The 55,979-nt window shown below is 43.0% G+C and overlaps 4 protein-coding genes and 1 long non-coding RNA gene across 5 annotated transcripts; all 5 read right to left on the bottom strand.

The window, feature by feature from the left end:
* Positions 1-289: 289 nt before the first annotated feature.
* On the bottom strand, positions 290-1,255 carry LOC116893964 (olfactory receptor 2AT4-like). Its single transcript, XM_032895682.1, has one exon. It carries the CDS (start codon positions 1,253-1,255, stop codon positions 290-292), a length of 966 nt encoding a protein of 321 aa, XP_032751573.1.
* Positions 1,256-20,836: 19,581 nt separating this feature from the next.
* LOC116893963 (ribosomal biogenesis factor) lies at positions 20,837-21,248 on the bottom strand. Its single transcript, XM_032895680.1, has one exon. It carries the CDS (start codon positions 21,197-21,199, stop codon positions 20,906-20,908), a length of 294 nt encoding a protein of 97 aa, XP_032751571.1. The 5' UTR covers positions 21,200-21,248; the 3' UTR covers positions 20,837-20,905.
* A 15,881-nt stretch (positions 21,249-37,129) lies between these two features.
* LOC116893962 (olfactory receptor 2AT4-like) lies at positions 37,130-38,110 on the bottom strand. The gene has a single exon (XM_032895679.1). It carries the CDS (start codon positions 38,108-38,110, stop codon positions 37,130-37,132), a length of 981 nt encoding a protein of 326 aa, XP_032751570.1.
* Positions 38,111-47,558: 9,448 nt separating this feature from the next.
* Positions 47,559-48,890, bottom strand: LOC116893961 (olfactory receptor 2AT4). Its single transcript, XM_032895678.1, has one exon. It carries the CDS (start codon positions 48,863-48,865, stop codon positions 47,915-47,917), a length of 951 nt encoding a protein of 316 aa, XP_032751569.1. The 5' UTR covers positions 48,866-48,890; the 3' UTR covers positions 47,559-47,914.
* Positions 48,891-51,434: 2,544 nt separating this feature from the next.
* LOC116893960 lies at positions 51,435-54,137 on the bottom strand. The gene is made up of 3 exons (XR_004387018.1): positions 53,569-54,137; positions 52,489-52,569; positions 51,435-51,496 (listed from the first exon to the last, which is right to left on the bottom strand). It is a non-coding gene; the product is annotated as an uncharacterized LOC116893960 (long non-coding RNA).
* Positions 54,138-55,979: the final 1,842 nt, after the last annotated feature.

The following is a 55,979-nucleotide window of genomic DNA, read 5'->3' as shown; positions in this document are numbered from 1 at the left end:
AAAGTAATTACTTGGCAGACAAATACTGAGGTCTCTGAGAGCAACATGTTTGGAATTCGTGGGTCTGTGACCCCCCCCATCCTAGTTGTATTCACTGTCTCAGAAAACTTAAGAGTGACTATTTAAAAGAATTCTGTTTACTTTCTGTACTAAGAAAATTTACAGTGCGGGAAACATGTTGTGAGAATTAGTGTTCCGATATCTTGACTGAGTGAATCTGCCATGATTTCCTCTCTACTCTTGGTGATATTTATGAGGAAAAGTTCAGTTTGCGCGATTATGGGTAAATCTAGGGCTTTCCAATACTCTTTGGATCCTGGTGACAGACAATTTTAGTGATGGCCGCCTTGACATCTTTGTTCCTCAGGGTGTAGATGATAGGGTTGAGAACAGGTGTGAGAATGGCATAGACCACGTTCCCCATGATGTGGAAGTCTACGGGGAGGTCAGCCCTGTAGGCCACATAGGATATGGCAATGGACGAGTAGTAGGTGCCCACCACCAGGAGGTGGGAGCTGCAGGTGGAGAAGGCTTTGGAACGCCCTTCCTTGGAGTTGATCAGAAGCACTGAGATCAGGATTCGCACATAGGAGAGGAGCACCAGGAGGAGGGGGAGGAAGGACACCACCATGGCAATGCAGAAGCCCATGAGCGTCTGGGGACTGGTGTCTGAGCAGGAAGCCTGGACCACGGCCAGGTGGTCACAGAAGCAGTGATAGATGTAGGCGATGTTGTCAAATGCCATGTGGGAAGTCTGTACCACTGCTGGGATGGGCAGGAGGAGGGCGGTGATCCAGGCACCGGCTGCCAGTGCAGTGTTTGTCTGTGGGGTCATGTGGACGGGGTAGTGCAGAGGGCGGCAGATAGCCACATAGCGGTCATAGGCCATGACCACCAGGATGAAGGCTTCTGAGCAGGAGAAGCTGTGGAACAAATACATCTGCAGGAAGCAGGCAGGAAAGCTGAGGAAGCGGTCTCCCAGCAGGAGTAGGGACAGCATCTTCGGGACAGTGGTGGTGGTGAAGAGGATGTCTAGAGCTGAGAGGTTGATTAGGAAGAAGTACATGGGCTTGTGGAGGCTGGGCTCGGCCACCACAGCTACCAGGATCAGAGTGTTCCCCATGAGGATGAGAAGGTAGAGGAGGAGAAAGATGAAGAAGACAGGAAGGAAGAGGGATTTTTGCAGAGAGGGGATGCCTATAAGGTAGAAGCTGGTCTGAGAGTCCCCTGACCCATTACAGGCTACGTTCTCCATGCTGTGTTAAAGCCAGATGCTCAGGAGGTTTCCACGACAATCTGCAAGCAGAAGAGCCCAAGGTTCTGAGATAAGAATTACATAATCTGGTCAAGATAAACAATTCATTTACTGTCAATTCCAGAGGAAGGGCAGGGGCTCTGTCTTGTGCCAGATTCCTCAACCTATGTCAGAACTCCCTCTTTCCTTTAAAATCAGGGATGGGTAAAAGCACTTGCAACATATACCTTATAGAATAAACCATTTACCATGTCAGAGCCACTGAGGTACCCTGTAATATAACAACCGCGTGCCATTCACTGAGTACACGGAGATGTGTTGATCAGGAGAGAGGTTTTAGCCCTCACAGGACTGAAAGTCCCCTGATACAGAAAGGCATGAAGGGAACAGTGACATCAGTGTGCCACTGCCGTTGTGCTCAGGGCTATGGATGAACTGGGCTCCCCTTACCACGCCCATTGTGATTCTTTTGGGAACATCAGATCTCTCCAGTCAGTTAATTCATTTACTTTTTACTTGAGATTTGTCTCAAGGTTTTGGTTTTTGGTTTTGGTAGCTTTGCGGCCCTGCAGTTGTGGATGGTAGATGTCTCTTTTGAGGAAACATCCTGTCTTCTCAGTGTAACCATTAACCCACCACTGTCTTCCTTCTCTCTTGTTTGCTTGGTCCTGTCCTCTCCTTCTAAGCTGACACATCTGTCCCCCAACACAGTGTGAGGCTCTCTGTCATTGTAAGGAAAAGTGGTGACATTGAGAATGCTTTAGGTGCTCTGTCAAGTCAGGGTACCTGATGATGCTCCTCTGGTGATTCTGCAAGACAGAATCCATGGTAATCTCTCTCTGTAGGACCACTGATTGCTTCTCCCCAGCCCAGGCAGTACCCTAGTTAATCACTGTATGGGTTAGGTCATCACTCAGCAGGCCTCTCTGATCTCCGCTCAGAAGGTGCCACGATGTCTTGGGATAGATGGGGAAGGGATGATTTGTAGAGGAGTTAAGATATGCTTGCCGTATAGGTTTCTACAGAAACGAACTTTCAGATGAAACAAAATGGAACGTTTCAACCCATAGATGTAGGGACTTAGGCTAAAGACAAATACCGTTTTCCTCTCAGCCTTGGGCTTGTCCCCTGGACCATTGAGGCAGTGTGTCCTGACATTGATAACACTGTCTTGAGTCTCAGTGATCCCATGACTTTTATTTTCCCATTTTCTAACAAAACATTTCTCATGTACAAACAATTATATAATATTAAGTGTTCTTTCCCAGCTATCCCATCCCCTGTAGGTCAGAGACTTTGCCCAGGAAGATGGGGGCTTTCCCAGGCCCCACACCAGCTGCCTGAAATGCCAGGAAGATTGTGCTGAGTATCTGCTTTCTGGGGTTTTCTCCTTTCCATCGTCCCTGAGGAATCCAGACATCAAGCTTCCAAGCCAAAAATATTTGGGCAGAGGTTTTAACTTCCCCCTTTTTCAGTTGACAATATCAGAAAAGACTAAATATCAAATATTTTTCTGAGGCTCAATCTGGTAGGATTTAAATTGGTGTCTGGCAATACAAACACCTCCTTGACAATATGCCTTTGACTTAACAAGGTGTATGGCAATTGGTTCCAAATTGAGACTACATGAACCAGACCCCCACATGCCAATAGATCCCAGTCAAGCTTGCACTGCCTGTTTCTCAGGATCAGACTGAACTTGAGGGCGAGGGGTTATGTTGGAGGAATGAAGCTGGGAAGGACACATCCAGAGGTGTCCCAGCTGCCCCTGCTTCTCTCTCCTCTGCCTGCTGTTTGCTGACAGACACATGGATGCTGAAGTCCTGGTGGGGAGCTAGCTTGTGGGTTTTGCCTGCTGTGTGGTACTGGATTGTCTAATAGGCAGTCCAGACTTGGGCCACCATCAAAGCAGGGACACCAGAGCTGCTCAATTTCTTAAAGAGTTTGATATTTGGTGCCAACCAGTTCATCATAGGAAATGCCAACACACCTTAGGCTTACTGTATTCTCTAAGATGGGGTTTTTTTTAGCCTGAATTATAGTCTGTGTTTAAGTAATATTGTCCATGCTTAGAACCAAAAAGCCCAGCCCTAGGGAACCTTCTAGCACCAGCTCTACCACTGGGGAGAGAGAGAGAGGCAGATGCATGAGTTGCCTGAATGCCCAACCTGCCCTTGAGGTTCGTCATCTCCCATCACAGAACCCTCCCTGCTGGCTATGCTTGAAGAAACTGGGCTGGCAAGATGGCGGGGTGGATAAAAGCTCTTGCTGCAAGAGTCTGGTAACCTGAGTTTTATCCCTGGATCCACAGTGGAAACAGAACCAAATCCTAAAAGTGGTTCTCACATTCACACTTGTGCTGGGGCACAGGTGGGTGAACTCATACACACACACACACACACACACACACACACACACTCATACACTCACACATATGCACACATACCTACATACACACTCACACACAAATACTCATAAATACACACACACTCATGTGGACACACACATACACATACTCACAATCATACACACATACACACACTCACACATATACACACTCGCATGCATTCACACATACACACACACACATACACACGTATTCATGCACACATTCACACATATACACATACATTCACACATACACACATACACTCTCATACTTACACAAATACATACACACTAATAAGTCAAGTAAAAATAAAACTTATATACACAAAAGGAAATTAAGTCATTAAGGTTAAGAGAAGGACAGGCTCCCATCCAGGGCCACAGCATGAGGAGTGAGAACAGAGAGTGCTCCTGGAGTCAGCCTAGCTGAAAGGTCTAAGCCCTACCTGTCAACCAAGAGTTCGGATGCTGGGCCAGCCCTTATTCTTTCTTGCTGTGACCTCCATCACTGTTTATCTCATCGGTACAGCGAGGGTATTGATGGATAGATCTCTGAAGGATTTGCAGTTTAGTGACCTGCCTTCTGAGTGTCCCCTGTGTGTTTGGCAGAGTGGGGAATGAAAATACATCTGTCACATGGTCCATGCTTTAAGGGAGAAAGAATGTCTTCACCACAAAGCCACACTCTTTGCCTTCACAATGTCACACCTACTGTAGCAGACAAGTCTGTGGACATGAGAGGGGACAAGATACAAATGCCTGCTCACCACTAGCTCTGTGACCTTCAGTGAGTCACTTCTTCTGGCCTGTCTGTGCCCTTGTAAGCTTTCCTTTAGATAGTGCTTACATGTGCTCACAAAAGCTCTAAGAACTCAGTTTGTTGGTGTTTCCCATGGCTCTCCTTAGCCTTGTCCCTCTGTGGGAAAACCCAGGCCCGGATGGTTTGAATTCTGCTGTTGACAGACCTCCTTGCCTTCACCTACCAGTGTACCTAACTCAAGGTCTAAGACCTAGTGCACGTACAGTCATTCTGGAGCCTTAGGGCCTGCCTCTGTTTACATCCCAACAGATCTATAATCCACGGACCCTGTTCTTCTCTTTACTGTGGCTTTTTCTGCCTCTGTAAGGCCCCTCCATCTCCTGCAGCACTCACCTGTTGAGTCTGCTTCACATTGGTGTCTTCAATGGTTCTCCACACCAGGCTTTGGTGGAAGCGGCAGGCTGGGCTGAGCTGTGGCCCCTTAAACCCTCAACCCTCTCCTTTCAAGCAGGTCTCTTGGGTACTTCCCTTTAAGATGCATCTCCCATAGCTCCCCCACAGCATCCCTAGGGACCTCTTCCTGGTATCTCCTACGTCGTGTGTATGATGGAGGTAGGCTCTATCCCTAGACTTCATTGCTAATGAGAAGATCATCATTAACAGTACTCAAGGGCCCAGGATTTTACATCAATGGTATAACCTTTGTCTTTGTCTCACCCTTGAGCAGAGGAGACAGGAAGTAAGAGCAGGAAACAGTAAGAAGTCTAAAAGGACAGTGAAGTGTAAGGTGTGGTATAACTATTTTAACAGCTATGGATGGAGGCAGTTGGTTTCCTGACCCAGAGATCTATATTCTCCTAGGGCCTAGACCACTATAGCAGGATTGCATACTGCTTGGGGAAGACCTGGTTCTTTAAACATTAAACAACCTCCTTTCTTGGTTTGCTGGCTTCCTGCTAACTTTTACTATTGCTGCTGGAATATGGATATGCCTTTCTGAGACACCTCTGGTACCAGGATTAGTTCTCCTTGCTCTCACCACATGTCCACAAGTGTGTTTCCTCTTTAGGACCAAATACATTAGAAGTACCCTTCTTGGCCTGGTGAATCTGTGGTATAAGGATCTCTAAAATTTCAGGTGGCAACCTCAGCTTCCAGGCCACTGAATTATTGAGTCCTGGTAGATGTAGTCTATTCTTGTTTGTTTTTAGCTTTTTATTGATCCTTTGTGAATTTCATATCATGCATCCAAACCCCACTCATCTCCTTGTCCCTTTGTATCCCCCTTGACATTGCAACCCCCAAAACAAAACAAGCAAACAAACAAACAACAACAACAACAACAACAAAATCTCACCATGGAAGCAGTGGTGTGTCGCAGTGTGTCCATGCGTGTTACAGTGTGTCCCACAGTATACCCTTTTGTTCATGCATCTTCATTTGCAAATGTTCATTGCAATGAGCCATTGGTCTGGTTTGAGGCCCTGACATCTGCTATACTATCAATAATGGATCCTCACCAGGACTCCTCTCCAATATCCTGATGTTGCCCTGTGTTGCAGCTTTGTGTCTGCAGACTGGCCCCATCACAAGGTCCAGAAGTTCATAAATGGGGTGGATGTTGGAGTGGGCCAACAATATCTGAGCCTGAGTGGTAGCTGAGTTGGTCAGTCTGCCAGCTCTCCTGCACCCATGCCACCAGGGCCAGCTGTCCATCACCGCCCTTTAGCCCACACAATGCCATAGACATCAAGGGGTACAGCTTTCTCCCCCACGCCCATGCCACCAGAGCCAGCTCTATTGCATTGCTCAGGTGAAGTACAGGACCCACTCTCTTGAGTGTTGCAGTTGGTGAGGGACAGGGCCAGCTCTCCTGCACTCATGACCCTGGGGCCAGCTCTCCTACCTGGTAGTGAGGGGCTGTGATGGTGGGGAGAGGCATCTTTCTTGTGCCCATGGCACCTCATGGCAATGTATTCTTACTCTACAGAATGAAAACTACCAGCCAAGAGATCCCAACATTGAGGAGAAGAATCAAGTGTTTGGAACAGGTTCTCAGGTTTAGGAGATGCTCCTACTTCTATCCTTGTTTCCCATACCTGTGTGCTGGCTAAAATACACCCAGACCATGTAGACTGCCCTCCACAGTAGCTGTTGCTAAGTATGCACATTCTAACTTGTCAGGTAGCATCCTATGCCCTGCCAGCTGTTGTTACCCAGCTTGCACCTGAACAGGACCCCCAGTTATCCTTTCATTCACCCTGGCTATCTGCTTCTGAGTGATGGCAAACCTAAGATCTGTGATTACTATGGGCACAGGACTGTTGTATTTCTTTTACCCCCATTGAGTTCCTATGTCAAAGGCAAGGCCTTATAGGATATTATCATAATGAACAAGGTGCTATGGTTCGGATCTAAAATGCCTCTGGAGGAGTCATGTGTTAAAGGCTTGGTACCCAGCTTTGATAGATTTTGGGGGAAATGATTGGATTGTGAGGGTTCTCACTTCATTAGTGGATTAGTCCACTGACATGGTCATTATTTGGTGGTCTTGGGGTAGGTTTTGGAAACTAGGAGGCCAGACCTCATTACAGGAAGTAAGTCACTAATGGTATTCCCTCAAAGGGTCTATTTTTGACCATGCTCACTCTCCCTTTGTTTTGTAGATGCCATAAGGTGAACAGTTGATATCGCATGTCCCTTCTCTGGTGTTCTGCTTTAGCACTGGCTCATAGAGATGGAGACAAGCAGCCCTGGGTTGAAACTCTCATGCTGTGGGCCACAACCTTCCCTCCTTTCCACAGTTATTATTTTGCTGCAGTGACAGACTAACACTGACCAACTAAATTGGCTAACAGTGTTATTTTTTTCTTTACTGTGATAAAATAATATGACCAAAAATAACTTAATAAAGTATTTATTTTGGCTTATGGTTTCACAGAGCTACATGTCTATAACAGTTGGGAAAACATGGCAGTAGGAGCAAGAAGCCAAGATCATATTTCAACCATACACAGGAAAGAAACAAAGCAACCAGGAAGTGGGGTGAGGCTAAAAGCCCTCAGAGCCAGTTCCTGAGTAGCATTCCTCCAGCAAGATTCCATGTTCTAAAAGTTCCATAAACTCCCCAAACAGCACCACCAACAGGACATCAAATATTTAAATACACGAGCCTATGTGGGACATTTCTAACTCAAACTACAACACATACAATGCTTTTATTAAATACATAGAAGCTGTCACTGGCAAATGCATTGCGAGTAAGAGGGGCAAATCCATATTCAGAATAGACTTTTATTCTGCTGAAGAAAAAAAATTGTCCTAGGATGATAAAAGAGAATACAGCGTCATCCACAGCTGGTTTCCTTGACCAGTGGGCCCTTCACATCAGGAGCTTAGTGTTGGTCCTTGTTGCTGGTATTTGTGATCTTAGCAGAAGATGAGAATTATCAGCCTTGTTAAACTTATATTCAGTCTCCACTGATGGCATTGTAGTCCTCGCCCCCTCATGACTCTTTGGAACAAACATTGAGGTGTTCACAGACTCTCACTGGCCATGTGATTTTTTTTTACTCTTGCCTGTTTTGGAGAGCTTGGCCATCATATATGTACTTTGGTAAACAGTCACATGGAGTACAGATATCTTCACAATGTGTGTCCATTTTAGAGATCTATCACCTTAAAGACTTCCTCTTTGTCATGTCCTTAGACTGGCATTGACATATAGCTCTTTTGGTTTACTTTCTAGGTGAGATGAACTTGTGTGAAAAGCATACATTTGCTATAAGTTCTGCCCATTGGTAACACTCATTTAGCTTGTTGGTCTCCTTGAAGGTCCTTAGTGACAGGCCAGTCTTGGCTGGTTCTAGCATGTTTCGGAGAACTATTTTCTGTTTTAGGCTTGAACTTTTTATTCCTGAGGGAATTAATTATAAAGAATAGAGGACTCCCCACGAGACCATAGTTAAGAGCTCATGGAAACATGTGGATGCCATGGGACTCTGGATTTATTTGAACTGCCCGCTCATGGGAGTTGTTTGTGTCTTCCACTGACACGGTCATTTAAGCCCAACATGACATCTATCACTTCCACTTGATGATGGGATGTTTTTACACAGGTCTTAGTTTACCTTTATATGTTCAAATGATGATGGGAAACTTACATGTGTCCAGTCTTATATATTGTGTGTTCTTTAACAACCAGCTCATAAAGAACCAGGGAGCTATGTTTGTAATGTTCCTCAGTCAGGAATTCACTTTGACCTGGACCAGGAAATATCACTCAAAACAAGAAAATCTATCCAGATAGAAAATGAGCCAGCTCTAAAATCATAGGGCTGTGATTCTTCTATTCATAATGCATGTTACTTACCTCAAGAGAATTTAAAGTTTGAGTTATAAGATAGTTTGAGAGTAGTTTCTTTGATGTTGGGGTGACCTTTCTTTACTTTGTATGAAGGTATGTCTCTGTATTTTTAATTGTTAATTCTGTACCACCAAAGAACTACATGCTGGCAGGGTTTTGGTATTGTCATTTCTATGGCCGATCACTGGGTTTTCTATTTTGTAAATATTTTTCTTTTCTCACCTGTCTTAAGGCAATCTAAAGATGTATCAGAAGTTTCCTCATGCTTATTGGTTGTAATAAAGACCTGACAGTCATTAACTGGAGTAGGAAGTACTAGGGTAGAACTTCCAGGCAGAGGAGGACACAGAAAAAGAAAGCAGAAGCAGAAGAAGTGAAAGTGGACAGGGAGGGAACAGACACAGAAGGCAGTGGAGCAGATAAAGGTATAGAACTAAACATATAGCGGGTCATAGACTAGATAGTCAGGTTAAGTTTAAATGGTAGCTGGAAGACTGTCCCAGAAAAGGCCTAAGCTTTAAACTTGAAGCCTCCATGTCCAAGAAAACTCCTCAAAATTATGGCGCCCAACATGGGGCCCAGAATCCAAGCTTAGGCACTAGATTCAGGCTTAGACCAAAAGTTCTGGCACACTGCTCTGTGAGTGGCAGGTGGTGGAGACCTCAAAGAAGCTGAGGGGCAGCAGCAGTGTTGGTAATGGCAGCAGGTGATGCTTGTGGGTGAACAGGGCCCACAAGCAACTGGCACAACAGGCATGTGCTGGAGCCAAAGTGTATGGACATTACAGTCTCTCTCTTTCTCTCTCTCTCTCTCTCTCTCTCTCTCTCTCTCTCTCTCGCTCTCTCTCTCTCTCTGGCAGGCTGCTGCAAACCCACATAGCAAGTGGAAGTATGGCAGGCAGACAGTGAAGAAGTCAGGAGCCACTCACCCTAATGTGAGACCTGAGTCAGTACACAGGGCTGCCGCAGGAGCTATTGTATTCAAGAAGCTGAGGCCCAGAAATCCTGAGCAAAGCCAGAAGCTGAAGACCTTGAGCTGGTGATGTATGCATGGAACAGGCTACCCAGAGGACAGGTTTTAGGGAAACTTAGATTAAAAGTGATAAGAGAGAAAGAGAATATCTTGTAAGTGTGCTTATATGTTTAAAAAGGGGGAAAACTGAATGTAGACACTCAGAAAGAAATACTAAGTTTAAAAATAATAAAGTGAAGACTTCAAAGGAAGGAGAGAAAGAAAAATAGGTAGAAATGTTTTGCATATGTGCATAGAAAGAAAGTATAGGCAGTCATAAAAAGAAATGTTAGTTATATTCACAACAATAAAAGAACTTCTGGGGGAAATCACCATCCCTGACCTCAAGCCATACTACAGAGCAATAATGATAACAGCCTAATGATACCAGTACAGAGACAGACAGGTAGATAGATGGAATAGAGTTGAAGACCTAGAAATAAATCCACACACCTATTATGGTCACTTGATCTTTGACAAAGAAGCCAAAACCATCCAGTGGAAAAAACCAAACCACCATTTACAGCAAATGGTGCTGGTTTCAACTTCTAGATGGCATCTAGAAGAGTGCCAATTGATCCATTCTTATCTCCTGTACAAAGCTCAAGTCCAAGTGGATCAAGGACCTCCACATAAAACCAGATATGCTGAATCTAACGGAAGAGAAAGTGGGGGAAAGTCTTGAACACATCTACACGGGGGAAATGTCCTGAACAGAACACCAATGGCTCAGGGATATCATAAAATTGAAAAGCTTTTATAAGGCAAAGGATACTGTTAATAGGACAAAATGGAAACCTACACATTGGGAAAAGATCTTTACTGATCCTACATCTGATAGAGGGCTAATACCCAAAATATACAAAAAGCTCAAGAAGTTAGACTCCAGAGAACCGAAGAACCAAATGGGGTACAGAGCTGGAGAGATGGCTCAGTGGTTAAGAACACTGACTGCTCTTCCAAAGGTCCTGAGTTCAATTCCCATTAACCACATGGTGGCTCGCAAGCATCTGTAATGGGATCAGATGCCCTCTTCTGGTGTGTGTGAAGAGAGCAACATTGTACTTATATACATTAAATAAATAAATAAATAAATAAATAAATAAATAAATCTTTTAAAAAATGAGGTACAGAGCTAAACAAAGAATTCTCAACTGAGGAATATTGAATGGCCGCACCTAAAAAAAAAATGTTCAATATCCTTAGTCGTCATGGAAATGCAAATCAAAATGACCCTGAGATTCCACTTCATACCAATCAGAATGGCTAAGATCAAAAACTCGGGGAACAGGAGAAACTGGTGAGGATGTGGAGAAAGAGGAACACTTCTCCATTGTTGGTGGGATTGCAGACTGGTACAACCATTCTGGAAATCAGTCTGGAGGTTCCTCAGAAAATTGGACATTGAACTGCCTGAGGATCCAGCCATACCTCTCCTGGGCATATACCCAAAAGATGCTCCAACATATAACAAGGACACATGTTCCACTATGTTCATAGCAGCCTTATTTGTAATAGCCAGAAGCTGGAAAGAACCCACATGTCCTTCAACAGAGGAATGGATACAGAAAATGTGGTACATCTACACAATAGAGTATACTCATCTGTTAAAAACAATACTTCATGAAATTCAGAGGCAAATGACTGGAACTAGAAAGTATCATCCTGAGTGAGGTAGCCCAATCACAAAAGAACACACATGGTATGCACTCACTGATAAGTGGATATTAGCCCAAAAGCTCAGAATACCCACAGTACAACTCACAGACCACAGGAAGCTTAAGAAGGAAAACCAAAGTGTGGATGCTTCAGTCCTATTTAGAAGGGGAAACAAAATAATTATAGGAGGTAGAGGGAAGAAGGGATCTGGGAAGGAGAAAGGAGGGAGAGGGAAAAAAGGGGAAGCAGGATCAGGTATGGGAAGAGACAGGAAAGAAATACAGAGGGTCAGGAAAATGAGTAGAAATATGTAGCAGTGGGGAGTGGGCAACTGGGAGTAGCCACTAAAAAGTCACAGGATCCAGAGAAGAGAGAGGTTCCCCTGGACCCAAGGGGGATGAGATCAGCCGAAATACTCAACAAAAGGGAAATAGAACCTGTAGAGACCACCTCCAGTAGATAAGCACAGCCCCTAGTTGAGGGATTGGGCCACTCACCCATCTCAAAATTGTTAACCCAGAATTGTTCCAGTCTAAAGGAAATGCAGGGACAAAAAATTGAAGAGACCAAAGGAAAGGCCATCCAGAGACTGCTCCATCTAGGGATCCCTCTCACCTGCAGACACCAAACTCCAACACTATTGCTGATGCCAAGAAGTACTTGCTGACAGGTGCCTGGTATAGCTGTCCCCTGAGAAGCTCTGCCAACATCTGATTAACACAGATACAGATATAGCCAATCATTGGACTGAGCCTGGGGACCCCAATGGAAGAGTTAGGGGAAGGACTGAAGGAGCTGAAGGGGATCGCAACCCCATAAGAAGAACAATATCAACTAACTGAACCTCCCCCCACCCCTCCCCCTCGGACCCCCAGGGACTAAACTACAACCAAAGAGTACACATGGAGGAATCCATAGCCCCAGATACATATGTAGCAGAGGATGGCATTGTCTGACCTCAATGGGAGGGGAGGCCCTTGGTCCTGTGGAGGCTTGATGCTCCAGCATAGGGGGATGCTAGAGTGGTGAGGTAGGAGTGGGTGAGTGGGTGGATGACCACCCTCATAGAGCAAAGGGAAGGGGGGATGGCATGGAGGGGTTGCAGAGGGGAGACCAGGAAGGGGGACAACATTTGAAATGTAAATAAATAAACAATTAAAAAAGAAGAAGAACCCATCCAGCAAGCATCTGAATTCCTGAGATGCCTCTCCAAGGAAATGAGGCACTCCTCATACCTTAACTCCAGACAGCAGTCCATACCCAGCCTGGAGTTCCCTACCCCATCCCCCAAAACTATAGACCCTTGATTCACCCTGAACAAAGCTGAGCTGCCTCTTTGAAGCTGATCCCAAAAGTCTGTCATTTCCCTCGTGCTCACAGGCTGTCTGAACCCTGCTTCCCACCTCTTCACAGGCTGGAGGCCAACAGCCCCCAGGGAGAAGAGAGGTCCACATCTTTGCTCGATTTTTTTTTAATGGTTTCTGTTTTTGTCCTAATATCAGGAATAACTCAATATTAAAGTTCCCTTCATGGGAAATATAATTTTTGTCTTTCTCTAATATTGGGAATAACTTTTATCAATGTTCTGCTTCATTGGAGAAAAAATTTAGGATGAGCTCAACTTTTAGTACAAAACAAAACACAATCAAAGCGTAAAGTACTAAGCCAATGCTGTTTAAGTTTCTGGAGGTATTAGTTGTAAGAGTTGTCTTGCATACAGAAACTGCTGAACTTATTCCAGAAGTTCAGAATTTTTTATTTCTACAGCTATGGCATAATTTGAAACAGAGATCATCCATTATATATAACCCATTTTTGATCTCATACAGGTTTGTCAGAACCATTGGCACTAGGAAATGAGGAGGTAGATCAATTATTAATAGGAAAAGTGTTAGAAGCTTCGAATTTTCATAAAAGTCATCATGTAAATAGTAGAGGTTTAAAGAAAAGTTTTTCTCTAACCTGGTAACAAGCCAAGGAAATTATAAAAAATTGTCCTACTTGCTCTTTGTATAATCAAGCTCCATTGCCTACCCAGAATTAATGCAAAAGGTACCCCCCCCAAAACGAAATTTGGCAGATGGATGTGTTTCATTTTGCAGAGTTTGGAAGATTAAAGTATGTACATCATAAATTGACAACTACTCACAACGCCAATGGGCATCTGCCTTGAGTTCTCAAAGGACTGCTTCTGTAATTGCGTACTTATTAAAAATGATGGCTATCTTAGGGATACCTTTGCAGATTAAAATTGATAACGCTTTGGCATATATATCCAGTAAAGTGCAACAGTATAAAAAACATTATAACACAGAACATGTCGCAGGTATTCTTTACAACCATACAGGTCAAGAAACTATGGAAAGATCTAACCACGCTTTAAAAGAAATGTTCATAAAACAAAAGGGGGTATGGGATCTTCCAAAGCTAGATCACAGAATGATTTAACTTTAAATTTCTTCAATGTCAAAGAGACAGGTAGCACAGCTGCTGAGAAACACTGGGTTTTAGAAAGAACTGCTGAATTAAACTATCCTATATACTCTAGAGATGTGTCACTTTCACGATGGAAGTCTGGAAATGCTTGCCTTGGGGAAGAGGATATGCCTTTGTTTCTACAGGAAACAAAAACTGTGGATTCCTTCAAAATTAATAAAGATTAGATTTCACTAGGGAAGACCTCCTGAAAATTTTGGCTGGTGACAGGGAATAAGAAACCCATAAAAACAACAAAATATCTGACATGAACACCAATCCCCTTACATGGGAACAGCTCAGAGACTGGCTACCTGGTCCTCACAATTCATTATTACATGCTGTCCTTTCATACGGCATGAATGGAGACTTGTATTACACTTTGGTTATGCTGTCCAAACAGACTTATTAAAAAACCGACAGTTGCCTTTCACCATCTCAAACATAGAGCAGAGAATCATCATTAGCTGATTTGTGCACATTGCATGTGCCACACATGTGTTAATACCAAAATGTTCCTACAATGTTATCTTTAAACGTGTGTGTGTTTGCAGAATAAATGGTCCAGACACCGATGAAGACAAAGAAAGTGTCCCAGGTGATGCAGCTTCACAGACTGCCTCAATTCACAGACTGTTTCCTCAAACATTGCATGTAGTATAGCTTGGAATGTGGCATTTCAGGTGTTTGAATAATAAAAGGCTTTCCTGATGGAGAGAGACATCATCTCCTGTATCCCCAGTCTACTTTGAAGATGGTTGGCACCAAACAGCCTCCACCTGGACTTGGATTCAAATATGGCAATGCTGAACACTGAGCAAAAAACTGCCCTTTACCTTGGCTGCTGAGAGCATGCTCTCTAAATTGTGGACCAGCAGGACACTGAGAAGTCAGCTAACCCTTTGCTGAGACAGGTGGGGCAATCCTTTAAAATCTGGCTTCACAGAAGAGTCTGTCAGATTTTCTGTGCCTGGTGGCCAAAGATGGATGCCCCACCAACCCAGACAAAACACAAGTGACTGCCCAGCTAGTCAGAAGTCTCGGACATTTCTACAGGTATGGAAGCTTCTTGATCTGCACTTTGCTTTCTTCGGTAGATTTTATCCTTCTCAAGTCCCTGATTGGGTCGAAGACTAGACTGTTATAATCTTACAGGTTTCCTTGCTATCAGATTCAGAAAAGAAAGCTCATGAAAGAGATGTAAGTTTATGAAGATTAAAGACATAAAGGATTAAGTTGCTTAGGATCTAAGGAAATGTTTTAGTGTCTAAGAAAATGTTTTAAAGTTGGTAAATGCAAGTTATGAGATGGTAGAAAGTGATTTACATATTAGAACTGATTTAGGTACAGAACTTTGGACTCACCACGGTAGGATAGATAATGGGGTACATTCTCCAAAGTTGCCAAGAGAAATCAAATGGACATTGTGAATGTAATCCTTACCAGAGAGTTCTCATAATTGTTCTTATTGAATATAGTACACTAATGTTAGAGATAGAGCTATTTCTCTCTCTCTCTCTCTCTCTCTCTCTCTCTCTCTCTCTCTCTCTCTCTCTCTCTCTCTTGGATATTTTAAAATTTACATTTCAAATATTATTCCCTTTCCTGGTTTCCAGTCCATAAACACCCTATCCCCTGCCCCTCCCCCTTCTCTTATGAGGGTGTTCTCCCTCCCCAACTACCCATCCCTTCCCCCCTCCCCACCTTGACATTCCCCTACACTGGGGCATTCAGCCTTGGCAGGCTCAAGGGCTTCTCCTAGAATTGGTGCCCAAAAAGGCCATATGCAGCTGGAGCCATGGGTCTGTCCATGTGTGAGATGGTGGTTTAGTCCCTGGGAGCTCTGGTTGGCTGTCATTGTTGTTCTTATGGGGTTGCAAGACCCTTCAGCTCCTTCAATTCTTTCTCTAACTCCTCAATGGGGACCCTGTTCTCAGTTCAGTGGTTGGGTGGGAGCATTAACCTCTGTATTTGTCAGGCTCTTGCAGAGCCTCTCAGGACACCTCTATCACAATCCTTTTAGCATGCACTTCTTGGCATCAGCAATATTGTCTGGGTTTGTTGGGTGTATGCTTATGGGCTGGAACCCCAGGTGGGGCAGGCTCTGAATGGCCATTCCTTCTGTCTCTGCTCCAAACTTTGTCTCCATATCTCCTCCTATGAATATTTTTAAGGACTGAAGGATTTTTAAGAAGGACTGAAGCATCCGCACTTAGGTCATCCTTCTTGAGCTTAATGTGGTCTGTGGGTTGTATCTTTGGTAATTTGAGCTTTTGGGCTAATATCCACTTATCAGTGAGTGCACACTATGTGTGTGGTTTGTGTGTGTGTGTGTGTGTGTGTGTGTGTGTGTGTGTGTGTGTGTGTGTGTGATTGGGTTACCTCACTCAGGATGATATTTTCTAGTTCCATCCATTTGCCTAAGAATTTCATAAAGTCATTGTTTTTGATAGCTGAGTAATATTCCATTGTGTAGATGTACCACATTGTCTGTATCCATTCCTCTGTTGAAGGGCATCTGGGTTCTTTCCAGCTTCTGGCTATTATAAATAAGGCTGCTATGAACACAGTGGAGCATGTGTCTTTGTTGTATGTTGGAGCATCATTTGGGTATATGCCCAAGGGTGGTACAGCTGGGTCCTCAAGTAGTGCAATGTCCAATTTTCTGAGGAACCTCCAGACTGATTTCCAGACAGGTTGTGTCAGTTTTCAATCCCACCAACAATAGAAAATTGTTCTTCTTTCTCCACATCCTCACTAGCATCTGTTGTCATCTGAGTTTTTGATCTTAGCCATTCTGACTGGTGTGAGGTGGAATCTCAGGGTTGTTTTGATTTGCATTTTCCTGGTGACAAGGATGTTGAACATTTCTTTAGGTACTTCTCAGCCATTTGATATTCCTCAGTTGAGAAATCTTTGTTTAGCTCTGTACCCATTTTTAATAGGGTTATTTGACTCTCTGGAGTTTAAGTTCTTGAGTTCTTTGTATATATTTGATATTAGCCCTCTATCGGATGTAGAATTGATGAAGGTCTTTTCCCAATCTCTTGGTCGCTGTTTTGTCCTAATGACAGTGTCCTTTGCCTTACAGAAATTTTGCAGCTTTATGAGGTCCCATTTGTCAATTCTTGATCTTAGAGCATAAAGCATTGGTGTTCTGTTCAGGAAAATTTCCCAGTACTCATGTATTTGAGGCTCTTCCCCGCTTTTTTTCTATTAGAGTGTATCTGGTTTTATCTGGAGGTCCTTGATCCACTTGGACTTGAGCTTTTGTACAGGGTGATAAGAATGGATTGATTTGCATTCTTCTACATGCTGACCTCCAGTTTAACCAGCACCATTTGTTGAAAAATCCATCTTTTTTCCCACTGGAAGGTTTTAGCTCTTGTCATAAATTAAATGACCATAGGGGTGTGGGTTCATTTCTTGGTCTTCAATTCTATTCCATTGATTCACCTGCCTGTCTCTGTACCAATATCATACAGTTTTTATCACGATTGCTCTGTAGTACAACTTGAGATCAGGGATGGTGATTCGCCCAGAAGTTCTTTTATTGTTTAGAATAGTTTTAGCTATCCTGGGTTTTTTGTTATTCCAGATGAATTTGCAAACTGCTCTTTCTAACTCTATGAAGAATTGAGTTGGAATTTTGATGGGGATTGCATTGGATCTGTAGATTGCTTTTGGAAAAATGGCCATTTTTACTCTAATAATCCTGCCAATCCATGAGCATGGGAGATCTTTCCATCTTCTGAGATCTTCAATTTCTTTCTTCAGAGACTTGAAGTCATACAGATCTTTCACTTGTTTGGTTAGAGCCACACCGAGGTATTTTATGTTATTTGTGACTATTGTGGAGGGTGTCATTTCCCTAATTTCTTTCTCAGCCTGTTTAGCCTTTGAGCAGAGGAAGGCGACTGATTTGTTTGAGTTAGTTTTATACCCAGTCACTTTGCTGGAGTCCTCTGGTGGAACTTTTGGGGTCACTTAAGTATACTATCATATCATCTGCAAATAGTGATATTTTGATTTCTTTCCTTCCAATTTGTATCCCTTTGACCTCCTTTCATTGTCTGATTGCTCAGGCTAGGACTTCGAGTACTATATTGAATAAGTAGGGAAAGAGTGGGCAGCCTTGTCTAGGCCCTGATTTTAGTGGGATTGCTTCAAATTTCTCTCCATTTAGTTTGATGTTGGCTACTGGTTTGCTGTATATGGCTTTTACTATGTTTGGTATGGGCTTTGAGTTCCTGATCTTTCCAGGACTTTTATCATGAAGGGTTGTTGAATTTTGTAAAATGCTTTCTCAGCTTCTAATGAGATGATCATGTGGTTTTTTTCTTTGAGTTCGTTTATATAGTAAATTACGCTAATGGATTTCCATATATTGAACCATCCCTGCATCCCTGGGATGAAGCCTACTTGATCATGATAGATGATCATTTTGATGTGTTCTTGGATTTGGTTTGTGAGAATTTTATTGAGTATTTTTGCATGGATATTGATAAGGGAAATTGATCTGAAGTTCTCTTTCTTTGTTGGGTTTTTGTGTGGCATATGTATAAGTATAATTTTGGCTTCATAAAAGGAATTGGGTAGTATTTCCTCTGTTTTTATTTTGTGGAATAGTTTGGACAGTATTGGTATGAGGTCTTCTATGAAGATCTGATAGAATTCTACACTAAACCCATCTGGTCCTGTACTTTTTTGTTTTGTTTTGTTTTGTTTGGAAGACTTTTAAATGACTGCTTCTATTTCTTTAGGAGTTAAGGGACTGTTTAGATGGTTTATCTGATCTTGATTTAACCTTGGTACCTGGCATCTGTCTAGAAAATTATCCATTTTATCCAGATTTTCCAGTTTTGTTGAGTATAGGCTTTTGTAGTAGTATCTGAAGAAAACTTCCCTAACCTAAAGAAAGAGATGCCCATAAACATACAAAAAGCCTACAGAACTTCAAATAGATTGGCCCAGAAAAGAAATTCCTCCTGTCACATAATAGTCTAAACACAATAAACACATAAAGAAAGAATATTAAAAGCGGTAAGGGAAAAAGGTCAAGTAACATATACAGGCAGACCTATCAGAACTACACCAGACTTCTCAATGGAGACTATAAAAACTAGAAGACCCTGGGCAAATGTCACACAGACCCTAAGAGAACACAAATGCCAGTCAGGCTATTATACCAAACAAAACTCTCAATTACCATGAATGGAGAAACCAAGATATTCCATGACAAAACCAAATTTATACAATCTATTTCCAAAATCCAGCCTTGCAAAGGATAATAGATGGAAAACTCCTACACAAGGATAGAAACTACACCCTAGAAAAAGCAAGAAAGTAATCTTCTTTTAACTAGCCCAAAGGAAGATAGCCACACAAACATGATTCCACCTCAACAACAATCATTGGTTCCTAATATCTCTCAACATCAATTGATTCAATTCCCTAATAAAAAGACATAGATTGACAGACTGGATACATAAACAGGACACAGCATTTTGCTGCATACAGGAAACACACTTCAGTAACAAAGACAAACACTACCTCAGAGTAAAAGGCTGGGGAAAATTTTTCCAAGCAAATGGTCCCAAGAAAAAAACTGGAGTAGCCATTCTAATAACAAATAAAATTGACTTTCACCAAAAGTTACCAAAAAAAGATAAGTCAGGACACTTAATACTCATCAAAGGAAAAATCTACCAAGATGAACTCTCAACTCTGAATATCTATGCTTCAAATGCAAGGGTATCCACATTCATAAAAGAAACTTTACTAAAGCTCAAAGCACACATTGTACTTCACACAATAATAGTGGGAGATTTCAACACCCACTCTCATCAATGGACAGGTCATGGGAACAGAAACAAAACAGCAAAACAGTGAAACTAACAGAAATTATGAACCAAATGGATTTAATGATATCTATAGAATATTTCATCCTAAAGCAAAAGAATATACCTTCCCGCACCTCATGGTAGTTTTTCCAAATCTGACCATAATTGGTCACAAAACAGGCCTCAACAGATACAAGAAGATAAAATAATCCATGTATCATAGCACATCACCATGGACTAAGGCTGGTCTTCAATAACAACAAAAACAACAGAAAGTCCACATACACATGGAAATTGAACAATGCTCTATTCAATGATAATTTGGTTAAGGAAGAAATAAAGAAAGAAATTAAAGACTTCTTAGAATTTAATGAAAATGAAGGTACAATATACCCAAACTTATGGGATACAATGAAAGCTGTACTAAGAGGAAAACTCATAGCTCTGAGTGCCGCCAAAAAGAAACAGGAGAGAGCATATATCAGCAGCTTGACAGCATACCTGAAAGCTCTAGAACAAAAAGAAGCAAATACATGCAAGAGGAATAGAAGGGAAGAAATAAACTCTGGGCTAAAATCAACCAAGTAGAAACAAAAAGAACTATACAAAGAATCAACAAAACCAGGAACTGGTTTTTGAGAAAATCAACAAAATAGATAAGCCCTTAACCAGACTAACCAGAGGGCACAGAAAGAACATCCAAATTAATGAAATCAGAAATGAAAAGGGAGACATAACAGCTGAATCTGTGGAAATTTAAAAAAATTATCAAATTCTACTATAAAAGCCTATACTCAAGAAAACTGGAAAATCTGGATGAAATGGACAATTTTCTAGACAGATATCAGGTACCAAAGTTAAATTATGATCATATAAACCACTAAAGGTCCCATAACTCCTAAAGAAATCATTTTAAATGACTCCTAGAAGCAGTCATTTAAAAGTCTCCCATCCAAAAAAAAAGCCTAGGACTTAGATGGGTTTAGTGCAGAATTCTATCAGACCTTCATAGAAGACTAACACCATTACTGTCCAAACTATTCCACAAAATAGAAACAGAAGAAACACTACCCAATTCCTTTTTTTTTTTTTTGTATGAAACATTGAATTTATTGGTCTTTGGGGAAATGTGATACACTGTCACTGTATTACAACTGAGCCATTAGTCGTGTCGCTTCATCAACGTTAGCTGGTTCTTTTTCATGGTGCTTCAGCTCTTTCTGCACAGACTTAAGAGAAAGGCTTTTTGAAAAGTTTGCAAGTTCTTTCTGTATATTTACAAAAGCTCTGTTCATTCTGTTGACTTTTTCATGATTCATAATGTTTATCTTCTTAAGATTAGTAGTAACTGGTTTTGCCTTGTTTTTAGCCTTCAAAGTTTTGTGGCTGGCTATATGAAATACATTCCTGGACTTCTGCCCTTTTAGTTTGTTCTTGGCCATTGTCAAAGTTCACGAGACTGCACGTTCACAGTGATGCCATCCACAAGCTCAAGACACTACCCAATTCCTTTTATGAAGCCACAATTGGGCTTATACTTAAACCTCACAAAGACCCAACAAAGAAAGAGAACTTCAGACCAATTTCCCTAATGAATATGGATGCAAAAATACTCAATAAAATTCCCCAATAAAAAGACATAGAGTGACAGATTTGATTTCACAAACCAAATCCAAGAACACATCAAAATAATCATCTATTATGGTCAATAGGCTTTATCCAAGGGATTCAGGGATGGTTCAATATATGGAAATCCATCAGTGTAATCCACTATGTAAACAAACTCAAAGAGAAAAACCACATGATCATCTCATTAGATGCTGAGAAAGCATTTGTTAAAATTCAATACCCATTCATGTCAAAAGTCTTGTAAAGATCAAGAATTAAAGGCCCATACCTAAACATAGTAAAAGCCATATACAGCAAAGCAGTAGCTAACATCAAACTAAATGGAGAGAAATTTGAAGCAATCCCACTAAAATCAGGGCCTAGACAAGGCTGCCCACTCCTATTCAATATAGTACTCGAAGTCCTAGCCAGAGCAATTAGACAACAAAAAGAGGTCAAAGGTATACAAATCGGAAAGGAAAAAGTCAAAATATCACTATTTGCAGATGATATGATAGTATAATTAAGCGGCCCCCAAAATTCCACTAGAGAACTCCTACAGCTGATAACTTCAGCAAAGTGGCTGGATATAAAATTAACTCAAATCAGTAGCTTTCCTCTACTCAAAGGCTAAACATGCTGAGAAAGAAATTAGGGAAACTACACCCTTCACAATAGTCACAAATAATATAAAATACCTCGATGTGACTCTAATCAAGCAAGTGAAAGATCTGTATGACAAGAACTTCAAGTTTCTGAAGAAAGAAATTGATGATCTCAGAAGATGGAAAGATCCCTCATGCTCATGGATTGGCAGGATTATTATAGTAAAAAATGGCCATTTTGTCGAAAACAATCTACAGATTCAATGCAATCCCCATCAAAATCCCAACTTAATTCTTCATAGAGTTAGAAAGAGCAATTTGCTAATTCATTTTGGAATAACAACCACAACCACAACCACAACCACAACAACAACAACAGAATTGAAGACCCAGAAATGAACTCACACACCCATGGTCACTTAATCTTTGAGAAAGGAGCTAAAACCATCCAATGAAAAAAGACCAGTGTTTTCAACAAATGGTGCTGATTCAACTGATAGTCAGCATGTAAAAGAATACAAATAGATCCATTCTTATCTCCCTGTTCAAAGCTCAAGTCCAAGTGGATCAAGGACCTCAAGATAAAACCAGATACACTGAAACTAATAGAAGATAAATTGGGGAAGAATCTCAGAAACATGAGCCCATGGGGAAATCTCCTGAACAGAACAACAAAGGCTTGTGCTGTAAGACCAAGAATCAACAAATGGGACCTCATAAACTTGCAAATCTTCTGTAAGGCAAAGGACACTGTCATTAGGACAAAATGGCAACTAAGAGGTTGGGAAAAGATCTTTACCAATCCTACATCTGATAACTAATATCCAATATATACAAAGAACTCAAGAAGTTAGACTCTAGAGAATCAAATAACCCTATTTTAAAAATGGGGTACAGAGCTAAACAACAATTCTCAACTGAGGAATATTGAATGGCTGAGAAGTACCTAAAGAAATGTTCAGCATCCTTAGTCATCAGGGAAATACAAATCAAAGCAACCCTGAGATTCCACCTCACACCAGTCAGAATGGCTAAGATAAAGAACTTAGGTGACAACAGATGCTGGGAAGGACATGGAGAAAGAGGAACGCTCCTCCATTGTTGGTGGGACAGCAAGGTGGTACAACCACTCTGGAAATCAACCTGGCGGTTCCTCAGAAAATTGGACATAGTACTACCTAAGGACCCAGTTATACCACTCCTAGTCAACCCAAAAGATGCTCCAACATATAACAAAGCCACATGCTTCACTATGTTCATAGCAGCCTTATTTATAATAGCCAGAATCTAGAAAGAACATAGATGTCTTTCAACAGAGGAATGGATACAGAAAATGTACATTTACACAATGGAATACTACTCAGGTATTAAAAACAATGACTTCATGAAATTCTTAGGCAAATGGATAGAACTTGAAAATAATTTCCTGAATAAGGTAACCAAATCACAAAAGAACACATATGGTATGCACTCACTGATAAGTGGATATTAGCCCAAAAACTTGGAATAGCCAAGATACAATCCACAGACCACATGAAGTTCAAGAAAAAGGAAGACCCAAGTGTGGATGCTTCAGTCCCTCTTAGAAAGAAGAACAAAAATACTCACGGGAGAAAATATGGAGACAAATTGTGGAGCAGGGACTGAATAAAAGGGATGCCCCAGCATCCAGAGACTGCCCCTCCTCGGAGATCCATCCCATATACAGTCACTGAACCCAGATAATATTGCAGATGCCAAGATGTGCAAGCTGACAGAAGCCTGATATAGCTGTCTCCTGAAAGGCTCTGCCAGAGCATGACAATTACAGAGGCAGATGCTCATACCCAACCATTGAACTGATAAGGGGGTCTCCAAATGGAGGAGTTAGAGAAAGGACTGAAGTAGTTGAGGGAATTGCAACCCCATAAGAACAACAATATTATCCAACCAGACCCCCGAGAGCTCTCGGGGACTAAACCACCATACCAAGAGAACACAGGGATGAACCTATGGCTTCATCTGCATATTTAGCAGAGGATGGCTTTGTCTGTCATGAATGGGAGGAGAGGCCCTTGGTCCTCTGAGGGCTCAATGCCCCAGTGTGAGGGAATGTCAGGGCGGGGAGGTGGGAGAGAGTAGGTGGATGGATGGGGGAGGACCCTCATAGAAGCAGAGGGAGATAGTGGGTTTCTAGAGCAGAAACTGGAAAAGGGGATAACGTTTGAAGTGTAAATTAAAAAATAATCCAATAAAATAAAAAGCGTCAAAAAAAGTAAAAAATGGCAGATGAAAATACCTGGCATACAATTTACTAAACAAAAATCAATTTTGAAAGAGTTGGAGGACCTACATTATATAACTACATATATTATATAGGTAGACTTGTTATAAAGCTATAGTAATCAAGATACTATGATATTTGCAGAAGAATCAATGCAACAGGAAAGAAAACTCAGAAATAAACCCACAATAATAGGCTTCAGTAATTTTGAAAAAGTACAAATGTGATTCAAAGCAGAAAAGACAGTCTTTTCAACAAATTGAACCTCCCCAAGTCCACAAAGTATATTCTAATAGTACCTCCAAATGTATCATGGATTTAAATCCAATATGGAAAACTTAGAAAAAAATTATTCAAGAAGAATTTTCAGGAGTTAAGTGCTTAATATTCAACTCAAAAGCAAAATTTCACAAGAAAAAAAAGTATTGGACTTCATCAAAATTAAAACTCTCTATTCTGCAAAAAAATTAAGAGCAAACCATGTAATAACTGATCAGTGAAAAGGATTTGCTTAAGACTTAAAAATGAGCAATACCAGTAGAAAATGAAAAGAGACATAAACATTGTCGCTACCGAGGGTATGTAGCTGACAAGTAATTATGTGAATATATATTGAATTCCATAGAGTGTCATACACTTATCAGGACTGCTATAAAAATAGTGAAAATACCAAATACTGTTGAGAATGCAAACTAGATTCCTCATACACCAATGACAGGAAAGCAAAAAGTACAGCTACTGGGTAGAAGAGTTTGGAAATTTTTAAAAGTTAAACATACACTTAACATGACCCACCCAGACATACTGTCTTGGCTCAAAAACTTTTACAAAAGTTTTCTTGGCAGCTTTACCTGTGATAGCTGCAAATGAGAAACGACCCAAATTTTCTACAGTGAGTGATTGGCTAAACAAACCATTCTTACTATGGAATACTACTATGTAGTAGAAAAGAACATAGCGCTAATAGTTTGATCCTTGGACTATTATAGTAAACGACAAAATGCTGGTCTTGAAAGATCACTTACTGTGTGGTTGCATTTCTAGAGCATTGTTTAAATACCAGAAAATGATAAGAACAGATTAACGATTTCCAGAGTCAGGGAATAGACATTGTATAGCATATGTATTTTTACTACAGTGTGACATAAAAGTTAATTTAGGCTGATGAAACAGTTTTGTACCTTAAATTTAGTGTTTGGTATATAAGTCTGTTCCTGTATATTATATACATATAAATCAATACCTGTAAAAATCTAGACGTGAGCAGGAAGTAAGATTCCACTTTATGATATAGTTAGAGTGATGCAGGAGCCACATGCCTGCAACCCCAGTGCTCAGGAGGCTGAGGCAGGGACATTACAATTAGAGCCATCCTGAGGTATATAGTTCCCAGCCGGTTGGGCTACAGTGTGAGACCTTGCTTCAGAAAAAAAGTTCAGGAAGGGTAGATGATAAAAAGAAAACATGGGAATAGGGGTAAAATGCTTTGAATATTCTTATAGGCCAACTATGAACACAAGTCCGGGCTTCACTTTCAGGAATAAAATGAGATGATAGTAGATGACTGTCTTATTCGGGGTTTTACTGCTACGGACAGACACCAGGACCAAGGCAGCTCTTTTAAGGACAACATTTAATTGGGGCTGGCTTACAGGTTCAGAGGTTCAGTCCATTAGCATCAAGGTCAGAGCATGGCGGCATGTAGGATGATGTCATCACGCAAGTGTAGGCAGGTACAAGAAAGAATGAGGTCTGTCGTTGGATGAGAAGGAAGGGTGGATGGGAAAAAAGTTTTAGAGAGAGGAGACTGGAGGAGTAAGGCGGAGAAGCAGCAGAGAGAACATGGAGGCTGCGTTAAGAGTCCTCTCTGCACATTTACAGGTTGTTATGAATGTTCTTAAGGGATGGATGTGTACAGGGCTTTGTGTGTCTAGGTGGGCAATTATATCTTATCAATTGGATCAGAGGAGGAGGAGGAAGAGAAAGAGGAGGAGGAGGAGGAGAGAAAGAGGAGGAGGAGAAGGAGGAGGAAGAGGAGGAAGGGAAAGAGGAGGAGGAGGAGAGAAAGAGGAGGAGGAGAAGGAGGAGGAAGAGGAGGAAGGGAAAGAGGAGGAGGAGGAGGAGGAGGAGGGTAATCGTAATTACAAAAGCATGAGAAATTTAAAAATTCACACCAGAAGAGTAGATGATCAAATGATAAGCAGGAGCGAATCAATCACTATTAATTCAGTAAACCTCCAAGATGAATAATGGAGAAAGAAATGGACAGAGACTCCTCAAAGCAGCCAGATAAAAACTGACCTGACTGACTTTAGGAACTTGTCCATTCATTCGACAAAAACTCTGAATGCCAATGGCCTTAATTATCCAATTAAAGATCGGACTGATTGAATTAGCCAACAAGATTTAACAATTTGCTTCCTGCAGGAAGTTTATCTCCCCAGTCAAGATGTGGCTATTATTGTGTGTTAAAAAAAGAACCAAACCAGATTTCATGCTAAAATCAGAAGAGATTAAGGTCACTATGCACCGATGAAAGAACAATCCACTAAGAAGAGTGCTGAATACTGAACAACCCAATCCTTTAAGACAGATAGCCCTGGATTTAAGATAAAAATAGGCTCCCAAGATAATACTAAAAGGTAGTTTCAACTCCCTACTCTCATCAATAAAGATCAACAAAGAAATATTAGCATTAAGTTACGCTATAGATCAAATGAATTTAGCAGGCGTTTCATTATAAAATTTCATCTCAAAGTGGCATAATACACAATCTTCATATGAGCACATGCAACTTTTCTAAAAAGAGTCATATTAGTGTAAGCCTAAATTTTTCAAACCCTATTTTTAATAATGGTTCTTAAACGCTTTCACCTCTCTTCTAGCCCACCACCCACCAGAAGTAGTATTAGAGAAAGTTTATTATGATACAAGGGAAGTGGACCTGTTTAGAACTTGTCCTTTAGAGCAAATCCCATCTGCATTGTCAGGAAATCAGCAGTTCAGTCCACATGATTCAGCAGAGGCAGCTCGATGCCCTCGCAAACACTCCACACATACACCAGCAATGCATCCAGTTCATAGGTCAGCAGTGGTGGCAGAACCTAGCAGGAACAGCCAGGCCTCAGCTGAATCAGCCTGAGTCAGCAGGAGAAAGCAGGATCACCAGGGACATCAGAAATTCTTTGCCATGCCTCTCTCAACTAAGTGAAGGAGAGTTGCAAAGCTAGCTCTGCAAGCCCCTGTCACTGTCTGTTGAGTCCTATTTATACTCCCTCCAAACATCATGTGTCCCATGAGTCCCATGCCTCACCATGTGTCTTGCCTTAGCACATGAGTCTTTCTTAGCAAAACTCCACATGAGTCTCCAGCTGACATCACTCTGCCAAGCGGCCTGAATCCAAGGAAATGGCAAGAAGCTGCAGAAACGTATCAAAAAGTTTTTTGATATGTTTCTCTCTATGGAGTCATGACAAATGGAGCTCAACAGCACACGTTAAGGCAGACCGGTACATGCATGTCATTAGGGAAGAATCCTTCATCACGTGTCCTTTCATGTGTTTGCTTTAGCGGAACATCCTTTCTTCTGTGTCTGCTTTAGAAAAGTATCCTTTCACTTGTGTCCCCTTCAGGAAAACACTCCTTCACATGTCTGCCCCAGCAAAACACAATCCAGCACAACAGCTTTTCAAAAGAACCCTTAAGTTTCCACTTCATACTTTAATCCATAAAATAAGTCTTAGCAAATATAAAAAAAGTGAAATAATGTCTTTCATTATGCCAGGCTCAATTCACATAAAGCATGAAGTTAACAGCAGGAGAAACTGCAGAAACTATACAAACACATGAAGACTAAATTGTGTACCTTTGGATAAATAGTGCGTTGCTGGAGAAATTAAAGTGTTCACAGAGTCAAATGAAGATTCTATCCCTGCACAGCAGAATCTGTAGGCTCTGACAAATGCGATGGGCATCTACATTAAAAAAACAAACAAGCAGAGAAGTCTCAAATGAATAGCTTAATGATACACCTCACAGTCTTTAATGAAACAAGAGCAAACCAAACTCTAAGTTAGTGGAAGGGAGAAACAGTAAAGAACAAAGGGAAAGAACTGTAATGCAGACTAGAAGTACAATACAAGAGAACAGTGAGACAAAGACTGTTCTTTCAAATATAAACAGAATTGATGCCCTTGGCCAGATTAACTAGAAGAAACATAGAAAGGACTCACAAGTAGAGAGGAAGGGGGGGCATTACAACAGATACTACAGAAATTGAGATGATCATTAGGAAAGAGTTTTATAACGTTAGTACAATAAACCAGAAAACTTGAAAAAAAATACATAACCTACCAAAATTATAAGAATATAAGAAACCTAAATATATCAGAAACAAGCAATGAGACTGAAAAGGTAATTTTTTAAAAATTCCCTTGACAGGTTGGGGATTTAGCTCAGTGGTAGAGTGCTTGCCTAGCAAGCACAAGACCCTGGGTTCGGTCCCCAGCTCCGAAAAAAAGAAAAAAAATTCCCTTGACAAAGGATAGTGTATGACTAGCTTATTCACCGTTGAATTTTACTATGCATTCAATGAAAAATTAATACTGATGTTCCTCAAACTATTCCACAAAATAGAAATAAATGAACCTTCCAAATACATTCTATGAATCCAGAATTACTCTGCTACCAAAAGGACTCTTCTACTAGATAGATTCTGGCTTACCCATACTCTTTGCCGCTCTATTCACAGTATCTTGGGAATGGAATCAGCCCACTTGTCATCAACCGATGAAAGGAAAGTGAAAATATGATACATATACAGATGAAGTGTCATTCAACTAGGAAGAAAAATAAAATTTGCAAGGAAATGAGTGGAACTTGAAAATATATTGAGTGAGATGGACTAGGTCCCTAAGACAAACCCATATGTCCTAACAGATCCTAACAATGAATCTTTAGATTTGTGTGTTTAATTTGAACTGCCTGTAGTGGTCAGAAAGCTAGAAAAGACACACAGTGGGGGTATCCTTTAAGCAGAGGAAGGGAATATTAGAACACATGAAATATTAAAATAGAATGGGGAGTACTAGGGATGGGGAAAAATGGCAGCTGTAAGAGTTAATCCAAACAAAAGATATATGAAAAATGATCATACACATTTTGTATATGAAATTCATGTGGAAACTCACTCCTTTGTAAGTTAATTCAAACATGATTTTAAAAGTAGTTTCAATGCTGCTAGGGATTGGTAATAAATTTAAACAGACTACCAAAAACCCAATGCCATATCTGAGATACCTCCCTATGAGTTTTTAGTCAGGGAGGTGCCTGAGACCCCAAAATATGATAGTCTATTGCCCTTGAGTTGCCCATTAAACTAGATAGTAAGACATTATTGCTGAAGACATCATAGACTTTGGCAGGGCAGAGAGAAATCAAGCTGAGACCTACTGGATATGTCCTCACTGCTGGCTAGCCTTCAAGTGCTGTGAGATACTATGCAGCCTTCTTGAACAGAAAGTTATCAATGGTTTTACCTTATGGTCCCCTGCATGTCATAATTTCAACCTTTCATGTTGCTTATTAGTGCAACAGTGGTACAATTGTTATAGAACTGTTTAAATTAAGCCTGAATTTAAAGCCTGTTCCACAGAAGGGAATTCATGCCTGGTGTTGGGAACATGGTCAAAAGCCCAAGACTGGGCTAAAGAGATGGCTCAGCTGTTAAAGGCCAGGCTCACGACCAAAAGCCCAAGACTGGGGAGGTCTTGGACACTATGAGGAACCTACTATTTTTGTTCTGCTAAATGGACAAATTTTCAAACTACATTTTGAATACTTATATTTATTCCAGGTATTAATGTTTCTTTCAATCATGGTCAGAAAACCTTTTCACAGTGGGAGTAGTTAATACAGAGACTTAACTGGTCAAAATGCTGAGAAGAAATGAGTGTTGAGTATACGTTGCTCAAAATAGGGATTCTACATCACTACCCTCCCTTAGAGGTCAGGAAACATTGTAGAAGAGCTGACTAAGAAATTAATAAGAGTCAGAAATTGGGGAAAGTGCTACAAACTGCCATTTTCTGGTCATGAAATGTCCATTTCACTCATGAATTTATAGAAGCTATAGTTAGCTGCACAAGACCAGTCCCCATTTCAGTGTGAATGGGAAAATTGCTGGTAAGACCTCTCCTACTAGCTGCGGAATTAACTAATGACTGCTAGGGCAGATATAACCCTACATACATACTCATGAAAGCAACTCTAATTCAGTTCAGTAGATCATAAAAATATGAAAGTAGGAGTAGATTTTATTTAGGAGTATAATTTTCAAAACATTTGAACATGCACATACAAGAATAAGACATGATGAAGCCTAATGGGCACACGAGAAGATAGTAAATGCTATCACTAAACACCGGAGTGCAAAATCAAGCCACAGCGAAGCCGGGCACAGTGGCTCAAACCTGCAACTCCTGCATTCAGAAGGCAGGAGCAAGAGAGTCCCAGGCGCTGCATAACTTATCTCAAAAACCAAAGCCAAACCAAATGAAGTCAGCACAAAGCTACTATGAGCTGTTACTCTGCAATCAAGAGAACGGCTACAGGTCTGAGACGACACCAAGTACTGGGTATACGGAGGGACTGGGGCAACGCATTGTTTCTGGGAGTGGGACACACTGGGAAGCTTTTGCAGCATTGGTTTTAGATTAAACATACATTTACCACATGACCCACAACTTCCACTCTGAACTTACTTCCCAATAGAAATGAAGGTACATATCTACACATGTGTAAAACTGTCCTTGAAAGCTTTATTTCTAAAGGCAAGTGTACCAAATAACCATAAACTTCAGAGTGAACAACTTCTCAGGCAACCCAGTGCACTTTGGAGTCACGCTCTTTTCAAGAGTGGACCTTTCAGTCAAGTTTATTCTTTCAGACCCTTGAAACTGCAGTTGCTGGAGTCTTGACATTTTTTTAAGATGAATTGAATGCATCTTTGCTATTGTTGAGACAGGACTCAATGTAGTCTACCCAGATCTGGAACTTACCACATAGCTCAGGATAGCCTTGAACTTACATTCTTCCCCTCTACTTTGCCTGAGGGCCGAGATTTCTTTTAATACTGTTAAATCCTTTAGAAACAATGCCTCCATTAACCTATTTTAGAGGGAATTTTCTGATCAAAGTGCAAGCTTATCAAGTCTTTCTGCCGAGCTCCCAATTTCACTGTAAATCTGACTAAAACAAGCTATAACAACCATATCACGGCCTGAATTCTGGACTGCCTTGAAATTTCCTATTCCAGATTAATTCACCCATCATCTCTGAACTCAACCTCACAAAAAGTCTTAGACCATGAACAAAATCCAGAGAAAGTCTGCCAGAATAGGACATGAATAATATCTAGAGTCTAGATCAATTGTGAAGAGACACCCCACTTGCAGCCTCCTGAACACAGACTTTACCATCATCTACACTTCCATCCGGCTTTCCCATTAAACGCCTTTGCTGCATTTGAGCCTCTCCACAGCATGCTTCTCTGTGTTACCCCTTAATTAATCCTCTCTGAAACTGCCCTCACAGATATAATCAGGAGTTTACTAAAATCTTATAGCCCTCTCAGAGCAATCAACTTGTCAATTATTACTATCAAAAACAGCCAAAAGAAATGATAACATAGAGTCATACATTTAAAAACCTGGGGACTGGAGAGATGGCTTAGTGGTTAAGAACGTTGGCCACATTTTACCAAAAGCAATCTACAGATTCAATGCAATCCCCATCAAAATACCAATCCAATTCTTCAAAGAGTTAGACAGAACAATTTGCAAATTCATCTGGAATAACAAAAAACCCAGGATAGCTAAAACTATCCTCAACAATAAAAGGACTTCAGGGGGAATCACTATCCCAGATCTCAAGCAGTATTACAGAGCAATAGTGATAAAAACTGCATGGTATTGGTACAGAGACAGACAGATAGACCAATGGAACAGAATTGAAGACCCAGAAATGAACCCACACCCTATGGGCACCTGATTTTGACAAAGGAGCCAAAACCATCCAATGGAAAAAGATAGCATTTTCAGCAAATGGTGCTGGTTCAACTGGAGGTCAACATGTAGAAGAATGCAGATCGATCCATGCTTACCACCCTGTACAAAGCTTAAGTCCAAGTGAATCAAGGACCTCCTCATCAAACCAGACACACTCAAACTAATAGAAGAAAACTAGGGAAGCATTTGGAACACATGGGCACTGGAAAAATTTCCTGAACAAAACACCCATGGCGTATGCTCTAAGATCAAGAATCGACAAATGGGATCTCATAAAACTGCAAAGCTTCTGTAAGGCAAAGGACACTGTGGTTAGGACAAAACGGCAACCAACAGATTGGGAAAAGATCTTTACCAATCCTACAACAGATAGAGGGCTTATATCCAAAATATACAAAGAACTGAAGAAGTTAGACAGCAGGGAGGCAAATAACCCTATTAAAAAATGGGGTTCAGAGCTAAACAGAGAATTCACAGCTGAGGAATGCCGAATGGCTGAGAAACACCTAAAGAAATGTTCAACATCTTTAGTCATAAGGGAAATGCAAATCAAAACAACCCTGAGATTTCACCTCACACCAGTGAGAATGGCTAAGATCAAAAACTCAGGTGACAGCAAATGCTGGCGAGGATGTGGAGAAAGGGGAACACTCCTCCATTGTTGGTGGGGTTGCAGACTGGTACAACCATTCTGGAAATCAGTCTGGAGGTTCCTCAGAAAATTGGACATTGAACTGCCTGAGGATCCAGCTATACCTCTCCTGGGCATATACCCAAAAGATGCCCCAACATATAAAAAAGACACGTGCTCCACTATGTTCATCGCAGCCTTATTTATAATAGCCAGAAGCTGGAAAGAACCCAGATGCCCTTCAACAGAGGAATGGATACAGAAAATGTGGTACATCTACACAATGGAATATTACTCAGCTATCAAAAACAATGACTTTGTGAAATTCGTAGGCAAATGGTTGGAACTGGAAACTATCATCCTGAGTGAGCTAACCCAATCACAGAAAGACATACATGGTATGTACTCATTGATAAGTGGCTATTAGCCCAAATGCTTGAATTACCCTAGATGCCTAGAACAAATGAAACTCAAGACGGATGATCAAAATGTGAATGCAGATCGCTCATGAGAGACACAGCCAGAATACAGCAAATACAGAGGTGTATGCCAGCAGGAAACCACTGAACTGAGAACAGGACCCCTGTTGAACAATCAGAGAAAGAACTGGAAGAGCTTGAAGGAGCTCGAGACCCCATATGTACAGCAATGCCAACCAACCAGAGTTTCCAGGGACTAAGCCACTACCCAAAGACTATACATGGACTGACCCTGGACTCTGACCTCGTAGGTAGCAATGAATATCCTAGTAAGAGGACCAGTGGAAGGGGAAGCCCTGGGTCCTGCTAAGACTGAACCCCCAGTGAACTAGACTGTTGGGGAGAGGGCAGCAATGGGGGGAGGGGTGGGGGGAACACCCATAAGGAAGGGGAGGGGGAGGGATGTTTGCCCGAAACCGGAAAGGGAATAACATTCAAATGTATATAAGAAATACTCAAGTTAATAAAAAAAAAAAAAAAAAAAAAAAAAAAACGTTGGCCACTCTTCCTGTGAATCCAGGTTTGACTTCCAGTACCTACATGACAACTCAATCTTCTGTGACTCTACTCCTAAGGGATCCAATGTCCTCTTGTTGTCTCCACAGGCATTTCATGTATGTGGTACATAGACATACATGCAGGTAAAACATGCCTGTATGATAAAACAATGCATACACACAAAATTTTAAAAAATTAGTAATATAAGAGAAGAGAGAAAAAGAAAATAAGAAAGAACAGATTGACTAGGAAAAAAACAGCTAGTAAGATGATGGACTGTAATCGGTAATTAGATTAATTGCCTCAACATACCAGTTAAAATGGAATGTTAGATTGGATAAAGAAGCAAGACCTAACTATATTCTTTGTGTAAGAAATCCTTTTAATAGCCAGACGAGGTAGCATGCACTTTTTAATCCCAGCACTTGGGAGACGGAAACAGGCAGATCTCTGTGAGCTCTGGCCTACATATCAAGTTTCAGAATGGCCGTTTCAGAGTGAGACCTTGTCTAAAAAGCCACAAAAACAAAATCCCTTCAGGGCTAAGATAACATTGGATGCAGAGATGTAAAAATATGTATCATGTTGCAATAGGTGTATTAATGACAGAATAAAAACTATTTTCATAACCAAGGAAATGACCAGGCATTAAGAACGTGTCCTAAAGCACGAGAAAGAATCCTCTATATGTCTGCTCCTAAGTGAGCCCCTGAACATACAGGAAAACAAAAACTGCAGAACTGAAGGAAAGTGGGCAAATCTCTGATTGGGATTGGAGACTTTAAAACCCCTCTCTCAATAATTGCCAGCACCAGCTGACAGGAAGTCACCTGAGGAACAGAAGGCACAGCATGGGTAGATGAGTAGATCTGAGTGAACGCTCCACAGAGCAACAGCAAGACACATGTCCAAGCCACACAAACTGCCACGGGCAAACTGCTGCCAAGAGGGGCCGTACTTGGGGCTATTAAACAGAAGCATATTTTAAAAGTAGAAGGAAATTTTAAATGGGTATAAGACTAAGTTTATTATTCTTGAAGCACAATGGAATTCAGCTAGAAAACGGTAAGACATGGGGATGGAGATTGTAAAAATATTCTAAACAAAACAGTCTTAAATAACCATGGACCAATTTGGAAATGTCAAGGAAAATAAAAAATCAGTTATGATGTGTGTGCATGTATGTTCATGTGTGCATGTGTTTGCGTGGGTGTGCATGTTTGTGTGTTTATATGCATGTGTACGCATGTATTTACATGTGCCTGTGCGTGCGTGTGTGTGTGTGTGTGTGTGTGTGTGTGTGTGTGTGTTATTTGTGTGCATATCTGTGTACAGGTTTTGAAGGCCAAAAGTCAGTGTCAGATTCCTTCATTCATTTCACCCTGTCTTTTGAGACAGATTCTCCCACTACTGGATTTATTTAGTTTTCATCGCCAAACCAAAGTTGCTTCCCTATGGAAAATAGTATGTTTCCAGAATTTTTTTAGTTTTACATTTCCCATTTCAGTCTAATTTTGGATAAGATGTAAAGTTTGAGATTTTTTTTTTGCATATGGACATCCAATTGTTTTGTGGTCCAAAGTCTACTCTTTACTATTAAATGCCCTCAATTTTCTTAAATATCAATGTCAACTAATATTTGTTTGTATCTATTTATGAACTCTACTCAATTTTACTGATGTATATTTTCTTGGGTTTCTTAGTGCTAGGATTAAACTTTGTTAGACAGAAGGATCCCTGACATTTGCGGGTCAGTCAGTGTAGCGTACTCTGTAAGCTCTAGGCCAGTGAGAGGCCCTGACTCAAATCTGAGGTGGTTTGTGACTGGGAAGGACATTGAGGTTGACCTTTGGCCTCCTGTCTCTCTCTCACATACACACAAGCACACACACACACACACACACACACACACACACTCACACACTCACACACACACGCCTGCACCCACATGACATGAACATTCACGTACACGAGCACACCACACAAAAAATACAAAGATTAGTCACTGACTAGAAGAACCCTCTTGTTAATCGCATGTCTGAAAAGGGGCTTGTAGGTAGCACATGTAGTGAACTCTTAAAATTTAACATGAAAACAGGAAACCCAAAAGTTGAGAAGAGCCCTCACCAAACAGGAGAAATGGACAAAAAAAATGAGCATGTGAAAAAAATCAATCTCTTAACAATGTTTAAGAGTTCAGACACCATTTTTGTTTGTTTGAGACAGGCTCTCTCACTAAGGAGCTCTGACCGGTCTTGAGTTTACAGAGATCTGCCTGCTTCTGCTTTGTGAGGAACGGGATTAAAGTCCACAGTACCAGGCCAAAATCTCCTCCAATTTATTTCTCACCCATATGAATCTAATCTATATAGTCTCTTACTTTAGGGGTAAGAGTTGTCTAGAAACTAACTTCAACACTACACATACCAAGAGAGTAACTCAGTGAGAGTCTCGGCAATGTCTGTGCTGGTTACAACCACGAGAGGCCATTGCATAGTTGTCAGACGTTCTAAAGTAAACGACCACCAACAAGAGGGAAGGAAGGTGAAAATTCATCAGGCACACTCATTGCTAGTGGGAATGCATACTCAGATGACCCCTCTCAAAGGCAGTCGGACGGTTTCTCCTTAAGCCAAACGCTAACAACATGACCAGTGTCATCACACCCTTGGTGACTAGAGCAGATGGGTATCACTTCCACTCTGCTATGGCATGGTGAAACATCACCTACATAGATCTCTTCTATGGCACACGTCCACAGATGAGAAAATTACAAACTAAAGAATGCTAGACAAGACAGCCACTATTCTTAAATCAGCACACTTTATGTTTCCATCAGTTTTAAGTTCACATCAAAATTAAGTTCTCATATGCAATCGATCTCCTTAGAAACATACCCCTCACCACCCACTGCAGGCATCCGGTACCAGTGGATGGATTCTTTTGGTTACCTGTACTTATTGTCAGAATCTGCACAGTGCTGGCCTGTCTTTCTGTCCCAACACCCTACCACTTCCTTCCCCTTGTTGGTTTATAAGTTGAAGGGAGGATTTTTTCCAGAAATTTTAGGAAAACCTACTGCTTTTCCTAGGAAAATATATCTTCAGTTTGTTCTTAGTTAACAGAGACCAAGAATATTATCAACTTAGGCATTCAACAATATTTATTTAATGAGTTTCTAGTCTGTGCTAAGCACCCCTGGTCAGTGTTCTGGGAATAGAACTAACTTGACTTAAAGGTTAATATCCCTATTACAGCCTGGATCTTGATATATATGATTTTAGTGATGGCTGCCTTGACATCTTTGTTCCTCAGGGTGTAGATGATAGGGTTGAGAACAGGTGTGAGAATGGCAAACACCACATTGCCCACAATGTGGAAGTCCAGGGACAGATCAGCCCTGTAGGCCACATAGGCTATGGCAATGGATGAGTAGTAGGTGCCCACCACCAGGAGGTGGGAGCTGCAGGTGGAGAAGGCTTTGGAACGCCCTTCCTTGGAGTTGATCCGAAGCACTGAGATCAGGATTCGCACATAGGAGAGGAGCACCAGGAGGAGGGGGAGGAAGGACACCACCATGGCAATGCAGAAGCCCATGAGCGTCTGGGGACTGGTGTCTGAGCAGGAAGCCTGGACCACGGCCAGGTGGTCACAGAAGCAGTGGTAGATGTAGGCGATGTTGTCAAATGCCATGTGGGAAGTCTGTACCACTGCTGGGATGGGCAGGAGGAGAGCGGTGATCCAGGCACTGGCTGCCAGTGCAGTGTTTGTCTGTGGGGTCATGTGGACGGGGTAGTGCAGAGGGCGGCAGATAGCCACATAGCGGTCATAGGCCATGACCACCAGGATGAAGGCTTCTGAGCAGTTGAAACCATGGAATAGATACATCTGCAGGAAGCAGGCAGGGAAGCTGAGGAAGTGGTCTTCCAGCAAGAACAGGGCCAGCAACTTGGGGACAGTGGTTGTAGTTGAGAAGATGTCTAGAGCCGAAAGGTTGATTAGGAAGAAGTACATGGGCTTGTGGAGGCTGGGTTCGGCCACCACAGCCACCAGGATCAGGGTGTTCCCCACCAGGATGAGCAGGTAGAGGAGGAGAAAGATGAAGAAGACAGGAAGGAAGAGGGATTTTTGCAGAGAGGGGATGCCTATAAGGTAGAAGCTGGTCTGAGAGTCCCCTGACCCATTACAGGCTACGTTCTCCATGCTGTGTTAAAGCCAGATGCTCAGGCTGGAGAGAGCAGACATCGTGAAATCACACCCATCTGTAAACAGAAGGAGCAGAAATTCTGGCGTGAGAATTGCATAACAATCAGATCATTATTTAATAATTATACTAATAATAATATTACTATTACTATTTACTACCATTTCAAGTCCCTCAGTCGGTAGAAGCCCTACCCCAGCACTCTAAAGGCTGGTTCTACTCCCCAGTATCACCTAGACCTGGTCAGCCCCCTAGAGCTGGAGCAAGAGAATCAGGAGTTAGAAATCGTCCCCAAATTCTTTCTCTGGCACCAAAATACACTCTTTGCTTTTAGAATCAAGTATAGACAAACTATCTGCACCACTAAGTATGTGTGATGTTTTTGAGGGCATGTTCTATTATTCTGAAGTCTTAATGGTAAAGAAAGCCATTACCCAACCTGTCACATGACCGTCTCACTATGTCGTGGAACTTTGGGTGGTTGTTTTCTTTATGTATCATATGATCTGCAGGGCGGGGGGGGCATTAAATCCCCTACACCAGGACTCTTTTTCTTCTCTTCTGACAATACTTCAAGATTTTTTAAGAGACTGACACCCTTGTCACCATCTGCTTGTGGGAACCAGATGTTTCTGAGGTTTGCTAGAACACACTGCCTCCCATCGCAATCGCTAACCTGGGACTGACTTCTTTCTCTCTTGTTTGTCTGCTTCTAAGCTAAAACATCTACATTCTGACCCTGGGATCCCTGTATCCGGCTCTAAGTCAGTGAGTGGGGGCGCTCTGTCATTGTGACAGGGCAATGGTGACTCTGAGAATGTTCAGAACAGGGAAGAATCATTCTTGATGGTGCTCCCGATGACGGTCCTCATTGTCCACAATTCCTCAGGAAGAAAAAAAAATCTTAGCAGGCTCACTGACTGATCCTGTCTGGAGGCTACCTCAGATCAGCAGGTTCTCTGACTGAACACTGTCCCCCACCTAGAAGGACTCTTGAACCCTACTCAGGGGTGCCAGGATACCCTGGGATGGTTCGTGGGCACTGGGACATACAATGGTTCCGATTAAAAAGGACCTTCTCAAAGGAATCAGAAGCCAATTAGCCACCAATTTGGAGCTACTGAGATGAAGAAAAAAATAATGACTTATTCTCAACGTTGGGCTCATCCTTTGGATGAAATAGCTGTCCCCTACCTGGTGATTTGCGAGTACAGCCTTCTTACCTGCTTTAGAGCCAACCCAATTTCCCATTCATCTAAGGAAACATCTCTCACCCTTAAACCACTAATGCAATAACTGGAAAGCTTTTTTATAATTTTTAGCTGCCCGCATAGGGCAGTGACTGTGCACACAGGACAGAGGTTTCCCAGATGCCACCACCAGCTAGCTGCTCCTGCAGGCCGTCTCTGCTGTGCCTGTGACTCCTGGGAAAAGGCTCATTCACCCACGTGTCCTTCCCAGCAAACCTAGGTGGTCAAATTTCCAAAGTGTCTGTCTCTCTCTCTCTCTCTCTCTCTCTCTCTGTGTGTGTGTGTGTGTGTGTCTGTGTGTGTTGTGTTTGTGTGTGTGTTTCTCTCTCTCTCTCTCTCTCTCTCTCTCTCTCTCTCTCTCTCTCTCTCTCTCCCTCTCTCGATACCAGATAAGACCAATTCTTCTGATATCTGAATGCTAGACAGTTAATTTGTGTCTGTCTCTTATGCTCATTTTCAGTTGAGGTTGTTTTATCCTGAAGTATATGCTAAGTCTGAATCCTGGGCTTAGACCAGCAGGCCCTGCCCTAGAAGATCTTCCAGACAGTAGCTGCCTAGTTACCTGTTCCAGTGTTGGTGGGGAAAGAAGAACCATGCATCGGTCACCTGAATGCCCAACCTAAATGTCTTGCCATCTCCTCTTATTACACAGCACTGCCAGGGAGAAACCATCCCTCTTCAAAACACAGGATCTGAATGTAAGAGAAGGGGAGGCCGTGTCCAAGGACAAGGTGGTGATACGGCAGAACAGAGAATCGTTTTGAATCCAGATTCCAAGGACTAAGCCACACCTGTCAATCAAGAGAGCTCAGCCACTCTCAGGTGGAGTCTTGGAGCCTCGAGCCTTGTTTTGCTCATTTGCACAGTGACGTCTGTGAGATAAAGATTTCCAAGGGATTTCAAGTACAGTGATCCACCTGCTGCGCGTCCCCTATGTGTTTAGCAATGGAAGGGCTGCAGAGACAGATGTGACACAGTCTGTTCCAAGTGACAGAGCCCCTCTTCCCTTCACGAATCACTGGCTCTTTAAGAGTCAAGTGTGTGGACTTGGGAGATCGAAGAGTGACCAAGTGTGAATCCCTGTTGTACCCTCCATGCATGTGGCCTTTACGTCACTTCACATTCTGAACCTTGTTCCCCTCATCTGCCACTTAGAAGGTTTTAATTTTATTTTAATGGAGAGACTGCTTAGACAGACAATGCTTACTGAGGCTAAACCACATAAAAGCTCGATATTTGCTGCAGTTTCATTTCCCACGACTTCTGCTGTTATCCGTTTTCCTGTGGGAGGTCTGAATCTTACCTGCAGGCGTATCTCCTTGCCTGCTGCTGGTGTAGAGTCTACTCCAGCATCCCACAGCTCGTGATCACCCATTGGTTCCGGATGCCGAGAGCTTCTGTCTTTTTATACTCAGTCTCTCTGGCCTAAGTCTATATTCCCTGGACCCTGGGGTCTGTCTCTCCACTTTACCACTCTCTTCATATCTTTGGCTTCGCCATCCCTAGCAATGCTTACCTGTTGGATCTGGGCCACAGTGATGTCTGCTGTGGTTCTCCACACCAGGCCTCAGCAGAAGTAGCAGGCGGGATGCTCATTAAAACAGCCCTCTCCTTCCAGCCAGGTCTCCTGGGTACTTTTCAGTATGATGCCTCATCCCTTGTACAACACTCCATACTCTTAGGAAATCACTTGCTGGCGTCTCCTATAGCGTTCATCCCAGGGAGGCAAGATGTGTCCCTGGGCTTTGTTAATAATGAGAAGATTGTCACTAACAACCCTCAAGGGCCCAGAATTTTACACTAGTGATATAGGTAGAGTCTTTGTTCTCATTATCTGGTTCTCACAACAACAGAAGAGGCAGGAACAATGGGGCAGGACAGGAAGTTAAAAGGACAGAGAGACTTAGGGGATGAAATAGCTTGTTCATTTTAACAGTGATGGATGGAGGCAGAGTTGGCTCTCTGACCCAAAGCTCTATTTCTTGCCCAGGGCCTTGGTCACTGTAGCATGGTGGCATACTGCTCAAGACTAAGCGACCTGGGGCTATTCAATATGAATTCCCCCCTGCCTTGGTTTGCTGGCTCTCCCTTACCTTTCATTGTGGCCATAGGAATAGGAATCTGTCTTCTAGGCAAGCCTCTGGTTCCAGAAATAGTTCCCCTTCCTCTGTATTTCCTCTTCAGAGTAAGCTGCATTAGCTGTGTTTTTCTTGGCTTATTGATTCAGTGGCACAGGGCCTCCCAATCAATCCTACATGACAATCTCAGCTTCTAGGCCAGTGAAATTATTATTCTAATCTCAGTAGATGTGTGCACACTTGGGAATTGTGGTATTTAGAGACACAGAATCTAACTCTAAGAAGGGAGGAACTCTTTTGGTTCTCAGGGCTAGGCAAAGAGGCCCTCCTATTTTCTACCTCTAATTCTAGATCTGTATACTCTGCACAGACTGGAAACTGCTATGCCTATTGGCTGCTTGTGAAAAGTATAGGTTTTAGCTTATCAGGCAATATGGCTATGCCTTTCCAGCGATGGTCGGCTAGACAGCACCCAAGCTGAGTCTTCAATCTGTTATTGGTCCCTTCGCCCAGGTTGCTTCTGAGTGATGGGGCTTCATTATAAGGTCTGTGACTCTTAGGTGCATGAGACTTACCGCTTCCCTTCTCTTGCTATGAATTGTGTGCCTTCATCAAATGCAAGGTCATGCAGGATATCATTATGATGGCTAAGTGATTATGCTTTGCATAGAAACCATTTCCAGAAGGCTCATGTGTTGAAGGCTTGGCTGCCGGTCATTGTGATTTGGGGAAGTGGTTGGCTAGTGACAGCTTGCTTTCACCTCCTCCGTGGATTCATTCATCAGTGGCCACATAACTTGATGGTGATATTAGGAAGTGATGTAAAGTGGGAAGTGGGGCCTAGTTTCAGAAAGCAAAGCCACTGGAGGCACATCTTGTAGGAGTTAAGCTTATTTGTCCACCATGAGGTGAACAGCTTGGCTGTGCTCTACACAAGGCCACAGAACCAAACCAAACAATTGTGGTGTAAGCCTGTCTAAAGCTGTAAGCCAAATAGGCGCTTAGGTTGACTCTACCAGTCATTTTGTCATGATTATGAGAAGTTACTAAGACTTTGGGCAATGGCAGGTACACTGTGAGCAAGAAGGGCAAATCCATATCCAGACTGGGTTTCCAGTCTGCAAAGACAAACAGTGCCTCTCCCTTTGTGAGGAAGGAGATCCAGTATCATCCGCAGCTGACCGGCTTCCTTGAGTGCTGGCCATTCATATCCTGTGTGCAGTGCTGGCCATTCATATCCTGTGTGCAGTGCTGGCCATTCATATCCTGTGTGCAGTGCTGGCCATTCATATCCTGTGTGCAGTGCTGGCCATTCATATCCTGCATGCGGTGCTGGCCTTTACTGTTGGCGTTTTGAGTTCTTAGCAGAAAATGAACCAATCAGCCTTGGTAGACCCATGTTCAGCCTCTCTTCATACTCTTGGAGCTTTTTATTCATGACCCCTTTTAAAATACATAAATTTCATAAAATCTCCCATTATCCTCTCTCATCCCCCCCACCACTAACTCCGAACCCCTTTTTCCCAGCAAGTCCTCCTCTTACTTTCATGTATTTTTGTTTGTTTGTGTGTTTGTTTGTTTTCTCTTTTGTTTTTGTGACCCACTGAGTTTAGTTGGGGTTGTTTGCATGAGCACAGGTGCCATTGTTCTCTTGTGTAAAACTGAGATATTGTCAAAGTATCAAGCCTTTAACCCTTCTGGGCCAGGGCCATTTCACCTACTTCACGCTGCCCCATCCTGCTTAAGGTCACCTTTTTCTATCATGGCTACCCTTTCGAAGCCACATGGAGTGGAGCAGGAACCTACCAGTCCCCACCATGGAAAGTTTCACCCCCAAGCTTTATAAATCTCCAACCCTATACAAAGCCTGCCTTCTGCTCAGTTCCTTGCTGCTTCTCATCTGAGCAGAGGCAGCCACCCTCTCATGTCTTCCCCAAAACTCTCTTGGATGGGGCTTGTTGTTCAGTGTGAGTTTGTGGTGGTCACATCAATGCCCTTTGTATCCGTGAGATGCCAGCTGGAGAGTTAATTCCTGTGTATTAAGTAAGATGTTTAAAATAGAAAATAGTGAGGGGGATTAAGTCTCACCGAATGGACCTTTTTTTACTCATAAATAGCATTGTTAAATCATATCACTTGTTATCAATGAAGACCTAAGAACGGATTGGTAGTGTGACGTTGATTAGCAGGGTTGCAGTATCTACCTCTCTTCTAGGGAGGGGCAAGTTCATGGGCACTGACAAACTTGTGCATGAAGGTAGTTTATGTGGTTTAAACATCGCAAGCTGAGGACTAGACAGTCTGTGGCTTGTGGTTCTAATTGTGATGGCGAATATGTGGAACCACAATTCTTAAACCAAAGCCAGTAGCAACCAGTACAGTTACTTCTCTGACCTCAGTCCCACTTCTGAACTGATCACAAAAGAGGCCAGCCAACAGTTCATGTTCCCTTTGGTACAGTGTCTTCTAGACTCCAAAACATTAAAAAGAAATGCATGGCTTTTTCTTATAGAAGTTTCACCTTGGAGAATGAGAAAGGTAAGGTTCCAGCGGAGGGGCTGGACCAATACTCAGACTTCCAAAGAGGTTATTTGAAATCCAGCTTTTCCACAGACGAAGCCGGTCCTGATAAATCTTCTTAGAAGTTCGCCAGATGTGGGACAATATACCAATGATTTGTGGACCAAACTGTGCTTAAGTTAAAGGTGCTATCTTAATAAACATATGGAAACCTTAGTTTCAAAAACACAACAGTCACATGGGACATAAATACACCCACATTTATTTGCTGTTGTTACTGGGGTCTCCTTTGACAAGATAGAGCAATGGGTCGGTAAAGGGTTCAGAGATAAACCACTGTACAGACAGATTCAGAGAACAACGTCTGCTTTATTGCAGGAGAAACTACTTATGTGGTGGAAGTCTATCAACTGTGATTGGTTAGCACATTACCTGGGAATGAATGATGAGTGTTCTCCTACCATATGTGGCAAAGCTCTGAAGGGAAAGATAGAAATGTTGCAGCTCTGAAGGGAAAGGTCTTCTGGCAGTTTGGAGCCGAGAAATACCACAAAGTCTCACCACACATCATGGCTAAAGGCTCAACTACATCAGCACTAAAATAAGCCTAAAGACGGGAAAGTTGCCTAAGCAGAAGCTCTGTTTTATAGATTTGTTTTGACATTAACCCCAAACGGAGCAGCAGCACGATCTAATCCAGTGACTACCACCGTCCCCCGCGTGTGGGCGGAGATGCCGCTCTGAGCTCCGATATCGAACAGCATTCAGTGCTTTGGCATCAGTGTGCGGGCAGGTCTTCCCCACGTCTCCAGAAGAGAAGTTACTGTGGAGATGAACGTCCCCACCTTTCACAACAGTTCATCTCCCTCCTCTTCCATTCATTAGACGACGCTTGCTATTTGACAGTCTCTGGTGGTACGGATAACCCCCCACTACCATGCCACGCTGGAATTCAACTCTCTGCTAAAGTTTCTTTTGTTGCTCTTTTGCCTCTCTTTAAAAGAACAGAAAATCCAGGTTCTTATGAGGCAGCTCAGGCTGGTCTGGAACTCCTGATCTCTGTTCTCCACCTTCCAAGTGCTGGGATTATAGGCTTCTTACAACAGCACTCAGTTTAGACATTTATATTTCCAGAGTTTTCTTTTGGAAGCTGGCTACTCGTGATGTCAATGGTTCCCTTACCTTCATCTTTACCCATCTACACAACTTCTTCTAAAGGCATCTTTTGCTTCACTCTCCACTTCAGAGTCATCCAAGTATCCACAGAGTTGAGCCTGTAGCCTCCACAACAGGCTGCCTTCATGACCATAAGACCAGGCACTGGCCCATAGCATAGCGGGCTTCTTTTCCTCCAGCATCAGGTGAGGCCACAGAGGCAGCCAGCTACCTGATGCCGCCTTTACACTGCACAACAAACCTCACACAAGAGACTTACTGGGAAAGACACTAAAGGGTGGCGGCTGCCTCTGTTCAGGCAAGAAATAGCAAAGAACTGAGCAGGAAGGAAGCGTTATATAATAATGTTTCTTGGAGGCAGAGATCTCCTGGGTGGGAGTTTCTAGGGTGGGGATTGGTGGGATTTCCAGCCCTGAGCTTGAGTGGTCTCTGTGGAGAGGAGGCACACTAAAGTACATGTGGAGAGTTCAGATCAACCACTGACCAGCAGCTCAGATCACTGCTACTTCAGAATCCAGTGTTCTGACTTCTGGGAACACTCAGGAGCATGGTGGTGTGCCGTGCTTGTTATTTAGAAGCATGGAATGCCAAGCAGGCTAGCTGCCAGGTCATGCCTGTGCTTTCTCCTACAATTATTGTCCATTCTGAGAGGTCACCACAGTAGCTCTTGTCTAGACCCTATGTTGTCATCAGTCCTTTCTCCCTGTTCTTTCCAGTGTCCTAAATATCCTAATGAAGCCATTAGCCATTGCTGGTAGACTGGCATGCATCCACATCTCCTTGGATATCGCTTTTCAGGGGAACTAAGCCTAGATGAAAAGTCAGAGAGCCTCTCATGGAATCTGCCCACTGATGGCATCCATTTTCTTTGTTGGTGACCTCCAGGACCCTCCTGCATAGAGTTGTAATGTGGCCCTAGGTCATTTTTTAAAAAGCCTCAGCATACCTCAAAGAAAGATTTGTAATTCCTTCCCCGAAGTCCACCAAAGTAATTGATTCTAGAGATTTTCCAATGAGGCCATAACTAGGCTGGTTGAAAACCATAAATGCCATGAGAGTGGATATTACCAGAGTCTGAGCTTCCTGCCCATGCAGCGTTTGCCTTCTGGTCTGCCCGAGTCTAATATGACATGCATCCTACTTGATCGTGTGATGGTTTGTACAGGCCCCATTTTAAAGTTTGTGTGTTCGATTTAATAACAAAATCACAGGCGACAGCTGGAGGCATGTTAGATTTGAATTTGAAATATGCCTTACAACTTGTGTGCAAATTCTGTCGGTTGGGGGAAGTTCTAGAAACTTTCTATTTGGAGGAGGTAGGTCATTGGATGTGCGCCGTTGAAGGTTGTATCTTGTTTTGATCCTTTCATGTTTCCCCTGTCTGCTAAGAGGTGAGCAACCTCGTTTTCCTCATATTGCCACTGCTCCCCGCTCTTTCACCTAAGTGCCCAGAGCAGAGTAAGCACAGACTGAGCCTTTCAAATCACGAGGAAGAGAAGTCTGCCCTTCGTGCTGCTCTCTCTGGTGTTTAGACTAATACAAATGCAGAGGATTTGCTCTACCTGAATATGATCATGTGGTTTCTAAGCCTTTGGAATAGATTGGTGGGAGGAGTTTAAAGAGTTTGGAGATGTGGATTAGAGAAACCATTGTGTGACAGAAGCTAAGCTTAATGGGTGATTTCTGCTCTTCCACTGACCTACATCCCCAGTAACATGTCTTTTCTTTTGTATTTTTCTGACAGGATGTCTTTTGCCATGCATATTTTTTAAATCTTTGTGTACCTGATCTATGTGCATTTTCATGTTTCTCTGTGTGGTTGCAGGCTTGCTGTGTCGCACCCATGAAGGTCAGAGGACAATGGTCACATGTCAGGTTCACCTTCCCTTGACATGGGAGCTCTTGCTTGCTGTGTATGGCCTGCTCTAAGCTAGTTAGCCCCAAGGAATCTGCTGTCTCCACTTCTCATCTTGCTGTAGAAACGCTGATATTACAGATGGTGGCTACCACATTTGGACTTGTGTGGATTCTGAGATTACAGATAGGTGATACCACATCTGGATTTGTGTAGATTCTGAGATTACAGATGGGGGCAACCACATCTGGATTTGTGTGGATTCTGGAGATCCAAACTCAGGTCCTCATGATTGGATGGCAAGTGATTTACACACTGGGCCATCTCTCTAGTTTCCAACTTTTAAAATATACTTTGCTTGGCTGGACCATGGTGGCACATGCCTTTAATCACAGCTCAGGAGGCAGAGGAAGGTGAATCACTATGAGTTCGAGGCCACCCTGGTCTACAGAGTGAGTTCTAGGACACCCAGGGCTACTCAGTAAAGCCCTGTCTCAAAAACAAACAACCCAGAAACAACAACAATAAAACTCCAACAAATAACACACACACACACACACACACACACTACTTATACAGAAATTTTTTTCTTTATTGGCTTGAAATTTTTTTCTTCAGTAAATGTTTTTGAATTATCCAGTAGTGAAATTTTTAGACAAGCTTAGATTCTTATAAAACATAAAGGTTAACATTATCTCACTGCACAGAGGAAAAGCCATGAACCAAGTTATGAGGATTGAAGAGAAGCCTGTTCGCTTGAGTGAATTTTTTATTACACAACATTACATTCATTAATTTGGCCATTTTGTAGTATTTACTGAGTTTCTACTCTGAGCACTGGACCACTCCAAGTGTTTTTCTCTGAGTTAAACATAGTAGTTAGAATCCTGGAGGCAGAGTTAGCTACGTTGAGAGGTCAAATATTCACATCACACTTTTGAGATAAACAATTTTGGTAATGGCCGCTTTGACATCTTTGTTCCTCAAAGTATAGATAAGAGGGTTGAGGATTGGTGTGAGAATCGAATAGACCACGTTCCCCATGATGTGGAAGTCCAGAGGCAGATCAGCCCTGTAGGCCACATAGGCTATGGCAATGGACGAGTAGTAGGTGCCCACCACCAGGAGGTGGGAGCTGCAGGTGGAGAAGGCTTTGGAACGCCCTTCCTTGGAGTTGATCCGAAGCACTGAGATCAGGATTCGCACATAGGAGAGGAGCACCAGGAGGAGGGGGAGGAAGGACACCACCATGGCTATGCAGAAGCCCATGAGTGTCTGGGGTGTGGTGTCAGAACAAGAGGACTGGACCAGAGCCAGGTGGTCACAGAAGCAGTGGTAGATGTAGGCGACGTCATTATATACCATCTGAGAGGTCTTTACTACTGCTGGGACAGGCAGGAGGAGGGCGGTGATCCAGGCACTGGCTGCCAGGGCAGTGTTTGTCTGTGGGGTCATGTGGACGGGGTAGTGCAGAGGGCGGCAGATAGCCACGTAGCGGTCATAGGCCATGACCACCAGGATGAAGGCTTCTGAGCATGTAAAGCTCTGGAATAGATACATCTGCAATAAGCAGGCAGGGAAGCTGAGGAAGCGGTCTCCCAGCAGGAGTAGGGACAGCATCTTCGGGACAGTGGTGGTGGTGAAGAGGATGTCTAGAGCTGAGAGGTTGATTAGGAAGAAGTACATGGGCTTGTGGAGGCTGGGCTCGGCCACCACAGCCACCAGGATCAGGGTGTTCCCCATGAGGATGAGAAGGTAGAACAGAAGGAAAAGAAAGAAGACAGGGAGGTAGAAGGGCTCTGGCAGGGAGGGAATGCCCACCAGGTAGAAGACAGTAGAGCCATCTACTGATCCATTGCAGGTTGTAGTCTCCATAGTAGAACAGAACCTGAGGTCTGGGTCATGGGTGGCTGGAACATCTGAAAACCAGAAAAACAAAGAGCTCTGTGATAATAATTCCATAATGTCCATTCTTAATTAATTGCATACAGTTATTTATAACCAACTTTGGAGGATTGGCTGTAGGCTGTGGGATTGGCTCCGCTGAGTACTAATCAACAGTCTACCAAACAGAAGTTAGCCGACAGCGCTAGTGAAGAAGGCAGGCCTAGATCTCAGGCTCCCCTGGGAAGGTCAGAGGTAAATGGTTGGTCACTGGATCACTGTCACAAATGTGCTTTGGGAAGATGCCTTCCGGATGGTACCTCAGACTCCACACTATGTGATTCAGTTTGTTGGATCTCTGACATCAAGTTCTTCAACCTGTGCCCTACTTGTGCACTCACCCAGAGTTCCATCCAGCACACGGCTTTGCAGGGACAAGGTTCTCGGTAGCGTATTGCAGTTCACACATTCATCAGGCCTCCTTCTTTGTGCTCCTCGACCTGGGACTCTTAGACTTCATGCAAGCTGGGCATACTGAGCCTTTGCTCCTTAGTAAGGTACCGTAGACCATGGTAGCCCAGCACCCCACTGTCACAACTAGGAAAACCTGGATAAGTGACATAAATCATCATTTCGTTGAATACAGTCTCATGTAGGCTAGCCTGGCTTTGCATTCACCATGTAGCTGAGGCTGATCTTGAACTCCTGATCTTCCTGTCTCAGTTTACTAAGTGTTGAGATTACTACCAGCATGCACCACCACATTCTAAAAATCAAAGAAGCACAGATGCCGAAAGGGGGGAAGGAGCTGGAGTTCCCCAGGCTGGGGGACCTTCCAGAGTGGAGGTGCAATCACTGGTTCTTTTTGTTTCTCCCTCAGAGTCACCTATTTGATTTGGCGACCATCCTGGGGCTGGCTTGAACTAGGCAGGGGAACTTGGATATGAGAGAAAGCAATAAGCTTTTGTCGGTCCAAAGAGGCTTACAACGTGGATTAGACAGTTAAACCACTCTGATTGTATAACTAGGGTTTCCATAAGTCACTGGGTTCTGGGTCTCTGCTAAGAAGCCTGGACAGGGGGGTGGCTAAGCTTCACTAAGATCTCCCAGGAACCATTAAAAGGCCACAGGAGAGGGCTTGCTTCACATGTACACTGCTCCTCTCTTAACATTTCCCAAAGATTTGAAGTTGTGTTTATGTGAGAGAGCAGGATTTGTAGGTGGGTGGGAGAGACAGCTAAGGACCCTACCCATACCCTCCAATATGGAGCAAATCTCCCACAGTCTGTCAGCACTGAGGTGATAGAGAACTATAACCCAGGGAAGGTTAGACTCTTACTGCGACCGAAGTGACCAGAGACCTAATTCCAATACCAATTGGCCTGAAGTGCTCAGTACCCGACTCTACCTGCCTGAGAGAGAAATGGGAAGTGTGTCTGGTGAGACTGGTTATCCACAGTGTCCAATACATCTATTGTCATTAGTGTTCAGCCCACAATGAACATTATTAGATATGCGAAGTTGGGAGAATATGACCAAAGGGGGAAATATACTGTAAATGATATACAAATGATCTAAGGTTGGGGAGGGGTAGCCCCATGGTAGAGCATTCACATTGTACAAGGCCCTGGATTCAATTCCCAATACTATAAAACAGAAGTAACGTGTAAAAATAAATCAATTAACTTTAAAAGTCTAGATCCCTAAGTGAGTAAATAAGGACATTAGTATGAAGGTTCACATTCTATAGAGGAAAATGCTGTGAAATGACTAGAGAATTCCAACAGAAAATTGGAATCTATTTAAAAAAAAATACCCCAGAACTAAAGTGTCCAATATTTGAAATTAAGAACTTGAATATAGATCAGGCCTGATTCCAATGGACACCAATAGTCAGCCACAGAGTTAGGACGGAACCTGGAGCCCTCCCCACCAACCCTGTGTTTTGTCTTGCTTTCCTTAGGGTGTCTGGAAGCCCAGGTGCCCTGAGAGAAGGGATGGGGTAAGGCTTTGCCTCGCTTTTTCTATTTCTGTGGCTGACAGTGCCACCTCGTTGGCACCTCTGAGGACGTTTGTCAATCTCTTAAATGTGAAGTGAAGATGTGCCTGCATCTCCATTAACAGTGAAGGCTGGTGACATGTTTATCTGACCCTCCACCAACAGAGCAGAAAAACAAACAGCAGAGAATTAACTCACGATGACCCAACCTGCCTGTGCCCACCACCTCATTACCTAACTACGAAGACATTCAAACTTCATTTCCCTGAATGTCAAGAAAGGTCAAAGAAGTCGTCGTGCATTGAATGCCATGGGCTCAGATCAAACTGGGTCTCGAAGGACAGGAGTTCAAAGCCATCAAATCCAATTGCATCCTCTTCCCCTCCTCTGCTTCATCTGTTAAACAGTGAGACAGGATGGTGTCGAGGCTCAAGGCCAGAAATAGAGGAGCCAGCAAACTCCTTGCAGAGATGGGTCTTGAACCCCAAATGCCCCAGCTCCTTGTTTTGGCTACCCATAAGCTCCTCCTCTTGCCTGTACTTCTGTGTCCCTATCTCAGATGTTCCCTCCTCCAAGAAGATTTCTCCAGCTCTGCTTGGCTCATGAAGTCCCCATACTTCCTTCTGTAACCAACACATTACTAATGTGACTCTGGTTGCCCCAGCCAGGAGCACTTTCTGGGTAGTAATAGAGTCTGAGTGTTTCTATTGACTAAGCCTCCCCCGCTCCCTGGTTCTCAGGAGACACCATGTGGCTTCTCCTTCAGCTTGCCTCACTCTGCTCGTGACCATGGAACAGCAACATAATTGACTCCTTAGTGATGAAGTCAACTAACTTGGTTGACTAACTATGTCCCACTCTTTCGACATACAGAAGGGGACACAGAACGAGGCTTCAAAATGGGCTGTGGTCATCCCAAGGTCACAGGGGAAATGGACTCTCAGTATCAGAGATAAACTACCAGCAGCAGGTCTCAGTGGTCAGCCCCACTGGGGTCAGGGATAAGTCTGTCATGAGCCTGGCTGCCCGACAGGCCTGGACCACTGTGGAGCCTAACATGTAAGGCTTTTGTGCTCACCCCCAAATACTGGACGTATTTGCTCCCCTAAGCTGCTGCTCCTGTGGAGTGTGCTGGAGCGATCACAAGGGCTGGGAGCTTTAGCCAAAGAGTAGCACGACAATGCTTCTGAAAGAAGCCGGTATTTGATACTGTATTTTAGAAAGCCATGGTCCTGAGTTATAGCATTAGACTCCCTTCAACTTTTATTCTGTAACCCGGAGGTGAGCGATGTTATTCTGAATTACAATTTCGAAGGCATGCTGAATGCTTCCAGCTGCTAAGGGTGTGAAGGGGCCTGGTAGGGTTTTTCCTGTTGGAATGCCCTACCAGTCCAAGAGTAAGCCAGAGGGAGGAAAAGAGGAAGCGGTCACCCAAACGTCCAGGCTGAGGCTGCACTCTGCACACAGCATCCCTACCACACAGTCCTGCCAGGGAGCAGTTACGCTTCCTTAGCAAACGAAGGAACCGAGGGCCAGAAGAGATGAGGCCGTCATTCAAGTCCATGGCAGGAGAGACTGCTTCTGCAGCCAGTCAGCCACGAAGAACTGAACCCACCTGGCAAGCAAGAGTCCTGCCTGCTGGACCAGCCTTCTGCCTTGATTGCTGTGTTTGGGCCTCTGAGCTCAGTCTGCACATCTGTAAAATAGGAGTTTATAAAAAAGACCATCTCCTCTAATCCAATAAATATTTTTGAGGTCCTCTGTGCTGAAAAGGAGGTTTAGGGGTGACTGTCTCATGGCCCACGCCCCTAAAAATAGATATCAAGAACTGTCCCAGTTAGTGTGTGTGTGTGTCTGTCTGTCTGTCTGTCTGTCTGTCTGTCTGTCTGTCTGTGGCCAGAGGCCCTCAGTCACTCTCCTCACGTTTCTGAGGAACGGTCTCTCACTGAATCTGGAGCTCACTGTTCAGCTGCCCTGGCTGCCCAGGGAGCTCTGGGGACCCAGCTGTCACCTCCTGCCCTTCCTCTAGCACAGGGGTTGTAGCCAAGTGCCTGGCTGCTAGCATTCCCTGTTTTTATGTGGCTGCCGGGCATCTGAACTCAGGTCCTCATACTTATGCTGCAAGCACTTTACTGACAGAACATTTCCCAAGCCAGGTTCCATTTTTAAGCCCCAATGGCAAGCTTAATTCTGGGGCATTGCACTTCTCTGTAACCTGAAACTCCACACAAGCTCTCACAAGGCTGATTGCGCTATCCCCACAGAAAAGGTAGGCGTGTGTGAGGCTCGGAATGTAAGTATATTAGCTTCCAGCGGGGACCTGGTTTCTATCTTGTCTCCATACCTAAGCCTCCCCCTCGCTGACCTGAAGTTTCCCTACCTTGACTCTGAATGTTGAAGGGTGTCTCTGTTAAGTAACTCCAGGTCTCTAGTGTCATAGGCTTTGCCTCTTGGCAAGTCCTTCTCCCAGACCTTCAGTCTCCTACAATCTCTGATTGGCCTGCCACCATGTCTGATGCAGGGTCAGTCATGCAGACCAGGTACACAGCTGATGTGACTCCAGGAACCAGGACATCTCCCCTAAGGTGGGTGACCTCAGACTGCACTATGGCCCTACAAGTTCCCAGTGCCCTGGACCTTATCTTTCACCCTAGCCTTTGCCTGCTTCTGGGTCCTCCATCCACAGCCATCTTACCTGTCAGATCCGGTCTATCCAGTGATCTATAGAGGCATCCCACCTGGAGTTGTAGAAAGAGCCAAAGAGGAATTGAACCATGGCTCATTAAAGCATCATCGCCTCCCTGGAGTCAGGCCCTCTGGGACTCTTCCTTCAAGCTGGCTCTTGGGACCACAGAGCTGGCAGTCAGACAACAACTTTGTGGAGTAAAGCAGGAATCCTGGCTCTGAGGTCTGCTGATAATGAAAATGGATATCATTAACAAGCCTCGTGGGTTCCAGACTCCATCGCCTGAAACAGTTACATTCTTAATTTCCCATCTCAATTCCATAACCACCAGGGAAGACATCAAGACTGTCTGGCCCAAAGGAGGGAGTTGGCGATGGTTGTCTCATGGCCCAAGCCCCTAAAGACGGATAGCAGAACTACAGAAGAGGAATCATGCACGCAGGCTGTCATGGCTGTCTCATGGCCCAAGTCCCTAAAGATGGATGGCAGAACTACAGAAGACTCTGCAAAAGTACAGAGCGCTGAGGTCAGGGTTTGGACCAAGGCTCTCTGGGCCAGCAACTTTGTCTATAGCTGAGACCTGAGCTCACTGAGTCTATAAATCAACGATTTCATGACGTTTCACACTGGATTCCTTAGAACTAGAGTCACGTAGAGTTGTGAGCCGCCGTGTGGTGATGGGAATAGAAGCTAAGGCCACACAGAAGCGCATCCAGTGCTCTTAACTAATGAGTCATCCTTTCAAACTGCCCTCATTGTAGACTAATCAGTGTGGAGCTTTGTCAAGTGAAAACTCCCTCTTTCCCAGTCCCTTTCTTCCAGACTTTTCTAGGCATTTTTGTGCCCCTTGTCTCTCTTTTAGCATAAATCAGATCAACTTGAACATATTATATAACATGCCTTGGCTTGTAGTAAGGCTTGGAAACTCTTTTTACACATATTTTAAGTTTTTATTAATTTTTAGTTATCATACAAAATAACGAGTTGCATCGCGAAACCTCACACATGTGTGTCATTATTCTCTGCTCATAGCCACCCATTACCCTCTGCTGTGTCCCCTCTCACTGGCCGCTCTCCTTCCTCCAAATGTCCCTTCTCTGCTTTCATGGCAGATGTAGATGTGATTCTGCACGAAAGGGAGAATGCATACATGTGAGCCATGTCTTCCCTTTGTTCTCAGCGACTCTCCCACTTACTGCTCCTCCTCTACCCAGCCAACCAGTCCTCTTTTGACTTTCGTGGCATTTACATATGATTTTTATATATAATAAAATATACTTATTTGAGTCTGGCTTGTTTTACTTAGCCTGACAAACTCCATCTTCACCCATTTTCCTTTTGGTGGTGGTGCTTGGTTTTGAGTGTTTAGTTTCTCTCTACATTATCCTAGCTATCCTGGAACTCACTCTGTAGACCAGGCTGGCCTCAAACTCAGAGATCCACCTGCCTCTGCCTCCCAAGTGCTGGAGTTTAAGGCATGCGCCACCATGGAAGCTTCATCCATTTTCCTTAAACTGTGTGATTTCATTTGTTATTTATTGTCACATAAAACTTCAGTGTGTGTGTACCACATTTTCTCATCGGCTCATGGACATCTAGGACAATTCCATATTTTAGCTTTTGCACATAGTGCTTCTATAAGGACGCACACACCGTTGTCTCCATGGTGCGGGGATTCAGATTGCTTTGGGTACACAGCAAAAGTAGACTGTATGGTGGTTCTATTTTTGGTTTATATTTTCAGGAACCTCCTTACTAATTACTATATTAGCTGCACTAATTCCCATTCCTACCTTCAATGTACAAGGGTTCCTTTCCCGGAGTTCTTACCAGCACCTTTTTTGTTTGATTTCTTCTCATTTTTAGTGCGTGCGTGCGTGCGTGCGTGCGTGCGTGTGTGCGTGCGTGTGTATGCATGCCATGGCGTGTATTGGTTCTCTCCTCCTCCAGGTTTCAGGGGTCGAGCCTGGGTGGTGGGCTTATATGGCAATCACTTTTGCAGGATGAAGCATCTTGTTGGCTTCTGGGTGATGTTCTGACAGGTGAGATGGATGGGCTCCCTGGGCTGTTTGCTCTGCATCTCCTTGATAGCTAGGGATGTGAATGCATTTTCATCTATATTTCTGCTTCTGAGAACTGTCTGACCAATACATTCATTTATTTTTACTGGATTATTGGAGATATTTGATTCTTTAATCATTTACAGATGCTAGCTATTGACTACAGCTGTATGCACAGCTGGCGGAAATCTCTCCCATTCTGAAACCTCTTTGCTCCACCAACACTTCCCTTTTCTGTCGTCACATGCAGTCTCACTTGACAATTCTTGCTGTTAACTTCTCGATATTAGAATCTTTTTCAGAAAGATAAGCAAATTATTCCTGGACCTTGAAGTTTTTTCTCTAGTGACTTCAGGATCT

This window comes from Rattus rattus, chromosome 2 (genome assembly GCF_011064425.1).
Source record: "Rattus rattus isolate New Zealand chromosome 2, Rrattus_CSIRO_v1, whole genome shotgun sequence".
NCBI classification, from domain to species: domain Eukaryota; kingdom Metazoa; phylum Chordata; class Mammalia; order Rodentia; family Muridae; genus Rattus; species Rattus rattus.
This window is presented reverse-complemented; position numbering and strand designations above follow the sequence as displayed.

What these genes read in the sequence shown, in the direction of transcription:
- LOC116893964 (XM_032895682.1), bottom strand. Translation starts at nt 1,255, where the DNA reads ATGGAGAACGTAGCCTGTAATGGGTCAGGGGACTCTCAGACCAGCTTC.
- LOC116893963 (XM_032895680.1), bottom strand. Translation starts at nt 21,199, where the DNA reads ATGGCCAAGAACAAACTAAAAGGGCAGAAGTCCAGGAATGTATTTCAT.
- LOC116893962 (XM_032895679.1), bottom strand. Translation starts at nt 38,110, where the DNA reads ATGGAGAACGTAGCCTGTAATGGGTCAGGGGACTCTCAGACCAGCTTC.
- LOC116893961 (XM_032895678.1), bottom strand. Translation starts at nt 48,865, where the DNA reads ATGGAGACTACAACCTGCAATGGATCAGTAGATGGCTCTACTGTCTTC.